We start from the raw sequence: 72089 nt of genomic DNA, 5'->3' as shown, positions 1-72089 counted from the left end.
TCTACCCTATCCTATCCTCTATCCTATCCTATCCTCTATCCTATCCTATCCTCTATCCTATCCGATCCTCTATCCTATCCTATCCTCTATAATATCGTATCCTCTATCATATCCTATTCTCTTTCCTATAATATCATCTATCCTATCCTATACTGTATCCTATCCTATCCTCTATCCTATCCTATCCTCTATCCTATCCTATCCTCTATCCTATCCTATCCTCTATCCTATCCGATCCTCTATCCTATCCTATCCTCTATAATATCGTATCCCCTAACCTATAATATAATTTACCCTATCCTATTCTCTATCCTATCCTATCCTCTATCCTATCCTATCCTCTATCCTATCCTATCCTCTATCCTATCCACTCCTCTATCCTATCCTATCCTCTATCCTATCCTATCCTGTATCCTATCCTATACCTCTATCCTATCCTATCCTCTATCCTATCCTATCCTCTATCCTATCCTATCCTCTACCCTATCCTATCCTCTTCCCTATCCTATCCTATCCTCTATGCTATCCTATAATCTATCCTATCCTATCCTCTATCCTATCCTATCCTCTATCCTATCCTATCCTCTATCCTATCCTATCCTCTATCCTATCCTATCCTCTATCCTATCCGATCCTCTATCCTATCCTATCCTCTATAATATCGTATCCTCTATCATATCCTATTCTCTTTTCTATAATATCATCTATCCTATCCCATTCTCTATCCTATCCTATCCTCTACACTATCCTATCCTCTATCCCATCCTATTCTCTATCCAATTCTATCCTATCCTCTATCGTATCCTATTCTCTATCCTATCCAATCCTATATCGTATCTTCTATCCTATCCGATCCTCTATCCTATCCTATCCTGTATCCTATCCTATCCTCTATCCTATCCTATCCTCTATCCTATCCTACTCTTTATCCTATCCTATCCTCTATCCTATCCTATCCTCTATCCTATCCTTTCCGCTATCCTATCCTATCCTCTATCCTATCCGATCCTCTTATCCTATCCTATCCTCTATCCTATCCTATCCTCTATCCTATCCTATCTCCTAACCTATCCTATCCTCTATCCTATCCTATCCTCTATCCTATCCTATCCTCTTTCCTATCCTATCCTCAATCCTACCCTATCCTCAATCCTACCCTATCCTCTGTCGTACCCTATCCTCTACCCTATCCAATCCTATAACCTATACTCTATCCTATCCTATTCTCTATCCTATCCTATCCTCTATCCTATCCTATCCACTATCGTCTCCTATCTTCTATCCTATCCAATCCCCTATCCTATCCTCTATCCTGTCCTCTACCCTATCCTATCCTCTATCCTATCCTATCCTCTATCCTATCCTATCCTCTATCCTATCCGATCCTCTATCCTATCCTATCCTCTATAATATCGTATCCTCTATCATATCCTATTCTCTTTCCTATAATATCATCTATCCTATCCTATTCTCTATCCTATCCTATCCTCTATCCTATCCTATCCTCTATCCCATCCTATTCTCTATCCAACACTATACTATCCTCTATCGTATCCTATTCTCTATCCTATCCAATCGTATATCGTATCCTCTATCCTATCCTATCCTCTATCCTATCCTATCCTCTATCCTATCCTATCCTATCCTGTATCCTATCCAATCCTCTATCCTATCCTATCCTCTATCCTATCCTATCCTTTATCCTATCCTATACTCTATCCTATCCTCTCCTCTATCCTATCCTTTCCTCTATCCTATCCTATCCTCTATCCTATCCTATCCTCTATCCTATCCGATCGTCTATCCTATCCTATCCTCTATAATATCGTATCCCCTAACCTATAATATAATTTACCCTATCCTATTCTCTATCCTATCCTATCCTCTATCCTATCCTATCCTCTATCCTATCCACTCCTCTATCCTATCCAATCCTCTATCCTATCCTATCCTCTATCCTATCCTATCCTGTATCCTATCCTATACCTCTATCCTATCCTATCCTCTATCCTAACCGATCCTCTATCCTATCCCATCCTCTATAATATCGTATCCTCTATCATATCCTTTCCTCTTTCCTATAATATAATGTATCCTATCCTATTCTCTATCCTATCCTCTCCTCTATCCTATCCTTTCCTCTATCCTATTCTATCCTCTATCCTATCCTATCCTCTATCCTATCCGATCCTCTATCCTATCCTATCCTCTATAATATCGTATCCCCTAACCTATAATATAATTTACCCTATCCTATTCTCTATCCTATCCTATCCTCTATCCTATCCTATCCACTCCTCTATCCTATCCTATCCTCTATCCTATCCTATCCTCTATCCTATCCTATCCTGTATCCTATTCTATACCTCTAGCCTATCCTATCCTCTATCCTAACCGATCCTCTATCCTATCCTATCCTCTATAATATCGTATCCTCTATCATATCCTATCCTCTTTCCTATAATATCATCTATCCTATCCTATTCTCTATCCTATCCTATCCTCTATCCTATCCTCTCCTCTATCCCATCCTATTCTCTATCCAATCCTATCCTATCCTGTATCCTATCCTATCCTCTATCCTATCCTATCCTATCCTATCCTCTATCCTATCCTGTCCTCTACCCTATCCTATCCTCTATCCTATCCTATCCTCTATCCTATCCTATCCTCTATCCTATCCGATCCTCTATCCTATCCTATCCTCTATAATATCGTATCCTCTATCATATCCTATTCTCTTTCCTATAATATCATCTATCCTATCCTATTCTCTATCCTATCCTATCCTCTATCCTATCCTATCCTCTATCCCATCCTATTCTCTATCCAACACTATACTATCCTCTATCGTATCCTATTCTCTATCCTATCCAATCGTATATCGTATCCTCTATCCTATCCTATCCTCTATCCTATCCTATCCTCTATCCTATCCTATCCTCTATCCTATCCTATCCTCTATCCTATCCTATCCTCTATCCTATCCTATCCTGTATCCTATCCTATACCTCTATCCTATCCTATCCTCTATCCTATCCTATCCTCTATCCTATCCTATCCTATATCCTATCCTATCCTCTATCCTATCCTATCCTCTATCCTATCCTATCCTATCCTATCCTCTATCCTATCCTCTATCCTATCCTATCCTCTATCCTATCCTATCCTCTATCCTATCCTATCCTCTATCCTATCCTATCCTCTATCCGATCCTATTGTCTATCCAATCCTATACTATCCTCTATCGTATCCTATTCTATATCCTATCCAATCCTATATCGTATCCTCTATCCTATCCTATCCTCTATCCTATCCTATCCTGTATCTTATCCTATCCTCTATCCTATCCTATCCTCTATCCTATCCTATCCTCTATCCTATCCTATCCTCTGTCCTATCCTATCCTCTATCCTATCCTATCCTATCCTCTATCCTATCCTATCTTCTATCGTCTGCTATCTTCAATACAATCCAATCCCCTATCCTATCCTCTATAATATCCTATCCTCTATAATATCCACTCCTCTATCCTATCCTATCCTCTATCCTATCCTATCCTGTATCCTATCCTATCCTGTATCCTATCCTATCCTCTATCCTATCCTATCCTCTATCCGATCCTATCCTCTATCCTCTCCTATCCTCTATCCTATCCTATCCTATCCTATCCTCTATCCTATCCTCTCCGCTATCCTATCCTATCCTCTATCCGATCCTATTGTCTATCCAATCCTATACTATCCTCTATCGTATCCTATTCTCTATCCTATCCAATCCTATATCGTCTCCTCTATCCTATCCTATCCTCTATCCTATCCTATCCTGTATCCTATCCTATCCTCTATCGTCTGCTATCTTCAATACAATCCAATCCCCTATCCTATCCTCTATCCTATCCTATCCTCTATAATATCCACTCCTCTATCCTATCCTATCCTCTATCCTATCCTGTCCTCTACCCTATCCTATCCTCTATCCTATCCTATCCTCTATCCTATCCTATCCTCTATCCTATCCGATCCTCTATCCTATCCTGTATCCTATCCGATCCTCTATCCTATCCTATCCAATATAATATCGTATCCTCTATCATAGCCTATCCTCTTTCCTATAATATCATCTATCCTATCCTATCCTCTATCCTATCCTATCCTCTATCCTATCCTATCCTCTATCGTCTCCTATCTTCTATCTTATCCAATCCCCTATCCTATCCTCTATCCTGTCCTCTACCCTATCCTATCCTCTATCCTATCCTATTTTCTATCCTATCCTATCCTCTATCCTATCCGATCCTCTATCCTATCCTATCCTCTATAATATCGTATCCTCTATCATATCCTATTCTCTTTCCTATAATATCATCTATCCTATCCTATTCTCTATCCTATCCTATCCTCTATCCTATCCTATCCTCTATCCTATCCTATCCTCTTTCCTATCCTATCCTCAATCCTACCCTATCCTCTGGCGTATCCTATCCTCTACCCTATCCAATCCTATAACCTATACTCTATCCTATCCTATTCTCTATCCTATCCTATCCTCTATCCTATCCAATCCACTATCGTCTCCTATCTTCTATCCTATCCAATCCCCTATCCTATCCTCTATCCTGTCCTCTACCCTATCCTATCCTCTATCCTATCCTATCCTCTATCCTATCCTATCCTCTATCCTATCCGATCCTCTATCCTATCCTATCCTCTATAATATCGTATCCTCTATCATATCCTATTCTCTTTCCTATAATATCATCTATCCTATCCTATTCTCTATCCTATCCTATCCTCTATCCTATCCTATCCTCTATCCCATCCTATTCTCTATCCAACCCTATACTATCCTCTATCGTATCCTATTCTCTATCCTATCCAATCGTATATCGTATCCTCTATCCTATCCTATCCTCTATCCTATCCTATCCTGTATCCTATCCAATCCTCTATCCTATCCTATCCTCTATCCTATCCTATCCTTTATCCTATCCTATACTCTATCCTATCCTCTCCTCTATCCTATCCTATCCGCTATCCTATCCTATCCTCTATCCTATCCTATCCTCTATCCTATCCTATTCTCTATCCTATCCAATCCTATATAGTATCCTCTATCCTATCCTATCCTCTATCCTATCCTATCCTATATCCTATCCTATCCTCTATCCTATCCTATCCTCTATCCTATCCTATCCTCTATCCTAACCGATCCTCTATCCTATCCTATCCTCTATAATATCGTATCCTCTATCATATCCTATTCTCTTTCCTATAATATCATCTATCCTATCCTATTCTCTATCCTATCCTATCCTCTATCCTATCGTATCCTCTATCCCATCCTATTCTCTATCCAACCCTATACTATCCTCTATCGTATCCTATTCTCTATCCTATCCAATCGTATATCGTATCCTCTATCCTATCCTATCCTCTATCCTATCCTATCCTGTATCCTATCCAATCCTCTATCCTATCCTATCCTCTATCCTATCCTATCCTTTATCCTATCCTATACTCTATCCTATCCTCTCCTCTATCCTATCCTATCCGCTATCCTATCCTATCCTCTATCCTATCCTATCCTGTATCCTATCCTATCCTATCCTCTATCCTATCCTACCCTTTATCCTATCCTATCCTCTATCCTATCCTATCCTCTATCCTATCCTTTCCGCTATCCTATCCTATCCTCTATCCTATCCGATCCTCTTATCCTATCCTATCCTCTATCCTATCCTATCCTCTATCCTATCCTATCCCCTAACCTATCCTATCCTCTATCCTATCCTATCCTCTATCCTATCCTATCCTCTTTCCTATCCTATCCACAATCCTACCCTATCCTCTGTCGTATCCTATCCTCTACCCTATCCAATCCTATAACCTATACTCTATCCTATCCTATTCTCTATTCTATCCTATCCTCTATCTTATCCTATCCACTATCGTCTCCTATCTTCTATCCTATCCAATCCCCTATCCTAGCCTCTATCCTGTCCTCTACCCTATCCTATCCTCTATCCTATCCTATCCTCTATCCTATCCTATCCTCTATCCTATCCGATCCTCTATTCTATCCTATCCTCTATAATATCGTATCCTCTATCATATCCTATTCTCTTTCCTATAATATCATCTATCCTATCCAATTCTCTATCCTATCCTATCCTCTATCCTATCCTATCCTCTATCCCATCCTATTCTCTATCCAACCCTATACTATCCTCTATCGTATCCTATTCTCTATCCTATCCAATCGTATATCGTATCCTCTACCCTATCCTATCCTCTATCCTATCCTATCCTGTATCCTATCCAATCCTCTATCCTATCCTATCCTCTATCCTATCCTATCCTTTATCCTATCCTATACTCTATCCTATCCTCTCCTCTATCCTATCCTATCCTCTATCCTATCCTATCCCCTAACCTATCCTATCCTCTATCCTATCCTATCCTCTATCCTATCCTATCCTCTTTCCTATCCTATCCTCAATCCTACCCTATCCTCTGTCGTATCCTATCCTCTACCCTATCCAATCCTATAACCTATACTCTATCCTATCCTATCCTCTATCCTATCCTATCCTCTATCCTATCCTATCCTCTACCCTATCCTATCCTCTATCCTATCCGATCCTCTATCCTATCCTATCCTCTATAATATCGTATCCTCTATCATATCCTATTCTCTTTCCTATAATATCATCTATCCTATCCCATTCTCTATCCTATCCTATCCTATCCTCTACCCTATCCTATCCTCTATCCCATCCTATTCTCTATCCAATCCTATCCTATCCTCTATCGTATCCTATTCTCTATCCTATCCAATCCTATATCCCATCCTATTCTCTATCCAATCCTATCCTATCCTCTATCGTATCCTATTCTCTATCCTATCCAATCCTATATCGTATCCTCTATGCTATCCTATCCTCTATCCTAACCTATCCTGTATCCTATCCGATCCTCTATCCTATCCTATCCTCTATAATATCGTATCCTCTATCATATCCTATCCTCTTTCCTATAATATCATGTATCCTATCCTATTCTCTATCCTATCCTATACTCTATCCTATCCTATCCTGTATCGCATCCTATTCTCTATCCAATCCTATCCTATCCTCTATCGTATCCTATGCTCTATCCTATCCAATCCTATATAGTATCCTCTATCCTATCCTATCCTCTATCCTATCCTATCCTATATCCTATCCTATCCTCTATCCTATCCTATCCTCTATCCTAACCGATCCTCTATCCTATCCTATCCTCTATAATATCGTATCCTCTATCATATCCTATTCTCTTTCCTATAATATCATCTATCCTATCCTATTCTCTATCCTATCCTATCCTCTATCCTATCGTATCCTCTATCCCATCCTATTCTCTATCCAACCCTATACTATCCTCTATCGTATCCTATTCTATATCCTATCCAATCGTATATCGTATCCTCTATCCTATCCTATCCTCTATCCTATCCTATCCTGTATCGCATCCTATTCTCTATCCAATCCTATCCTATCCTCTATCGTATCCTATTCTCTATCCTATCCAACCCTATATAGTACCCTCTATCGTATCCTATCCTTTATCCTATCCGATCCTCTATCCTATCCTATCCTCTATAATATCGTATCCTCTAACATATCCTATCCTCTTTCCTATAATATCATCTATCCTATCCTATTCTCTATCCTATCCTATACTCTATCCTACCCTATCCTGTATCGCATCCTATTCTCTATCCAATCCTATCCTATCCTCTATCGTATCCTATTCTCTATCGTATCCTATTCGCTATCCTATCCAATCGTATATCCTATCCTCTTATCCTTTCCTATCCTCTATCCTATCCTATCCTCTATCCTATCCTATCCCCTAACCTATCCTATCCTCTATCCTATCCTATCCTCTATCCTATCCTATCCTCTTTCCTATCCTATCCTCAATCCTACCCTATCCTCTGTCGTATCCTATCCTCTACCCTATCCAATCCTATAACCTATACTCTATCCTATCCTATCCTCTATCCTATCCTATCCTCTATCCTATCATATCCTCTACCCTATCCTATCCTCTATCCTATCCGATCCTCTATCCTATCCTATCCTCTATAATATCGTATCCTCTATCATATCCTATTCTCTTTCCTATAATATCGTCTATCCTATCCCATTCTCTATCCTATCCTATCCTATCCTCTACCCTATCCTATCCTCCATCCCATCCTATTCTCTATCTAATCCTATCCTATCCAGTATCCTATCCTATCCTCTATCCTATCCTATCCTCTATCCGATCCTATTCTCTATCCAATCCTATACTATCCTCTATCGTATCCTATTCTCTATACTATCCAATCGTATATCGTATCCTCTATCCTATCCTATCCTCTATCCTATCCTTTCCTCTATACTATCCTATCCTCTATCCCATCCTATTCTCTATCCTATCCAATCCTATATAGTATCCTCTATCCTATCCTATCCTCTATCCTATCCTATCCTATAACCTATCCTATCCTCTATCCTATCCTATCCTCTATCCTATCCTATCCTCTTTCCTATCCTATCCTCAATCCTACCCTATCCTCTGTCGTATCCTATCCTCTACCCTATCCAATCCTATAACCTATACTCTATCCTATCCGATCCTCTATCCTACCCTATCCTCTATAATATCGTATCCTCTATCATATCCTATTTTCTTTCCTATAATATCATCTATCCTATCCTATCCTCTATCCTATCCTATCCTCTATCCTATCCTATCCTGTATCCTATCCTATCCTCTATCCTATCCTATCCTCTATCCTATCCTATCCTTTATCCTATCCTATACTCTATCCTATCCTCTCCTCTATCCTATCCTATCCTCTATCCTATCCTATCCTCTATCCTATCCTATCCTCTATCCTATCCGATCCTCTATCCTATCCTATCCTCTATAATATCGTATCCCCTAACCTATAATATAATTTACCCTATCCTATTCTCTATCCTATCTTATCCTCTATCCTATCCTATCCTCTATCCTATCCTATCCTCTATCCTATCCACTCCTCTATCCTATCCTATCCTCTATCCTATCCTATCCTCTATCCTATCCTATCCTCTATCCTATCCTATCCTCTATCCTATCCTATCCTCTATCCTATCCTATCCTCTATCCTATCCTATCCTCTATCCTATCCTATCCTCTATCCTATCCTATCCTATCCTATCCTCTATCTTATCCTATCCTCTATCCTATCCTATCCTCTATCCTATCCTATCCTCTATCCTCTCATATCCTTTATCCTATCCTATCCTCTATCCTATCCTATCCTCTACCCTATCCTATCCTCTACCCTATCCTATCCTATCCTCTATGCTATCCTATAATCTATCCTATCCTATCCTCTATCCTATCCTATCCTCTATCCTATCCTTTCCTCTATACTATCCTATCCTCTATCCCATCCTATTCTCTATCCTATCCAATCCTATATAGTATCCTCTATTCTATCCTATCCTCTATCCTATCCTATCCTATATCCTATCCTATCCTCTATCCTATCCTATCCTCTATCCTATCCTATCCTCTATCCTAACCGATCCTCTATCCTATCCTATCCTCTATCATATCCTATCCTCTTTCCTATAATATCATCTATCCTATCCTATTCTCTATCCTATCCTATCCTCTATCCTATCCTATCCTCTATCCCATCCTATCCTATCCTATCCTCTATCCAATCCTATCCTATCCTGTATCCTATCCTATCCTCTATCCTATCCTATCCTCGATCCGATCCTATTCTCTATCCAATCCTATACTATCCTCTATCGTATCCTATTCTCTATACTATCCAATCGTATATCGTTTCCTCTATCCTATCCTATCCTCTATCCTATCCTTTCCTCTATACTATCCTATCCTCTATCCCATCCTATTCTCTATCCTATCCAATCCTATATAGTATCCTCTATCCTATCCTATCCTCTATCCTATCCTATCCTATAACCTATCCTATCCTCTATCCTATCCTATCCTCTATCCTATCCTATCCTCTTTCCTATCCTATCCTCAATCCTACCCTACCCTCTGTCGTATCCTATCCTCTACCCTATCCAATCCTATAACCTATACTCTATCCTATCCGATCCTCTATCCTATCCTATCCACTATAATATCGTATCCTCTATCATATCCTATTCTCTTTCCTATAATATCATCTATCCTATCCTATCCTCTATCCTATCCTATCCTCTATCCTATCCTATCCTGTATCCTATCCTATCCTCTGTCCTATCCTATCCTCTATCCTATCCTATCCTCTATAATATCGTATCCTCTATCATATCCTATTCTCTTTCCTATAATATCATCTATCCTATCCTATTCTCTATCCTATCCTATCCTCTATCCTATCCTATCCTCTATCCCATCCTATTCTCTATCCAACCCTATACTATCCTCTATCGTATCCTATTCCCTATCCTATCCAATCGTATATCGTATCCTCTATCCTATCCTATCCTCTATCCTATCCTCTCCTCTATCCTATCCGATCCTCTATCCTATCCTATCCTCTATCCTATCCTATCCTCTATCCTATCCTATCCTCTATCCCATCCTATTCTCTATCCAATCCTATCCTATCCTCTATCGTATCCTATTCTCTATCCTATCCTATCCTATCCTCTATCGTATCCTATCCTCTATAATATCGTATCCTCTGTCATATCCTACCCTCTTTCCTATAATATCATCTATCCTATCCTATCCTCTATCCTATCCTATCCTCTATCCTATCCTATCCTCTATCCTATCCTATCCTCTATCCTATCCTTTCCTCTATACTATCCTATCCTCTATCCAATCCTATTCTCTAACGTATCCAATCCTATATAGTATCCTCCATCCTATCCTATCCTCTATCCTATCCTATCCTATATCCTATCCTATCCTCTATCCTATCCTATCCTCTATCCTATCCTATCCTCTATCCTAACCGATCCTCTATCCTATAATATCCTCTATAATATCGTATCCTCTATCATATCCTATCCTCTTTCCTATAATATCATCTATCCTATCCTATTCTCTATCCTATCCTATCTTCTATCCTATCCTATCCTCTATCCCATCCTATTCTCTATCCAATCCTATCCTATCCTGTATCCTATCATTATGCTCTATCCTATCCTATCCTATCCTATCCTCTATCCTATCCTATCCTCTATCCTATCCTATCCTCTATCCTATCCTATCCTCTATCCGATCCTATTCTCTATCCAATCCTATACTATCCTCTATCGTATCCTATTCTCTATACTATCCAATCGCATATCGTATCCTCTATCCTATCCTATCCTCTATCCTATCCTTTCCTCTTTCCTATACTATCCTCAATCCTACCCTATCCTCTGTCGTATCCTATCCTCTACCCTATCCAATCCTATATCCTATACTTTATCCTATCCGATCCTCTATCCTATCCTATCCTCTATCCTATCCTATCCTCTATCCTAACCGATCCTCTATCCTATAATATCCTCTATAATATCGTATCCTCTATCATATCCTATCCTCTTTCCTATAATATCATCTATCCTATCCTATTCTCTATCCTATCCTATCTTCTATCCTATCCTATCCTCTATCCCATCCTATTCTCTATCCAATCCTATCCTATCCTGTATCCTATCATTATGCTCTATCCTATCCTATCCTATCCTATCCTCTATCCTATCCTATCCTCTATCCTATCCTATCCTCTATCCTATCCTATCCTCTATCCGATCCTATTCTCTATCCAATCCTATACTATCCTCTATCGTATCCTATTCTCTATACTATCCAATCGTATATCGTATCCTCTATCCTATCCTATCCTCTATCCTATCCTTTCCTCTTTCCTATCCTATCCTCAATCCTACCCTATCCTCTGTCGTATCCTATCCTCTACCCTATCCAATCCTATATCCTATACTTTATCCTATCCGATCCTCTATCCTATCCTATCCTCTATAATATCGTATCCTCTATCATATCCTATTCTCTTTCCTATAATATCATCTATCCTATCCTATTCTCTATCCTATCCTATCCTCTATCCTATCCTATCCTCTATCCCATCCTATTCTCTATCCAACCCTATACTATCCTCTATCGTATCCTATCCTCTATCCTATCCTATCCTGTATCCTATCCTATCCTCTATCCTATCCTATCCTCTATCCTATCCTATCCTTTATCCTATCCTATACTCTATCCTATCCTCTCCTCTATCCTATCCGATCCTCTATCCTATCCTATCCTCTATCCTATCCTATCCTCTATCCTATCCTATCCTCTATCCCATCCTATTCTCTATCCAATCCTATCCTATCCTCTATCCTATCCTATCCTCTATCCTATCCTATCCTCTATCCCATCCTATTCTCTATCCAATCCTATCCTATCCTCTATCGTATCCTATCCTATCCTCTATCGTATCCTATCCTCTATAATATCGTATCCTCTGTCCTATCCTATCCTCTTTCCTATAATATCATCTATCCTATCCTATCCTCTATCCTATCCTATCCTCTATCCTATCCTATCCTCTATCCTATCCTATCCTCTATCCTATCCTTCCCTCTATACTATCCTATCCTCTATCCCATCCTATTCTCTATCCTATCCAATCCTATATAGTATCCTCTATCCTATCCTATCCCCTATCCTATCCTATCCTCTATCCTATCCTATCCTATATCCTATCCTATCCTCTATCCTATCCTATCCTCTATCCTATCCTATCCTCTATCCTAACCGATCCTCTATCCTATCCTATCCTCTATCCTATCCTATCCTCTATCCTATCCTATCCTCTATCCTATCCGATCCTCTATCCTATCCTATCCTCTATAATATCATATCCCCTAACCTATAATATAATTTACCCTATCCTATTCTCTATCCTATCTTATCCTCTATCCTATCCTATCCTCTATCCTATCCTATCCTCTATCCTATCCACTCCTCTATCCTATCCTATCCTCTATCCTATCCTATCCTGTATCCTATCCTATACCTCTATCCTATCCTATCCTCCATGCTATCCTATCCTCTATCCTATCCTATCCTCTATCCTATCCTATCCTCTATCCTATCCTATCCTCTATCCTATCCTATCCTCTATCCTATCCTATCCTCTATCCTATCCTATCCTATCCTATCCTCTATCTTATCCTATCCTCTATCCTATCCTATCCTCTATCCTACCCTATCCTCTATCCTCTCATATCCTTTATCCTATCCTATCCTCTATCCTATCCTATCCTCTACCCTATCCTATCCTCTACCCTATCCTATCCTATCCTCTATGCTATCCTATAATCTATCCTATCCCATCCTCTATCCTACCCTATCCTCTGTCGTATCCTATCCTCTACCCTATCCAATCCTATAACCTATACTCTATCCTATCCGATCCTCTATCCTATCCTATCCTCTATAATATCGTATCCTCTATCATATCCTATTTTCTTTCCTATAATATCATCTATCCTATCCTATCCTCTATCCTATCCTATCCTCTATCCTATCCTATCCTGTATCCTATCCTATCCTCTATCCTATCCTATCCTCTATCCTATCCTTTATCCTATCCTATACTCTATCCTATCCTCTCCTCTATCCTATCCTATCCTCTATCCTATCCTATCCTCTATCCTATCCTATCCTCTATCCTATCCGATCCTCTATCCTATCCTATCCTCTATCCTAACCGATCCTCTATCCTATCCTATCCTCTATCCTATCCTATCCTCTATCCTATCCTATCCTCTATCCTATCCGATCCTCTATCCTATCCTATCCTCTATAATATCATATCCCCTAACCTATAATATAATTTACCCTATCCTATTCTCTATCCTATCTTATCCTCTATCCTATCCTATCCTCTATCCTATCCTATCCTCTATCCTATCCACTCCTCTATCCTATCCTATCCTCTATCCTATCCTATCCTGTATCCTATCCTATACCTCTATCCTATCCTATCCTCCATGCTATCCTATCCTCTATCCTATCCTATCCTCTATCCTATCCTATCCTCTATCCTATCCTATCCTCTATCCTATCCTATCCTCTATCCTATCCTATCCTCTATCCTATCCTATCCTCTATCCTATCCTATCCTATCCTATCCTCTATCTTATCCTATCCTCTATCCTATCCTATCCTCTATCCTATCCTATCCTCTATCCTCTCATATCCTTTATCCTATCCTATCCTCTATCCTATCCTATCCTCTACCCTATCCTATCCTCTACCCTATCCTATCCTATCCTCTATGCTATCCTATAATCTATCCTATCCCATCCTCTATCCTACCCTATCCTCTGTCGTATCCTATCCTCTACCCTATCCAATCCTATAACCTATACTCTATCCTATCCGATCCTCTATCCTATCCTATCCTCTATAATATCGTATCCTCTATCATATCCTATTTTCTTTCCTATAATATCATCTATCCTATCCTATCCTCTATCCTATCCTATCCTCTATCCTATCCTATCCTGTATCCTATCCTATCCTCTATCCTATCCTATCCTCTATCCTATCCTTTATCCTATCCTATACTCTATCCTATCCTCTCCTCTATCCTATCCTATCCTCTATCCTATCCACTCCTCTATCCTATCCTATCCTCTATCCTATCCTATCCTGTATCCTATCCTATACCTCTATCCTATCCTATCCTCCATGCTATCCTATCCTCTATCCTATCCTATCCTCTATCCTATCCTATCCTCTATCCTATCCTATCCTCTATCCTATCCTATCCTCTATCCTATCATATCCTCTATCCTATCCTATCCTATCCTATCCTCTATCTTATCCTATCCACTATCCTATCCTATCCTCTATCCTATCCTATCCTCTATCCTCTCATATCCTTTATCCTATCCTATCCTCTATCCTATCCTATCCTCTACCCTATCCTATCCTCTACCCTATCCTATCCTATCCTCTATGCTATCCTATAATCTATCCTATCCTATCCTCTATCCTATCCTATCCTGTATCCTATCCTATCCTCTATCCTATCCTATCCTCTATCCTATCCTATCCTTTATCCTATCCTATACTCTATCCTATCCTCTCCTCTATCCTATCCGATCCTCTATCCTATCCTATCCTCTATCCTATCCTATCCTCTATCCTATCCTATCCTCTATCCCATCCTATTCTCTATCCAATCCTATCCTATCTTCAATCCTATCCTATCCTCTATCCTATCCTATCCTCTATCCCATCCTATTCTCTATCCAATCCTATCCTATCCTCTATCGTATCCTATCCTATCCTCTATCGTATCCTATCCTCTATAATATCGTATCCTCTGTCCTATCCTATCCTCTTTCCTATAATATCATCTATCCTATCCTATCCTCTATCCTATCCTATCCTCTATCCTATCCTATCCTCTATCCTATCCTATCCTCTATCCTATCCTATCCTCTATCCTATCCTTCCCTCTATACTATCCTATCCTCTATCCCATCCTATTCTCTATCCTATCCAATCCTATATAGTATCCTCTATCCTATCCTATCCCCTATCCTATCCTATCCTCTATCCTATCCTATCCTATATCCTATCCTATCGTCTATCCTATCCTATCCTCTATCCTATCCTATCCTCTATCCTAACCGATCCTCTATCCTATCCTATCCTCTATCCTATCCTATCCTCTATCCTATCCTATCCTCTATCCTATCCGATCCTCTATCCTATCCTATCCTCTATAATATCATATCCCCTAACCTATAATATAATTTACCCTATCCTATTCTCTATCCTATCTTATCCTCTATCCTATCCTATCCTCTATCCTATCCTATCCTCTATCCTATCCTATCCTCTATCCTATCCACTCCTCTATCCTATCCTATCCTCTATCCTATCCTATCCTGTATCCTATCCTATACCTCTATCCTATCCTATCCTCTATACTATCCTATCCTCTATCCCATCCTATTCTCTATCCTATCCAATCCTATATAGTATCCTCTATTCTATCCTATCCTCTATCCTATCCTATCCTATATCCTATCCTATCCTCTATCCTATCCTATCCTCTATCCTATCCTATCCTCTATCCTAACCGATCCTCTATCCTATCCTATCCTCTATAATATCGTATCCTCTATCATATCCTATCCTCTTTCCTATAATATCATCTATCCTATCCTATTCTCTATCCTATCCTATCCTCTATCCTATCCTATCCTCTATCCCATCCTATCCTATCCTATCCTCTATCCAATCCTATCCTATCCTGTATCCTATCCTATCCTCTATCCTATCCTATCCTCGATCCGATCCTATTCTCTATCCAATCCTATACTATCCTCTATCGTATCCTATTCTCTATACTATCCAATCGTATATCGTTTCCTCTATCCTATCCTATCCTCTATCCTATCCTTTCCTCTATACTATCCTATCCTCTATCCCATCCTATTCTCTATCCTATCCAATCCTATATAGTATCCTCTATCCTATCCTATCCTCTATCCTATCCTATCCTATAACCTATCCTATCCTCTATCCTATCCTATCCTCTATCCTATCCTATCCTCTTTCCTATCCTATCCTCAATCCTACCCTACCCTCTGTCGTATCCTATCCTCTACCCTATCCAATCCTATAACCTATACTCTATCCTATCCGATCCTCTATCCTATCCTATCCACTATAATATCGTATCCTCTATCATATCCTATTCTCTTTCCTATAATATCATCTATCCTATCCTATCCTCTATCCTATCCTATCCTCTATCCTATCCTATCCTGTATCCTATCCTATCCTCTGTCCTATCCTATCCTCTATCCTATCCTATCCTCTATAATATCGTATCCTCTATCATATCCTATTCTCTTTCCTATAATATCATCTATCCTATCCTATTCTCTATCCTATCCTATCCTCTATCCTATCCTATCCTCTATCCCATCCTATTCTCTATCCAACCCTATACTATCCTCTATCGTATCCTATTCCCTATCCTATCCAATCGTATATCGTATCCTCTATCCTATCCTATCCTCTATCCTATCCTCTCCTCTATCCTATCCGATCCTCTATCCTATCCTATCCTCTATCCTATCCTATCCTCTATCGTATCCTATCCTCTATCCCATCCTATTCTCTATCCAATCCTATCCTATCCTCTATCGTATCCTATTCTCTATCCTATCCTATCCTATCCTCTATCGTATCCTATCCTCTATAATATCGTATCCTCTGTCATATCCTATCCTCTTTCCTATAATATCATCTATCCTATCCTATCCTCTATCCTATCCTATCCTCTATCCTATCCTATCCTCTATCCTATCCTATCCTCTATCCTATCCTTTCCTCTATACTATCCTATCCTCTATCCAATCCTATTCTCTAACGTATCCAATCCTATATAGTATCCTCTATCCTATCCTATCCTCTATCCTATCCTATCCTATATCCTATCCTATCCTCTATCCTATCCTATCCTCTATCCTATCCTATCCTCTATCCTAACCGATCCTCTATCCTATAATATCCTCTATAATATCGTATCCTCTATCATATCCTATCCTCTTTCCTATAATATCATCTATCCTATCCTATTCTCTATCCTATCCTATCTTCTATCCTATCCTATCCTCTATCCCATCCTATTCTCTATCCAATCCTATCCTATCCTGTATCCTATCATTATGCTCTATCCTATCCTATCCTATCCTATCCTCTATCCTATCCTATCCTCTATCCTATCCTATCCTCTATCCTATCCTATCCTCTATCCGATCCTATTCTCTATCCAATCCTATACTATCCTCTATCGTATCCTATTCTCTATACTATCCAATCGCATATCGTATCCTCTATCCTATCCTATCCTCTATCCTATCCTTTCCTCTTTCCTATACTATCCTCAATCCTACCCTATCCTCTGTCGTATCCTATCCTCTACCCTATCCAATCCTATATCCTATACTTTATCCTATCCGATCCTCTATCCTATCCTATCCTCTATCCTATCCTATCCTCTATCCTAACCGATCCTCTATCCTATAATATCCTCTATAATATCGTATCCTCTATCATATCCTATCCTCTTTCCTATAATATCATCTATCCTATCCTATTCTCTATCCTATCCTATCTTCTATCCTATCCTATCCTCTATCCCATCCTATTCTCTATCCAATCCTATCCTATCCTGTATCCTATCATTATGCTCTATCCTATCCTATCCTATCCTATCCTCTATCCTATCCTATCCTCTATCCTATCCTATCCTCTATCCTATCCTATCCTCTATCCGATCCTATTCTCTATCCAATCCTATACTATCCTCTATCGTATCCTATTCTCTATACTATCCAATCGTATATCGTATCCTCTATCCTATCCTATCCTCTATCCTATCCTTTCCTCTTTCCTATCCTATCCTCAATCCTACCCTATCCTCTGTCGTATCCTATCCTCTACCCTATCCAATCCTATATCCTATACTTTATCCTATCCGATCCTCTATCCTATCCTATCCTCTATAATATCGTATCCTCTATCATATCCTATTCTCTTTCCTATAATATCATCTATCCTATCCTATTCTCTATCCTATCCTATCCTCTATCCTATCCTATCCTCTATCCCATCCTATTCTCTATCCAACCCTATACTATCCTCTATCGTATCCTATCCTCTATCCTATCCTATCCTGTATCCTATCCTATCCTCTATCCTATCCTATCCTCTATCCTATCCTATCCTTTATCCTATCCTATACTCTATCCTATCCTCTCCTCTATCCTATCCGATCCTCTATCCTATCCTATCCTCTATCCTATCCTATCCTCTATCCTATCCTATCCTCTATCCCATCCTATTCTCTATCCAATCCTATCCTATCCTCTATCCTATCCTATCCTCTATCCTATCCTATCCTCTATCCCATCCTATTCTCTATCCAATCCTATCCTATCCTCTATCGTATCCTATCCTATCCTCTATCGTATCCTATCCTCTATAATATCGTATCCTCTGTCCTATCCTATCCTCTTTCCTATAATATCATCTATCCTATCCTATCCTCTATCCTATCCTATCCTCTATCCTATCCTATCCTCTATCCTATCCTATCCTCTATCCTATCCTTCCCTCTATACTATCCTATCCTCTATCCCATCCTATTCTCTATCCTATCCAATCCTATATAGTATCCTCTATCCTATCCTATCCCCTATCCTATCCTATCCTCTATCCTATCCTATCCTATATCCTATCCTATCCTCTATCCTATCCTATCCTCTATCCTATCCTATCCTCTATCCTAACCGATCCTCTATCCTATCCTATCCTCTATCCTATCCTATCCTCTATCCTATCCTATCCTCTATCCTATCCGATCCTCTATCCTATCCTATCCTCTATAATATCATATCCCCTAACCTATAATATAATTTACCCTATCCTATTCTCTATCCTATCTTATCCTCTATCCTATCCTATCCTCTATCCTATCCTATCCTCTATCCTATCCACTCCTCTATCCTATCCTATCCTCTATCCTATCCTATCCTGTATCCTATCCTATACCTCTATCCTATCCTATCCTCCATGCTATCCTATCCTCTATCCTATCCTATCCTCTATCCTATCCTATCCTCTATCCTATCCTATCCTCTATCCTATCCTATCCTCTATCCTATCCTATCCTCTATCCTATCCTATCCTATCCTATCCACTATCTTATCCTATCCTCTATCCTATCCTATCCTCTATCCTATCCTATCCTCTATCCTCTCATATCCTTTATCCTATCCTATCCTCTATCCTATCCTATCCTCTACCCTATCCTATCCTCTACCCTATCCTATCCTATCCTCTATGCTATCCTATAATCTATCCTATCCCATCCTCTATCCTACCCTATCCTCTGTCGTATCCTATCCTCTACCCTATCCAATCCTATAACCTATACTCTATCCTATCCGATCCTCTATCCTATCCTATCCTCTATAATATCGTATCCTCTATCATATCCTATTTTCTTTCCTATAATATCATCTATCCTATCCTATCCTCTATCCTATCCTATCCTCTATCCTATCCTATCCTGTATCCTATCCTATCCTCTATCCTATCCTATCCTCTATCCTATCCTTTATCCTATCCTATACTCTATCCTATCCTCTCCTCTATCCTATCCTATCCTCTATCCTATCCTATCCTCTATCCTATCCTATCCTCTATCCTATCCGATCCTCTATCCTATCCTATCCTCTATCCTAACCGATCCTCTATCCTATCCTATCCTCTATCCTATCCTATCCTCTATCCTATCCTATCCTCTATCCTATCCGATCCTCTATCCTATCCTATCCTCTATAATATCATATCCCCTAACCTATAATATAATTTACCCTATCCTATTCTCTATCCTATCTTATCCTCTATCCTATCCTATCCTCTATCCTATCCTATCCTCTATCCTATCCACTCCTCTATCCTATCCTATCCTCTATCCTATCCTATCCTGTATCCTATCCTATACCTCTATCCTATCCTATCCTCCATGCTATCCTATCCTCTATCCTATCCTATCCTCTATCCTATCCTATCCTCTATCCTATCCTATCCTCTATCCTATCCTATCCTCTATCCTATCCTATCCTCTATCCTATCCTATCCTCTATCCTATCCTATCCTCTATCCTATCCTATCCTATCCTATCCTCTATCTTATCCTATCCTCTATCCTATCCTATCCTCTATCCTATCCTATCCTCTATCCTCTCATATCCTTTATCCTATCCTATCCTCTATCCTATCCTATCCTCTACCCTATCCTATCCTCTACCCTATCCTATCCTATCCTCTATGCTATCCTATAATCTATCCTATCCCATCCTCTATCCTACCCTATCCTCTGTCGTATCCTATCCTCTACCCTATCCAATCCTATAACCTATACTCTATCCTATCCGATCCTCTATCCTATCCTATCCTCTATAATATCGTATCCTCTATCATATCCTATTTTCTTTCCTATAATATCATCTATCCTATCCTATCCTCTATCCTATCCTATCCTCTATCCTATCCTATCCTGTATCCTATCCTATCCTCTATCCTATCCTATCCTCTATCCTATCCTTTATCCTATCCTATACTCTATCCTATCCTCTCCTCTATCCTATCCTATCCTCTATCCTATCCTATCCTCTATCCTATCCTATCCTCTATCCTATCCGATCCTCTATCCTATCCTATCCTCTATAATATCGTATCCCCTAACCTATAATATAATTTACCCTATTCTATTCTCTATCCTATCTTATCCTCTATCCTATCCTATCCTCTATCCTATCCTATCCTGTATCCTATCCTATACCTCTATCCTATCCTATCCTCCATGCTATCCTATCCTCTATCCTATCCTATCCTCTATCCTATCCTATCCTCTATCCTATCCTATCCTCTATCCTATCCTATCCTCTATCCTATCATATCCTCTATCCTATCCTATCCTATCCTATCCTCTATCTTATCCTATCCACTATCCTATCCTATCCTCTATCCTATCCTATCCTCTATCCTCTCATATCCTTTATCCTATCCTATCCTCTATCCTATCCTATCCTCTACCCTATCCTATCCTCTACCCTATCCTATCCTATCCTCTATGCTATCCTATAATCTATCCTATCCTATCCTCTATCCTATCCTATCCTGTATCCTATCCTATCCTCTATCCTATCCTATCCTCTATCCTATCCTATCCTTTATCCTATCCTATACTCTATCCTATCCTCTCCTCTATCCTATCCGATCCTCTATCCTATCCTATCCTCTATCCTATCCTATCCTCTATCCTATCCTATCCTCTATCCCATCCTATTCTCTATCCAATCCTATCCTATCTTCAATCCTATCCTATCCTCTATCCTATCCTATCCTCTATCCCATCCTATTCTCTATCCAATCCTATCCTATCCTCTATCGTATCCTATCCTATCCTCTATCGTATCCTATCCTCTATAATATCGTATCCTCTGTCCTATCCTATCCTCTTTCCTATAATATCATCTATCCTATCCTATCCTCTATCCTATCCTATCCTCTATCCTATCCTATCCTCTATCCTATCCTATCCTCTATCCTATCCTATCCTCTATCCTATCCTTCCCTCTATACTATCCTATCCTCTATCCCATCCTATTCTCTATCCTATCCAATCCTATATAGTATCCTCTATCCTATCCTATCCCCTATCCTATCCTATCCTCTATCCTATCCTATCCTATATCCTATCCTATCGTCTATCCTATCCTATCCTCTATCCTATCCTATCCTCTATCCTAACCGATCCTCTATCCTATCCTATCCTCTATCCTATCCTATCCTCTATCCTATCCTATCCTCTATCCTATCCTATCCTCTATCCTATCCGATCCTCTATCCTATCCTATCCTCTATAATATCATATCCCCTAACCTATAATATAATTTACCCTATCCTATTCTCTATCCTATCTTATCCTCTATCCTATCCTATCCTCTATCCTATCCTATCCTCTATCCTATCCTATCCTCTATCCTATCCACTCCTCTATCCTATCCTATCCTCTATCCTATCCTATCCTGTATCCTATCCTATACCTCTATCCTATCCTATCCTCCATGCTATCCTATCCTCTATCCTATCCTATCCTCTATCCTATCCTATCCTCTATCCTATCCTATCCTCTATCCTATCCTATCCTCTATCCTATCCTATCCTCTATCCTATCCTATCCTATCCTATCCTCTATCTTATCCTATCCTCTATCCTATCCTATCCTCTATCCTATCCTATCCTCTATCCTCTCATATCCTTTATCCTATCCTATCCTCTATCCTATCCTATCCTCTACCCTATCCTATCCTCTACCCTATCCTATCCTATCCTCTATGCTATCCTATAATCTATCCTATCCTATCCTCTATCCTACCCTATCCTATGTCGTATCCTATCCTCTACCCTATCCAATCCTATAACCTATACTCTATCCTATCCGATCCTCTATCCTATCCTATCCTCTATAATATCGTATCCTCTATCATATCCTATTTTCTTTCCTATAATATCATCTATCCTATCCTATCCTCTATCCTATCCTATCCTCTATCCTATCCTATCCTGTATCCTATCCTATCCTCTATCCTATCCTATCCTCTATCCTATCCTTTATCCTATCCTATACTCTATCCTATCCTCTCCTCTATCCTATCCTATCCTCTATCCTATCCTATCCTCTATCCTATCCTATCCTCTATCCTATCCGATCCTCTATCCTATCCTATCCTCTATAATATCGTATCCCCTAACCTATAATATAATTTACCCTATCCTATTCTCTATCCTATCTTATCCTCTATCCTATCCTATCCTCTATCCTATCCTATCCTGTATCCTATCCTATACCTCTATCCTATCCTATCCTCCATGCTATCCTATCCTCTATCCTATCCTATCCTCTATCCTATCCTATCCTCTATCCTATCCTATCCTCTATCCTATCCTATCCTCTATCCTATCATATCCTCTATCCTATCCTATCCTATCCTATCCTCTATCTTATCCTATCCACTATCCTATCCTATCCTCTATCCTATCCTATCCTGTATCCTATCCTATACCTCTATCCTATCCTATCCTCTATCCTATCCTATCCTCTTTCCTATCCTATCCTCAATCCTACCCTATCCTCTGTCGTATCCTATCCTCTACCCTATCCAATCCTATAACCTATACTCTATCCTATCCTATCCTCTATCCTATCCTATCCTCTATCCTATCATATCCTCTACCCTATCCTATCCTCTATCCTATCCGATCCTCTATCCTATCCTATCCTCTATAATATCGTATCCTCTATCATATCCTATTCTCTTTCCTATAATATCGTCTATCCTATCCCATTCTCTATCCTATCCTATCCTATCCTCTACCCTATCCTATCCTCTATCCCATCCTATTCTCTATCCAATCCTATCCTATCCAGTATCCTATCCTATCCTCTATCCTATCCTATCCTCTATCCGATCCTATTCTCTATCCAATCCTATACTATCCTCTATCGTATCCTATTCTCTATACTATCCAATCGTATATCGTATCCTCTATCCTATCCTATCCTCTATCCTATCCTTTCCTCTATACTATCCTATCCTCTATCCCATCCTATTCTCTATCCTATCCAATCCTATATAGTATCCTCTATCCTATCCTATCCTCTATCCTATCCTATCCTATAACCTATCCTATCCTCTATCCTATCCTATCCTCTATCCTATCCTATCCTCTTTCCTATCCTATCCTCAATCCTACCCTATCCTCTGTCGTATCCTATCCTCTACCCTATCCAATCCTATAACCTATACTCTATCCTATCCGATCCTCTATCCTACCCTATCCTCTATAATATCGTATCCTCTATCATATCCTATTTTCTTTCCTATAATATCATCTATCCTATCCTATCCTCTATCCTATCCTATCCTCTATCCTATCCTATCCTGTATCCTATCCTATCCTCTATCCTATCCTATCCTCTATCCTATCCTATCCTTTATCCTATCCTATACTCTATCCTATCCTCTCCTCTATCCTATCCTATCCTCTATCCTATCCTATCCTCTATCCTATCCTATCCTCTATCCTATCCGATCCTCTATCCTATCCTATCCTCTATAATATCGTATCCCCTAACCTATAATATAATTTACCCTATCCTATTCTCTATCCTATCTTATCCTCTATCCTATCCTATCCTCTATCCTATCCTATCCTCTATCCTATCCACTCCTCTATCCTATCCTATCCTCTATCCTATCCTATCCTGTATCCTATCCTATACCTCTATCCTATCCTATCCTCCATGCTATCCTATCCTCTATCCTATCCTATCCTCTATCCTATCCTATCCTCTATCCTATCCTATCCTCTATCCTATCCTATCCTCTATCCTATCCTATCCTCTATCCGATCCTATCCTCTATCCTATCCTATCCTCTATCCTATCCTATCCTATCCTATCCTCTATCTTATCCTATCCTCTATCCTATCCTATCCTCTATCCTATCCTATCCTCTATCCTCTCATATCCTTTATCCTATCCTATCCTCTATCCTATCCTATCCTCTACCCTATCCTATCCTCTACCCTATCCTATCCTATCCTCTATGCTATCCTATAATCTATCCTATCCTATCCTCTATCCTATCCTATCCTCTATCCTATCCTTTCCTCTATACTATCCTATCCTCTATCCCATCCTATTCTCTATCCTATCCAATCCTATATAGTATCCTCTATTCTATCCTATCCTCTATCCTATCCTATCCTATATCCTATCCTATCCTCTATCCTATCCTATCCTCTATCCTATCCTATCCTCTATCCTAACCGATCCTCTATCCTATCCTATCCTCTATAATATCGTATCCTCTATCATATCCTATCCTCTTTCCTATAATATCATCTATCCTATCCTATTCTCTATCCTATCCTATCCTCTATCCTATCCTATCCTCTATCCCATCCTATCCTATCCTATCCTCTATCCAATCCTATCCTATCCTGTATCCTGTCCTATCCTCTATCCTATCCTATCCTCGATCCGATCCTATTCTCTATCCAATCCTATACTATCCTCTATCGTATCCTATTCTCTATACTATCCAATCGTATATCGTTTCCTCTATCCTATCCTATCCTCTATCCTATCCTTTCCTCTATACTATCCTATCCTCTATCCCATCCTATTCTCTATCCTATCCAATCCTATATAGTATCCTCTATCCTATCCTATCCTCTATCCTATCCTATCCTATAACCTATCCTATCCTCTATCCTATCCTATCCTCTATCCTATCCTATCCTCTTTCCTATCCTATCCTCAATCCTACCCTACCCTCTGTCGTATCCTATCCTCTACCCTATCCAATCCTATAACCTATACTCTATCCTATCCGATCCTCTATCCTATCCTATCCTCTATAATATCGTATCCTCTATCATATCCTATTCTCTTTCCTATAATATCATCTATCCTATCCTATCCTCTATCCTATCCTATCCTCTATCCTATCCTATCCTGTATCCTATCCTATCCTCTGTCCTATCCTATCCTCTATCCTATCCTATCCTCTATAATATCGTATCCTCTATCATATCCTATTCTCTTTCCTATAATATCATCTATCCTATCCTATTCTCTATCCTATCCTATCCTCTATCCTATCCTATCCTCTATCCCATCCTATTCTCTATCCAACCCTATACTATCCTCTATCGTATCCTATTCCCTATCCTATCCAATCGTATATCGTATCCTCTATCCTATCCTATCCTCTATCCTATCCTCTCCTCTATCCTATCCGATCCTCTATCCTATCCTATCCTCTATCCTATCCTATCCTCTATCCTATCCTATCCTCTATCCCATCCTATTCTCTATCCAATCCTATCCTATCCTCTATCGTATCCTATTCTCTATCCTATCCTATCCTATCCTCTATCGTATCCTATCCTCTATAATATCGTATCCTCTGTCATATCCTATCCTCTTTCCTATAATATCATCTATCCTATCCTATCCTCTATCCTATCCTATCCTCTATCCTATCCTATCCTCTATCCTATCCTATCCTCTATCCTATCCTTTCCTCTATACTATCCTATCCTCTATCCAATCCTATTCTCTAACGTATCCAATCCTATATAGTATCCTCTATCCTATCCTATCCTCTATCCTATCCTATCCTATATCCTATCCTATCCTCTATCCTATCCTATCCTCTATCCTATCCTATCCTCTATCCTAACCGATCCTCTATCCTATAATATCCTCTATAATATCGTATCCTCTATCATATCCTATCCTCTTTCCTATAATATCATCTATCCTATCCTATTCTCTATCCTATCCTATCTTCTATCCTATCCTATCCTCTATCCCATCCTATTCTCTATCCAATCCTATCCTATCCTGTATCCTATCATTATGCTCTATCCTATCCTATCCTATCCTATCCTCTATCCTATCCTATCCTCTATCCTATCCTATCCTCTATCCTATCCTATCCTCTATCCGATCCTATTCTCTATCCAATCCTATACTATCCTCTATCGTATCCTATTCTCTATACTATCCAATCGTATATCGTATCCTCTATCCTATCCTATCCTCTATCCTATCCTTTCCTCTTTAATATCCTATCCTCAATCCTACCCTATCCTCTGTCGTATCCTATCCTCTACCCTATCCAATCCTATATCCTATACTTTATCCTATCCGATCCTCTATCCTATCCTATCCTCTATCCTATAATATCCTCTATAATATCGTATCCTCTATCATATCCTATCCTCTTTCCTATAATATCATCTATCCTATCCTATTCTCTATCCTATCCTATCTTCTATCCTATCCTATCCTCTATCCCATCCTATTCTCTATCCAATCCTATCCTATCCTGTATCCTATCATTATGCTCTATCCTATCCTATCCTATCCTATCCTCTATCCTATCCTATCCTCTATCCTATCCTATCCTCTATCCTATCCTATCCTCTATCCGATCCTATTCTCTATCCAATCCTATACTATCCTCTATCGTATCCTATTCTCTATACTATCCAATCGTATATCGTATCCTCTATCCTATCCTATCCTCTATCCTATCCTTTCCTCTTTCCTATCCTATCCTCAATCCTACCCTATCCTCTGTCGTATCCTATCCTCTACCCTATCCAATCCTATATCCTATACTTTATCCTATCCGATCCTCTATCCTATCCTATCCTCTATAATATCGTATCCTCTATCATATCCTATTCTCTTTCCTATAATATCATATATCCTATCCTATTCTCTATCCTATCCTATCCTCTATCCTATCCTATCCTCTATCCCATCCTATTCTCTATCCAACCCTATACTATCCTCTATCGTATCCTATTCTCTATCCTATCCAATCGTGTATCGTATCCTCTATCCTATCCTATCCTCTATCCTATCCTATCCTGTATCCTATCCTATCCTCTATCCTATCCTATCCTCTATCCTATCCTATCCTTTATCCTATCCTATACTCTATCCTATCCTCTCCTCTATCCTATCCGATCCTCTATCCTATCCTATCCTCTATCCTATCCTATCCTCTATCCTATCCTATCCTCTATCCCATCCTATTCTCTATCCAATCCTATCCTATCCTCTATCCTATCCTATCCTCTATCCTATCCTATCCTCTATCCCATCCTATTCTCTATCCAATCCTATCCTATCCTCTATCGTATCCTATCCTATCCTCTATCGTATCCTATCCTCTATAATATCGTATCCTCTGTCCTATCCTATCCTCTTTCCTATAATATCATCTATCCTATCCTATCCTCTATCCTATCCTATCCTCTATCCTATCCTATCCTCTATCCTATCCTATCCTCTATCCTATCCTTCCCTCTATACTATCCTATCCTCTATCCCATCCTATTCTCTATCCTATCCAATCCTATATAGTATCCTCTATCCTATCCTATCCCCTATCCTATCCTATCCTCTATCCTATCCTATCCTATATCCTATCCTATCCTCTATCCTATCCTATCCTCTATCCTATCCTATCCTCTATCCTAACCGATCCTCTATCCTATCCTATCCTCTATCCTATCCTATCCTCTATCCTATCCTATCCTCTATCCTATCCTATCCTCTATCCTATCCGATCCTCTATCCTATCCTATCCTCTATAATATCATATCCCCTAACCTATAATATAATTTACCCTATCCTATTCTCTATCCTATCTTATCCTCTATCCTATCCTATCCTCTATCCTATCCTATCCTCTATCCTATCCACTCCTCTATTCTATCCTATCCTCTATCCTATCCTATCCTGTATCCTATCCTATACCTCTATCCTATCCTATCCTCCATGCTATCCTATCCTCTATCCTATCCTATCCTCTATCCTATCCTATCCTCTATCCTATCCTATCCTCTATCCTATCCTATCCTCTATCCTATCCTATCCTCTATCCTATCCTATCCTCTATCCTATCCTATCCTATCCTATCCTCTATCTTATCCTATCCTCTATCCTATCCTATCCTCTATCCTATCCTATCCTCTATCCTCTCATATCCTTTATCCTATCCTATCCTCTATCCTATCCTATCCTCTACCCTATCCTATCCTCTACCCTATCCTATCCTATCCTCTATGCTATCCTATAATCTATCCTATCCTATCCTCTATCCTACCCTATCCTCTGTCGTATCCTATCCTCTACCCTATCCAATCCTATAACCTATACTCTATCCTATCCGATCCTCTATCCTATCCTATCCTCTATAATATCGTATCCTCTATCATATCCTATTTTCTTTCCTATAATATCATCTATCCTATCCTATCCTCTATCCTATCCTATCCTCTATCCTATCCTATCCTGTATCCTATCCTATCCTCTATCCTATCCTATCCTCTATCCTATCCTTTATCCTATCCTATACTCTATCCTATCCTCTCCTCTATCCTATCCTATCCTCTATCCTATCCTATCCTCTATCCTATCCTATCCTCTATCCTATCCGATCCTCTATCCTATCCTATCCTCTATAATATCGTATCCCCTAACCTATAATATAATTTACCCTATTCTATTCTCTATCCTATCTTATCCTCTATCCTATCCTATCCTCTATCCTATCCTATCCTGTATCCTATCCTATACCTCTATCCTATCCTATCCTCCATGCTATCCTATCCTCTATCCTATCCTATCCTCTATCCTATCCTATCCTCTATCCTATCCTATCCTCTATCCTATCCTATCCTCTATCCTATCATATCCTCTATCCTATCCTATCCTATCCTATCCTCTATCTTATCCTATCCACTATCCTATCCTATCCTCTATCCTATCCTATCCTCTATCCTCTCATATCCTTTATCCTATCCTATCCTCTATCCTATCCTATCCTCTACCCTATCCTATCCTTTATCCTATCCTATACTCTATCCTATCCTCTCCTCTATCCTATCCGATCCTCTATCCTATCCTATCCTCTATCCTATCCTATCCTCTATCCTATCCTATCCTCTATCCCATCCTATTCTCTATCCAATCCTATCCTATCTTCTATCCTATCCTATCCTCTATCCTATCCTATCCTCTATCCCATCCTATTCTCTATCCAATCCTATCCTATCCTCTATCGTATCCTATCCTATCCTCTATCGTATCCTATCCTCTATAATATCGTATCCTCTGTCCTATCCTATCCTCTTTCCTATAATATCATCTATCCTATCCTATCCTCTATCCTATCCTATCCTCTATCCTATCCTTCCCTCTATACTATCCTATCCTCTATCCCATCCTATTCTCTATCCTATCCAATCCTATATAGTATCCTCTATCCTATCCTATCCCCTATCCTATCCTATCCTCTATCCTATCCTATCCTATATCCTATCCTATCCTCTATCCTATCCTATCCTCTATCCTATCCTATCCTCTATCCTAACCGATCCTCTATCCTATCCTATCCTCTATCCTATCCTATCCTCTATCCTATCCTATCCTCTATCCTATCCTATCCTCTATCCTATCCGATCCTCTATCCTATCCTATCCTCTATAATATCATATCCCCTAACCTATAATATAATTTACCCTATCCTATTCTCTATCCTATCTTATCCTCTATCCTATCCTATCCTCTATCCTATCCTATCCTCTATCCTATCCACTCCTCTATTCTATCCTATCCTCTATCCTATCCTATCCTGTATCCTATCCTATACCTCTATCCTATCCTATCCTCCATGCTATCCTATCCTCTATCCTATCCTATCCTCTATCCTATCCTATCCTCTATCCTATCCTATCCTCTATCCTATCCTATCCTCTATCCTATCCTATCCTCTATCCTATCCTATCCTATCCTATCCTCTATCTTATCCTATCCTCTATCCTATCCTATCCTCTATCCTATCCTATCCTCTATCCTCTCATATCCTTTATCCTATCCTATCCTCTATCCTATCCTATCCTCTACCCTATCCTATCCTCTACCCTATCCTATCCTATCCTCTATGCTATCCTATAATCTATCCTATCCTATCCTCTATCCTACCCTATCCTCTGTCGTATCCTATCCTCTACCCTATCCAATCCTATAACCTATACTCTATCCTATCCGATCCTCTATCCTATCCTATCCTCTATAATATCGTATCCTCTATCATATCCTATTTTCTTTCCTATAATATCATCTATCCTATCCTATCCTCTATCCTATCCTATCCTCTATCCTATCCTATCCTGTATCCTATCCTATCCTCTATCCTATCCTATCCTCTATCCTATCCTTTATCCTATCCTATACTCTATCCTATCCTCTCCTCTATCCTATCCTATCCTCTATCCTATCCTATCCTCTATCCTATCCTATCCTCTATCCTATCCGATCCTCTATCCTATCCTATCCTCTATAATATCGTATCCCCTAACCTATAATATAATTTACCCTATTCTATTCTCTATCCTATCTTATCCTCTATCCTATCCTATCCTCTATCCTATCCTATCCTGTATCCTATCCTATACCTCTATCCTATCCTATCCTCCATGCTATCCTATCCTCTATCCTATCCTATCCTCTATCCTATCCTATCCTCTATCCTATCCTATCCTCTATCCTATCCTATCCTCTATCCTATCATATCCTCTATCCTATCCTATCCTATCCTATCCTCTATCTTATCCTATCCACTATCCTATCCTATCCTCTATCCTATCCTATCCTCTATCCTCTCATATCCTTTATCCTATCCTATCCTCTATCCTATCCTATCCTCTACCCTATCCTATCCTTTATCCTATCCTATACTCTATCCTATCCTCTCCTCTATCCTATCCGATCCTCTATCCTATCCTATCCTCTATCCTATCCTATCCTCTATCCTATCCTATCCTCTATCCCATCCTATTCTCTATCCAATCCTATCCTATCTTCTATCCTATCCTATCCTCTATCCTATCCTATCCTCTATCCCATCCTATTCTCTATCCAATCCTATCCTATCCTCTATCGTATCCTATCCTATCCTCTATCGTATCCTATCCTCTATAATATCGTATCCTCTGTCCTATCCTATCCTCTTTCCTATAATATCATCTATCCTATCCTATCCTCTATCCTATCCTATCCTCTATCCTATCCTATCCTCTATCCTATCCTATCCTCTATCCTATCCTATCCTCTATCCTATCCTTCCCTCTATACTATCCTATCCTCTATCCCATCCTATTCTCTATCCTATCCAATCCTATATAGTATCCTCTATCCTATCCTATCCCGTATCCTATCCTATCCTCTATCCTATCCTATCCTATATCCTATCCTATCCTCTATCCTATCCTATCCTCTATCCTATCCTATCCTCTATCCTAACCGATCCTCTATCCTATCCTATCCTCTATCCTATCCTATCCTCTATCCTATCCTATCCTCTATCCTATCCGATCCTCTATCCTATCCTATCCTCTATAATATCATATCCCCTAACCTATAATATAATTTACCCTATCCTATTCTCTATCCTATCTTATCCTCTATCCTATCCTATCCTCTATCCTATCCTATCCTCTATCCTATCCTATCCTCTATCCTATCCTATCCTCTATCCTATCCACTCCTCTATCCTATCCTATCCTCTATCCTATCCTATCCTGTATCCTATCCTATACCTCTATCCTATCCTATCCTCCATGCTATCCTATCCTCTATCCTATCCTATCCTCTATCCTATCCTATCCTCTATCCTATCCTATCCTCTATCCTATCCTATCCTCTATCCTATCCTATCCTCTATCCTATCCTATCCTATCCTATCCTCTATCTTATCCTATCCTCTATCCTATCCTATCCTCTATCCTATCCTATCCTCTATCCTCTCATATCCTTTATCCTATCCTATCCTCTATCCTATCCTATCCTCTACCCTATCCTATCCTCTACCCTATCCTATCCTATCCTCTATGCTATCCTATAATCTATCCTATCCTATCCTCTATCCTACCCTATCCTATGTCGTATCCTATCCTCTACCCTATCCAATCCTATAACCTATACTCTATCCTATCCGATCCTCTATCCTATCCTATCCTCTATAATATCGTATCCTCTATCATATCCTATTTTCTTTCCTATAATATCATCTATCCTATCCTATCCTCTATCCTATCCTATCCTCTATCCTATCCTATCCTCTACCCTATCATATCCTCTATCCTATCCTATCCTATCCTATCCTCTATCTTATCCTATCCACTATCCTATCCTATCCTCTATCCTATCCTATCCTCTATCCTCTCATATCCTTTATCCTATCCTATCCTCTATCCTATCCTATCCTCTACCCTATCCTATCCTCTACCCTATCCTATCCTATCCTCTATGCTATCCTATAATCTATCCTATCCTATCCTCTATCCTATCCTATCCTGTATCCTATCCTATACTCTATCCTATCCTCTCCTCTATACTATCCTATCCTCTATCCCATCATATTCTCTATCCTATCCAATCCTATCCTCTATCCTATCCTATCCTATATCCTATCCTATCCTCTATCCTATCCTATCCTCTATCCTATCCTATCCTCTATCCTAACCGATCCTCTATCCTATCCTATTCTCTATAATATCGTATCCTCTATCATATCCTATCCTCTTTCCTATAATATCATCTATCCTATCCTATTCTCTATCCTATCCTATCCTCTATCCTATCCTATCCTCTATCCCATCCTATTCTCTATCCAATCCTATCCTATCCTTTATCCTATCCTCTCCTCTATCCTATCCTATCCTCTACCCTATCCTATCCTCTACCCTATCCTATCCTATCCCCTATGCTATCCTATAATCTATCCTATCCTATCCTCTATCCTATCCTATCCTCTATCCTATCCTATCCTCTATCCTATCCTTTCCTCTATACTATCCTATCCTCTATCCCATCCTATACTCTATCCTATCCAATCCTATATAGTATCCTCTATCCTATCCTATCCTCTATCCTATCCTATCCTATATCCTATCCTATCCTCTATCCTATCCTATCCTCTATCCTATCCTATCCTCTATCCTAACCGATCCTCTATCCTATCCTATCCTCTATAATATCGTATCCTCTATCATATCCTATCCTCTTTCCTATAATATCATCTATCCTATCCTATTCTCTATCCTATCCTATCCTCTATCCTATCCTATCCTCTATCCCATCCTATTCTCTATCCAATCCTATCCTATCCTGTATCCTATCCTATCCTATCCTATCCTATCCTATCCTCTATCCTATCCTATCCTATCCTATCCTCTATCCTATCCTATCCTCTATCCTATCCTATCCTCTATCCGATCCTATTCTCTATCCAATCCTATACTATCCTCTATCGTATCCTATTCTCTATACTATCCAATCGTATATCGTATCCTCTTTCCTATCCTATCCTCTATCCTATCCTTTCCTCTATACTATCCTATCCTCAATCCCATCCTATTCTCTATCCTATCCAATCCTATATAGTATCCTCTATCCTATCCTATCCTCTATCCTATCCTATCCTATATCCTATCCTATCCTCTATCCTATCCTATCCTCTATCCTATCCTATCCTCTATCCTAACCGATCCTCTATCCTATCCTATCCTCTATAATATCGTATCCTCTATCATATCCTATCCTCTTTCCTATAATATCATCTATTATATCCTATTCTCTATCCTATCCTATCCTCTATCCTATCCTATCCTCTATCCCATCCTATTCTCTATCCAATCCTATCCTATCCTGTATCCTATCCTATCCTCTATCCTATCCTATCCTATCCGATCCTCTATCCTATCCTATCCTCTATCCTATCCTATCCTCTATCCTATCCTATCCTCTATCCGATCCTATTCTCTATCCAACCCTATACTATCCTCTATCGTATCCTATTCTCTATACTATCCAATCGTATATCGTATCCTCTTTCCTATCCTATCCTCTATCCTATCCTTTCCTCTATACTATCCTATCCTCTATCCCATCCTATTCTCTATCCTATCCAATCCTATATAGTATCCTCTATCCAATCCTATCCTCTATCCTATCCTATCCTATATCCTATCCTATCCTCTATCCTATCCTATCCTCTATCCTATCCTATCCTCTATCCTAACCGATCCTCTATCCTATCCTATTCTCTATAATATCGTATCCTCTATCATATCCTATCCTCTTTCCTATAATATCATCTATCCTATCCTATTCTCTATCCTATCCTATCCTCTATCCTATCCTATCCTCTATCCCATCCTATTCTCTATCCAATCCTATCCTATCCTTTATCCTATCCTCTCCTCTATCCTATCCTATCCTCTACCCTATCCTATCCTCTACCCTATCCTATCCTATCCCCTATGCTATCCTATAATCTATCCTATCCTATCCTCTATCCTATCCTATCCTCTATCCTATCCTATCCTCTATCCTATCCTTTCCTCTATACTATCCTATCCTCTATCCCATCCTATACTCTATCCTATCCAATCCTATATAGTATCCTCTATCCTATCCTATCCTCTATCCTATCCTATCCTATATCCTATCCTATCCTCTATCCTATCCTATCCTCTATCCTATCCTATCCTCTATCCTAACCGATCCTCTATCCTATCCTATCCTCTATAATATCGTATCCTCTATCATATCCTATCCTCTTTCCTATAATATCATCTATCCTATCCTATTCTCTATCCTATCCTATCCTCTATCCTATCCTATCCTCTATCCCATCCTATTCTCTATCCAATCCTATCCTATCCTGTATCCTATCCTATCCTATCCTATCCTATCCTATCCTCTATCCTATCCTATCCTATCCTATCCTCTATCCTATCCTATCCTCTATCCTATCCTATCCTCTATCCGATCCTATTCTCTATCCAATCCTATACTATCCTCTATCGTATCCTATTCTCTATACTATCCAATCGTATATCGTATCCTCTTTCCTATCCTATCCTCTATCCTATCCTTTCCTCTATACTATCCTATCCTCAATCCCATCCTATTCTCTATCCTATCCAATCCTATATAGTATCCTCTATCCTATCCTATCCTCTATCCTATCCTATCCTATATCCTATCCTATCCTCTATCCTATCCTATCCTCTATCCTATCCTATCCTCTATCCTAACCGATCCTCTATCCTATCCTATCCTCTATAATATCGTATCCTCTATCATATCCTATCCTCTTTCCTATAATATCATCTATTATATCCTATTCTCTATCCTATCCTATCCTCTATCCTATCCTATCCTCTATCCCATCCTATTCTCTATCCAATCCTATCCTATCCTGTATCCTATCCTATCCTCTATCCTATCCTATCCTATCCGATCCTCTATCCTATCCTATCCTCTATCCTATCCTATCCTCTATCCTATCCTATCCTCTATCCGATCCTATTCTCTATCCAACCCTATACTATCCTCTATCGTATCCTATTCTCTATACTATCCAATCGTATATCGTATCCTCTTTCCTATCCTATCCTCTATCCTATCCTTTCCTCTATACTATCCTATCCTCTATCCCATCCTATTCTCTATCCTATCCAATCCTATATAGTATCCTCTATCCTATCCTATCCTCTATCCTATCCTATCCTATAACCTATCCTATCCTCTATCCTATCCTATCCTCTATCCTATCCTATCCTCTTTCCTATCCTATCCTCAATCCTACCCTATCCTCTGTCGTATCCTATCCTCTACCCTATCCAATCCTTTAACCTATACTCTATCCTATCCGATCCTCTATCCTATCCTATCCTCTATAATATCGTATCCTCTATCATATCCTATTCTCTTTCCTATAATATCATCTATCCTATCCTATCCTCTATCCTATCCTATCCTGTATCCTATCCTATCCTCTATCCTATCCTATCCTCTATCCTATCCTATCCTTTATCCTATCCTATACTCTATCCTATCCTCTCCTCTATCCTATCCTATCCTCTATCCTATCCTATCCTCTATCCTATCCTATCCTCTATCCTATCCTATCCTCTATCCTATCCTATCCTCTATCCTATCCGATCCTCTATCCTATCCTATCCTCTATAATATCGTATCCCCTAACCTATAATATAATTTACCCTATCCTATTCTCTATCCTATCCTATCCTCTATCCTATCCTATCCTCTATCCTATCCTATCCTCTATCCTATCCTATCCTCTTTCCTATCCTATCCTCAATCCTACCCTATCCTCTGTCGTATCCTATCCTCTACCCTATCCAATCCTATAACCTATACTCTATCCTATCCGATCCTCTATCCTATCCTATCCTCTATAATATCGTATCCTCTATCATATCCTATTTTCTTTCCTATAATATCATCTATCCTATCCTATCCTCTATCCTATCCTATCCTCTATCCTATCCTATCCTGTATCCTATCCTATCCTCTATCCTATCCTATCCTCTATCCTATCCTATCCTTTATCCTATCCTATACTCTATCCTATCCTCTCCTCTATCCTATCCTATCCTCTATCCTATCCTATCCTCTATCGTATCCTATCCTCTATCCTATCCTATACTCTATCCTATCCTATCCTCTATCCTATCCGATCCTCTATCCTATCCTATCCTCTATAATATCGTATCCCCTAACCTATAATATAATTTACCCTATCCTATTCTCTATCCTATCCTATCCTCTATCCTATCCTATCCTCTATCCTATCCTATCCTCTATCCTATCCTATCCTCTTTCCTATCCTATCCTCAATCCTACCCTATCCTCTGTCGTATCCTATCCTCTACCCTATCCAATCCTTTAACCTATACTCTATCCTATCCGATCCTCTATCCTATCCTATCCTCTATAATATCGTATCCTCTATCATATCCTATTCTCTTTCCTATAATATCATCTATCCTATCCTATCCTCTATCCTATCCTATCCTGTATCCTATCCTATCCTCTATCCTATCCTATCCTCTATCCTATCCTATCCTTTATCCTATCCTATACTCTATCCTATCCTCTCCTCTATCCTATCCTATCCTCTATCCTATCCTATCCTCTATCCTATCCTATCCTCTATCCTATCCTATCCTCTATCCTATCCTATCCTCTATCCTATCCTATCCTCTATCCTATCCTATCCTCTATAATATCGTATCCCCTAACCTATAATATAATTTACCCTATCCTATTCTCTATCCTATCCTATCCTCTATCCTATCCTATCCTCTATCCTATCCTATCCTCTATCCTATCCTATCCTCTTTCCTATCCTATCCTCAATCCTACCCTATCCTCTGTCGTATCCTATCCTCTACCCTATCCAATCCTATAACCTATACTCTATCCTATCCGATCCTCTATCCTATCCTATCCTCTATAATATCGTATCCTCTATCATATCCTATTTTCTTTCCTATAATATCATCTATCCTATCCTATCCTCTATCCTATCCTATCCTCTATCCTATCCTATCCTGTATCCTATCCTATCCTCTATCCTATCCTATCCTCTATCCTATCCTATCCTTTATCCTATCCTATACTCTATCCTATCCTCTCCTCTATCCTATCCTATCCTCTATCCTATCCTATCCTCTATCGTATCCTATCCTCTATCCTATCCTATACTCTATCCTATCCTATCCTCTATCCTATCCGATCCTCTATCCTATCCTATCCTCTATAATATCGTATCCCCTAACCTATAATATAATTTACCCTATCCTATTCTCTATCCTATCCTATCCTCTATCCTATCCTATCCTCTATCCTATCCTATCCTCTATCCTATCCTATCCTCTTTCCTATCCTATCCTCAATCCTACCCTATCCTCTGTCGTATCCTATCCTCTACCCTATCCAATCCTATAACCTATACTCTATCCTATCCGATCCTCTATCCTATCCTATCCTCTATAATATCGTATCCTCTATCATATCCTATTTTCTTTCCTATAATATCATCTATCCTATCCTATCCTCTATCCTATCCTATCCTCTATCCTATCCTATCCTGTATCCTATCCTATCCTCTATCCTATCCTATCCTCTATCCTATCCTATCCTTTATCCTATCCTATACTCTATCCTATCCTCTCCTCTATCCTATCCTATCCTCTATCCTATCCTATCCTCTATCCTATCCTATCCTCTATCCTATCCGATCCTCTATCCTATCCTATCCTCTATAATATCGTATCCCCTAACCTATAATATAATTTACCCTATCCTATTCTCTATCCTATCTTATCCTCTATCCTATCCTATCCTCTATCCTATCCTATCCTCTATCCTATCCACTCCTCTATCCTATCCTATCCTCTATCCTATCCTATCCTGTATCCTATCCTATACCTCTATCCTATCCTATCCTCCATGCTATCCTATCCTCTATCCTATCCTATCCTCTATCCTATCCTATCCTCTATCCTATCCTATCCTCTATCCTATCCTATCCTCTATCCTATCCTATCCTCTATCCTATCCTATCCTCTATCCTATCCTATCCTATCCTATCCTCTATCTTATCCTATCCTCTATCCTATCCTATCCTCTATCCTATCCTATCCTCTATCCTATCCTATCCTCTATCCTATCCTATCCTATCCTATCCTCTATCTTATCCTATCCTCTATCCTATCCTATCCTCTATCCTATCCTATCCTCTATCCTATCCTATCCTATATCCTATCCTATCCTCTATCCTATCCTATCCTCTATCCTATCCTATCCTCTATCCTAACCGATCCTCTATCCTATCCCATCCTCTATAATATCGTATCCTCTATCATATCCTATCCTCTTTCCTATAATATCATCTATCCTATCCTATTCTCTATCCTATCCTATCCTCTATCCAATCCTATCCTCTATCCCATCCTATCCTATCCTATCCTCTATCCAATCCTATCCTATCCTGTATCCTATCCTATCCTCTATCCTATCCTATCCTCTATCCGATCCTATTCTCTATCCAATCCTATACTATCCTCTATCGTATCCTATTCTCTATACTATCCAATCGTATATCGTTTCCTCTATCCTATCCTATCCTCTATCCTATCCTTTCCTCTATACTATCCTATCCTCTATCCCATCCTATTCTCTATCCTATCCAATCCTATATAGTATCCTCTATCCTATCCTATCCTCTATCCTATCCTATCCTATAACCTATCCTATCCTCTATCCTATCCTATCCTCTATCCTATCCTATCCTCTTTCCTATCCTATCCTCAATCCTACCCTACCCTCTGTCGTATCCTATCCTCTACCCTATCCAATCCTATAACCTATACTCTATCCTATCCGATCCTCTATCCTATCCTATCCTCTATAATATCGTATCCTCTATCATATCCTATTCTCTTTCCTATAATATCATCTATCCTATCCTATCCTCTATCCTATCCTATCCTCTATCCTATCCTATCCTGTATCCTATCCTATCCTCTATCCTATCCTATCCTCTATCCTATCCTATCGTCTATAATATCGTATCCTCTATCATATCCTATTCTCTTTCCTATAATATCATCTATCCTATCCTATTCTCTATCCTATCCTATCCTCTATCCTATCCTATCCTCTATCCCATCCTATTCTCTATCCAACCCTATACTATCCTCTATCGTATCCTATTCCCTATCCTATCCAATCGTATATCGTATCCTCTATCCTATCCTATCCTCTATCCTATCCTATCCTGTATCCTATCCTATCCTCTATCCTATCCTATCCTCTATCCTATCCTATCCTTTATCCTATCCTATACTCTATCCTATCCTCTCCTCTATCCTATCCGATCCTCTATCCTATCCTATCCTCTATCCTATCCTATCCTCTATCCTATCCTATCCTCTATCCCATCCTATTCTCTATCCAATCCTATCCTATCCTCTATCGTATCCTATTCTCTATCCTATCCTATCCTATCCTCTATCGTATCCTATCCTCTATAATATCGTATCCTCTGTCATATCCTATCCTCTTTCCTATAATATCATCTATCCTATCCTATCCTCTATCCTATCCTATCCTCTATCCTATCCTATCCTCTATCCTATCCTATCCTCTATCCTATCCTTTCCTCTATACTATCCTATCCTCTATCCAATCCTATATAGTATCCTCTATCCTATCCTATCCTCTATCCTATCCTATCCTATATCCTATCCTATCCTCTATCCTATCCTATCCTCTATCCTATCCTATCCTCTATCCTAACCGATCCTCTATCCTATAATATCCTCTATAATATCGTATCCTCTATCATATCCTATCCTCTTTCCTATAATATCATCTATCCTATCCTATTCTCTATCCTATCCTATCTTCTATCCTATCCTATCCTCTATCCAATCCTATTCTCTATCCAATCCTATCCTATCCTGTATCCTATCATTATGCTCTATCCTATCCTATCCTATCCTATCCTCTATCCTATCCTATCCTCTATCCTATCCTATCCTCTATCCTATCCTATCCTCTATCCGATCCTATTCTCTATCCAATCCTATACTATCCTCTATCGTATCCTATTCTCTATACTATCCAATCGTATATCGTATCCTCTATCCTATCCTTTCCTCTTTCCTATCCTATCCTCAATCCTACCCTATCCTCTGTCGTATCCTATCCTCTACCCTATCCAATCCTATATCCTATACTCTATCCTATCCGATCCTCTATCCTATCCTATCCTCTATAATATCGTATCCTCTATCATATCCTATTCTCTTTCCTATAATATCCTCTATCCTATCCTATCCTATCCTCTATCCTATCCTATCCTCTATCCTATCCTATCCTCTATCCTATCCTATCCTCTATCCTATCCTATCCTCTATCCTATCCTATCCTCTATAATATTCTATCCTGTATCCTATCCAATCCTATATCCTATTCTCTATCCTATCCAATCCCCTATCCTATCCTATCCGCTATCCTATCCAATCCTATATCCTATCCTCTATCCTATCCTATCCTTTATCGTATCCTATCCTCTATCCTATTAAATCCTATATCGTATCCTCTATCCTATCCTATCCTCTATCGTATCCTATCCTCTATCCTATCCTATCCTCTATCCTATCCTATCCTCTATCCTACCCTATCCTCTATCCTATATTATCCTCTATCCTATCCTATTCTCTATCCTATCCTATCCTCTATCCTATCCTATCCTCTATCCTATCCTATCCTCTATCCTATCCTATTCTCTATCCTATCCTATCCTCTATCGTATCCTATGCTCTATCCTATTAAATCCTATATCGTATCCTCTATCCTATCCTATCCTGTATCGTATCATATCCTCTATCCTATCCTATCCTCTATCGTATCCTATCCTCCATCCTATCCTATCCTCTATCCTATATTATCCTCTATCCTATCCCATCCTCTATCCTATCCTATCCTCTATCCTATCCTATCCTCTATCCTATCCTATCCTCTATCGTATCCTATTCTCTATCCTATCCTATCCTCTATCCTATCCTATCCTCTATGGTATCCTATCCTCTATCATATCCTCTATCATATCCTATCCTCTATCCTATCCTATCCTCTATCCTATCCTTATCCTCTATCGTATCCTATCCTCTATCCTATCCTATCCTCTATCCTATCCTATCCTCTATCCTATCCTATCCTCTATCCTATCCTATCCTCTATCGTATCCTATCCTCTATCCTATCCTATCCTCTATCCTATATTATCCTCTATCCTATCCCATCCTCTATCCTATCCTATCCTCTATCCTATCCTATCCTCTATCGTATCCTATTCTCTATCCTATCCTATCCTCTATCCTATCCTATCCTCTATCGTATCCTATCCTCTATCGTATCCTCTATCATATCCTATCCTCTATCCTATCCTATCCTCTATCCTATCCTTATCCTCTAACGTATCCTATCCTCTATCCTATCCAATCCTCTATCCTATCCTATCCGCTATCCTATCCAATCCTATATCCTATTCTCTATCCTATCCTATCCTCTATCCTATCCTATCCTTTATCGTATCCTATCCTCTATCCTATTAAATCCTATATCGGATCCTCTATCCTATCCTATCCTCTATCGTATCCTATCCTCTATCGTATCCTATCCTCTATCCTATCCTATCCTCTATCCTATCCTATCCTCTATCCTATCCTATCCTCTATCCTATCCTATCCTCTATCCTATCCTATCCTCTATCCTATCCTATCCTCTATCATATCCTATCCTCTATCCTATCCTATCCTCTATCCTATCCTTATCCTCTATCGTATCCTATCCTCTATCCTATCCTATCCTCTATCCTATCCTATCCTATCCTATCCTCTATCCTATCCTATCCTCTATCCTATCCTATCCTCTATCCTATCATATTATCTATCCTATCCTATCCTCTATCGTATCCTCTATCCTATTCTATCCTCTATCGTATCCTATCCTCTATCCTATCCTATCCTCTATCCTATCCTATCCTCTATCCTATCCTATTCTCCATCCTATCCTATCCTCTATCCTATCCTATCCTCTATCCTATCCTATCCTCTATCCTATCCTATCCTCTATCCTATCCTATCCTCTATCCTATCCTATCCTCTATCATATCCTATCCTCTATCCTGTCCTATCCTCTATCCTATCCTCTATCATATCCTATCCTCTATCCTATCCTATCCTGTATCCTATCCTATCCTCTATCCTATCCTATCCTATATCCTATCCTATCCTGTATCATATCCTATCCTCTATCCTATCCTATCCTCTATCCTATTCTATCCTCTATCCTATCCAATCCTATATCCTATTCTCTATCCTATCCTATCCTCTATCGTATCCTATCCCCTATCCTATCCAATCCTCTATCCTATCCTATCCGCTATCCTATCCAATCCTATATCCTATTCTCTATCCTATCCTATCCTCTATCCTATCCTATCCTTTATCGTATCCTATCCTCTATCCTATTAAATCCTATATCGGATCCTCTATCCTATCCTATCCTCTATCGTATCCTATCCTCTATCCTATCCTATCCTCTATCCTATCCCATCCTCTATCCTATCCTATCCTCTATCCTATCCTATCCTCTATCCTATCCTTTCCTCTATCCTATCCTATTCTCTATCCTATCCTATCCTCTATCCTATCCTATTCTCTATCCTATCCTATCCTCTATCCTATCCTATCCTCTATCCTATCCTATCCTCTATCCTATCCTATCCTCTATCCTATTCTATCCTCAATCCTATGCAATCCTATATCCTATTCTCTATCCTATCCAATCCCCTATCCTATCCTATCCGCTATCCTATCCAATCCTATATCCTATCCTCTATCCTATCCTATCCTCTATCGTATCATATCCTCTATCCTATCCTATCCTCTATCGTATCCTATCCTCCATCCTATCCTATCCTCTATCCTATATTATCCTCTATCCTATCCCATCCTCTATCCTATCGTATCCTCTATCGTACCCTATCTTCTATCCTATTAAATCCTATATCGTATCCTCTATCCTATCCTATCCTCTATCCTATCCTTATCCTCTATCGTATCCTATCCTCTATCCTATCCTATCCTCTATCCTATCCTATCCTCTATCCTATATTATCCTCTATCCTATCCTATCCTCTATCCTATCCTATCCTCTATCCTATCCTCTATCCTATCCTATTCTCTATCCTATCCTATCCTCTATCGTATCCTATCCTCTATCCTATTAAATCCTATATCGTATCCTCTATCCTATCCTATCCTCTATCGTATCATATCCTCTATCCTATCCTATCCTCTATCGTATCCTATCCTCCATCCTATCCTATCCTCTATCCTATATTATCCTCTATCCTATCCCATCCTCTATCCTATCCTATCCTCTATCCTATCCTATCCTCTATCCTATATTATCCTCTATCCTATCCTATCCTCTATCCTATCCTATCCTCTATCCTATCCTATCCTCTATCCTATCCTCTATCCTATCCTATTCTCTATCCTATCCTATCCTCTATCGTATCCTATCCTCTATCCTATTAAATCCTATATCGTATCCTCTATCCTATCCTATCCTCTATCGTATCATATCCTCTATCCTATCCTATCCTCTATCGTATCCTATCCTCCATCCTATCCTATCCTCTATCCTATATTATCCTCTATCCTATCCCATCCTCTATCCTATCCTATCCTCTATCCTATCCTATCCTCTATCGTATCCTATTCTCTATCCTATCCTATCCTCTATCCTATCCTATCCTCTATCGTATCCTATCCTCTATCGTATCCTCTATCATATCCTATCCTCTATCCTATCCTATCCTCTATCCTATCCTTATCCTCTATCGTATCCTATCCTCTATCCTATCCTATCCTCTATCCTATCCTATCCTCTATCGTATCCTCTATCGTATCCTATCCTCTATCCTATTAAATCCTATATCGTATCCTCTATCCTATCCTATCCTCTATCCTATCCTATCCTCTATCCTATCCTATCCTCTATCCTATCCTATCCTCTATCCTATCCTATCCTCTATCCTATCCTATCCTCTATCCTATCCTATCCTCTATCCTATCCTATCCTCTATCCTATCCTATCCTCTATCCTATCCTATCCTCTATCCTATCCTATCCTCTATCCTATCCTATCCTCTATCCTATTCCATCCTCTATCGTATCCTATCCTCTATCCTATCCTATCCTCTATCCTATCCTATCCTCTATAACATCCTATCCTCTATCCTATTCTATCCTCTATCCTATTCTCTATCCTATCCAATCCCCTATCCTATCCTATCCGCTATCCTATCCAATCCTATATCCTATCCTCTATCCTATCCTATCCTTTATCGCATCCTATCCTCTATCCTATTAAATCCTATATCGTATCCTCTATCCTATCCTATCCTCTATCGTATCCTATCCTCTATCCTATCCTATCCTCTATCCTATCCTATCCTCTATCCTATCCTATCCTCTATCCTATCCTATCCTCTATCCTATCCTATCCTCTATCCTATCCTATCCTCTATCCTATCCTATCCTCTATCCTATCCTATCCTCTATCCTATCCCATCCTCTATCGTATCCTATCCTCTATCCTATCCTGTCCTGTATCCTATCCTATCCTCTATCCCATCCTATCCTCTATCCTATTCTATCCTCTATCCTATTCTCTATCCTATCCAATCCCCTATCCTATCCTATCCGCTATCCTATCCAATCCTATATCCTATCCTCTATCCTATCCTATCCTTTATCGTATCCTATCCTCTATCCTATTAAATCCTATATCGTATCCTCTATCCTATCCTATCCTCTATCCTATCCTATCCTCTATCCTATCCTATCCTCTATCCTATCCTATCCTCTATCCTATCCTATCCTCTATCCTATCCTATCCTCTATCCTATTCCATCCTCTATCGTATCCTATCCTCTATCCTATCCTATCCTCTATCCTATCCTATCCTCTATCCTATCCTATCCTCTATCCTATCCTATCCTCTATCCTATCCTATCCTCTATCCTATTCCATCCTCTATCGTATCCTATCCTCTATCCTATCCTATCCTCTATCCTATCCTATCCTCTATCCCATCCTATCCTCTATCCTATTCTATCCTCTATCCTATTCTCTATCCTATCCAATCCCCTATCCTATATTATCCTCTATCATATCCCATCCTCTATCCTATCCTATCCTCTATCCTATCCTATCCTCTATCCTATCCTTTCCTCTATCCTATCCTATTCTCTATCCTATCCTATCCTCTATCCTATCTTATCCTCTATCGTATCCTATCCTCTATCCTATTAAATCCTATATCGTATCCTCTATCCTATCCTATCCTCTATCCTATCCTATCCTCTATCCTATCCTATCCTCTATCCTATCCTATCCTCTATCCTATCCTATCCTCTATCCTATCCTATCCTCTATCCTATCCTATCCTCTATCCTATCCTATCCTCTATCCTATCCTATCCTCTATCCTATCCTATCCTCTATCCTATCCTATCCTCTATCCTATCCTATCCTCTATCCTATCCTATCCTCTATCCTATCCTATCCTCTATCCTATTCTATCCTCAATCCTATGCAATCCTATATCCTATTCTCTATCCTATCCAATCCCCTATCCTATCCTATCCGCTATCCTATCCAATCCTATATCCTATCCTCTATCCTATCCTATCCTCTATCGTATCATATCCTCTATCCTATCCTATCCTCTATCGTATCCTATCCTCCATCCTATCCTATCCTCTATCCTATATTATCCTCTATCCTATCCCATCCTCTATACTATCCTATCCTCTATCATATCCTATCCTCTATCCTATTAAATCCTATATCGTATCCTCTATCCTATCCTATCCTCTATCGTATCCTATCCTCTATCCTATCCTATCCTCTATCCTATCCTATCCTCTATCCTATCCTATCCTCTATCGTATCCTATTCTCTATCCTATCCTATCCTCTATCCTATCCTATCCTCTATGGTATCCTATCCTCTATCATATCCTCTATCATATCCTATCCTCTATCCTATCCTATCCTCTATCCTATCCTTATCCTCTATCGTATCCTATCCTCTATCCTATCCTATCCTCTATCCTATCCTATCCTCTATCCTATCCTATCCTCTATCCTATCCTATCCTCTATCGTATCCTATCCTCTATCCTATCCTATCCTCTATCCTATATTATCCTCTATCCTATCCCATCCTCTATCCTATCCTATCCTCTATCCTATCCTATCCTCTATCGTATCCTATTCTCTATCCTATCCTATCCTCTATCCTATCCTATCCTCTATCGTATCCTATCCTCTATCGTATCCTCTATCATATCCTATCCTCTATCCTATCCTATCCTCTATCCTATCCTTATCCTCTAACGTATCCTATCCTCTATCCTATCCAATCCTCTATCCTATCCTATCCGCTATCCTATCCAATCCTATATCCTATTCTCTATCCTATCCTATCCTCTATCCTATCCTATCCTTTATCGTATCCTATCCTCTATCCTATTAAATCCTATATCGGATCCTCTATCCTATCCTATCCTCTATCGTATCCTATCCTCTATCGTATCCTATCCTCTATCCTATCCTATCCTCTATCCTATCCTATCCTCTATCCTATCCTATCCTCTATCCTATCCTATCCTCTATCCTATCCTATCCTCTATCATATCCTATCCTCTATCCTATCCTATCCTCTATCCTATCCTTATCCTCTATCGTATCCTATCCTCTATCCTATCCTATCCTCTATCCTATCCTATCCTATCCTATCCTCTATCCTATCCTATCCTCTATCCTATCCTATCCTCTATCCTATCATATTATCTATCCTATCCTATCCTCTATCCTATCCTATCCTCTATCGTATCCTATCCTCTATCCTATTAAATCCTATATCGTATCCTCTATCCTATTCTATCCTCTATCGTATCCTATCCTCTATCCTATCCTATCCTCTATCCTATCCTATCCTCTATCCTATCCTATTCTCCATCCTATCCTATCCTCTATCCTATCCTATCCTCTATCCTATCCTATCCTCTATCCTATCCTATCCTCTATCCTATCCTATCCTCTATCCTATCCTATCCTCTATCATATCCTATCCTCTATCCTGTCCTATCCTCTATCCTATCCTCTATCATATCCTATCCTCTATCCTATCCTATCCTGTATCCTATCCTATCCTCTATCCTATCCTATCCTATATCCTATCCTATCCTGTATCATATCCTATCCTCTATCCTATCCTATCCTCTATCCTATTCTATCCTCTATCCTATCCAATCCTATATCCTATTCTCTATCCTATCCTATCCTCTATCGTATCCTATCCCCTATCCTATCCAATCCTCTATCCTATCCTATCCGCTATCCTATCCAATCCTATATCCTATTCTCTATCCTATCCTATCCTCTATCCTATCCTATCCTTTATCGTATCCTATCCTCTATCCTATTAAATCCTATATCGGATCCTCTATCCTATCCTATCCTCTATCGTATCCTATCCTCTATCCTATCCTATCCTCTATCCTATCCCATCCTCTATCCTATCCTATCCTCTATCCTATCCTCTATCCTATCCTATTCTCTATCCTATCCTATCCTCTATCGTATCCTATCCTCTATCCTATTAAATCCTATATCGTATCCTCTATCCTATCCTATCCTCTATCGTATCATATCCTCTATCCTATCCTATCCTCTATCGTATCCTATCCTCCATCCTATCCTATCCTCTATCCTATATTATCCTCTATCCTATCCCATCCTCTATCCTATCCTATCCTCTATCCTATCCTATCCTCTATCGTATCCTATTCTCTATCCTATCCTATCCTCTATCCTATCCTATCCTCTATCGTATCCTATCCTCTATCGTATCCTCTATCATATCCTATCCTCTATCCTATCCTATCCTCTATCCTATCCTTATCCTCTATCGTATCCTATCCTCTATCCTATCCTATCCTCTATCCTATCCTATCCTCTATCGTATCCTCTATCGTATCCTATCCTCTATCCTATTAAATCCTATATCGTATCCTCTATCCTATCCTATCCTCTATCCTATCCTATCCTCTATCCTATCCTATCCTCTATCCTATCCTATCCTCTATCCTATCCTATCCTCTATCCTATCCTATCCTCTATCCTATCCTATCCTCTATCCTATCCTATCCTCTATCCTATCCTATCCTCTATCCTATCCTATCCTCTATCCTATCCTATCCTCTATCCTATCCTATCCTCTATCCTATTCCATCCTCTATCGTATCCTATCCTCTATCCTATCCTATCCTCTATCCTATCCTATCCTCTATAACATCCTATCCTCTATCCTATTCTATCCTCTATCCTATTCTCTATCCTATCCAATCCCCTATCCTATCCTATCCGCTATCCTATCCAATCCTATATCCTATCCTCTATCCTATCCTATCCTTTATCGCATCCTATCCTCTATCCTATTAAATCCTATATCGTATCCTCTATCCTATCCTATCCTCTATCGTATCCTATCCTCTATCCTATCCTATCCTCTATCCTATCCTATCCTCTATCCTATCCTATCCTCTATCCTATCCTATCCTCTATCCTATCCTATCCTCTATCCTATCCTATCCTCTATCCTATCCTATCCTCTATCCTATCCTATCCTCTATCCTATCCCATCCTCTATCGTATCCTATCCTCTATCCTATCCTGTCCTGTATCCTATCCTATCCTCTATCCCATCCTATCCTCTATCCTATTCTATCCTCTATCCTATTCTCTATCCTATCCAATCCCCTATCCTATCCTATCCGCTATCCTATCCAATCCTATATCCTATCCTCTATCCTATCCTATCCTTTATCGTATCCTATCCTCTATCCTATTAAATCCTATATCGTATCCTCTATCCTATCCTATCCTCTATCCTATCCTATCCTCTATCCTATCCTATCCTCTATCCTATCCTATCCTCTATCCTATCCTATCCTCTATCCTATCCTATCCTCTATCCTATTCCATCCTCTATCGTATCCTATCCTCTATCCTATCCTATCCTCTATCCTATCCTATCCTCTATCCTATCCTATCCTCTATCCTATCCTATCCTCTATCCTATCCTATCCTCTATCCTATTCCATCCTCTATCGTATCCTATCCTCTATCCTATCCTATCCTCTATCCTATCCTATCCTCTATCCCATCCTATCCTCTATCCTATTCTATCCTCTATCCTATTCTCTATCCTATCCAATCCCCTATCCTATATTATCCTCTATCATATCCCATCCTCTATCCTATCCTATCCTCTATCCTATCCTATCCTCTATCCTATCCTTTCCTCTATCCTATCCTATTCTCTATCCTATCCTATCCTCTATCCTATCTTATCCTCTATCGTATCCTATCCTCTATCCTATTAAATCCTATATCGTATCCTCTATCCTATCCTATCCTCTATCCTATCCTATCCTCTATCCTATCCTATCCTCTATCCTATCCTATCCTCTATCCTATCCTATCCTCTATCCTATCCTATCCTCTATCCTATCCTATCCTCTATCCTATCCTATCCTCTATCCTATCCTATCCTCTATCCTATCCTATCCTCTATCCTATCCTATCCTCTATCCTATCCTATCCTCTATCCTATCCTATCCTCTATCCTATCCTATCCTCTATCCTATTCTATCCTCAATCCTATGCAATCCTATATCCTATTCTCTATCCTATCCAATCCCCTATCCTATCCTATCCGCTATCCTATCCAATCCTATATCCTATCCTCTATCCTATCCTATCCTCTATCGTATCATATCCTCTATCCTATCCTATCCTCTATCGTATCCTATCCTCCATCCTATCCTATCCTCTATCCTATATTATCCTCTATCCTATCCCATCCTCTATACTATCCTATCCTCTATCATATCCTATCCTCTATCCTATTAAATCCTATATCGTATCCTCTATCCTATCCTATCCTCTATCGTATCCTATCCTCTATCCTATCCTATCCTCTATCCTATCCTATCCTCTATCCTATCCTATCCTCTATCCTATATTATCCTCTATCCTATCCTATCCTCTATCCTATCCTATCCTCTATCCTATCCTATCCTCTATCCTATCCTATCCTCTATCCTATCCTATCCTCTATCCTATCCTATCCTCTATCGTATCCTATCCTCTATCCTATTAAATCCTATATCGTATCCTCTATCCTATCCTATCCTCTATCGTATCATATCCTCTATCCTATCCTATCCTCTATCGTATCCTATCCTCCATCCTATCCTATCCTCTATCCTATATTATCCTCTATCCTATCCCATCCTCTATACTATCCTATCCTCTATCATATCCTATCCTCTATCCTATCCTATCCCCTATCGTATCCTATCCTCTATCCTATCCTATCCTCTATCCTATCCTATCCTCTATCCCATCCTATCCTCTATCCTATTCTATCCTCTACCCTATCCAATCCTATATCCTATTCTCTATCCTATCCAATCCCCTATCCTATCCTATCCGCTATCCTATCCAATCCTATATCCTATCCTCTATCCTATCCTATCCTTTATCGTATCCTATCCTCTATCCTATTAAATCCTATATCGTATCCTCTATCCTATCCTATCCTCTATCGTATCCTATCCTCTATCCTATCCTATCCTCTATCCTATCCTATCCTCTATCCTATCCTATCCTCTATCCTATATTATCCCCTATCCTATCCTATCCTCTATCCTATCCTATCCTCTATCCTATCCTATCCTCTATCCTATCCTATCCTCTATCCTATGCTATTCTCTATCCTATCCTATCCTCTATCGTATCCTATCCTCTATCCTATTAAATCCTATATCGTATCCTCTATCCTATCCTATCCTCTATCCTATCCCATCCTCTATCCTATCCTATCCTCTATCCTATCCTATCCTATCCTCTATCCTATCCTATCCTCTATCCTATCCTATCCTCTATCCTATCCTATCCTCTATCCTATCCTATCCTCCATCCTATCCTATCCTCTATCCTATATTATCCTCTATCCTATCCCATCCTCTATACTATCCTATCCTCTATCATATCCTATCCTCTATCCTATCCTATCCCCTATCGTATCCTATCCTCTATCCTATCCTATCCTCTATCCTATCCTATCCTCTATCCCATCCTATCCTCTATCCTATTCTATCCTCTATCCTATCCAATCCTATATCCTATTCTCTATCCTATCCAATCCCCTATCCTATCGTATCCGCTATCCTATCCAATCCTGTATCCTATCCTCTATCCTATCCTATCCTCTATCCTATCCTTTCCTCTATCCTATCCTATTCTCTATCCTATCCTATCCTCTATCCTATCGTATCCTCTATCGTATCCTATCCTCTATCCTATTAAATCCTATATCGTATCCTCTATCCTATCCTATCCTCTATCCTATCCCATCCTCTATCCTATCCTATCCTCTATCCTATCCTATCCTATCCTCTATCCTATCCTATCCTCTATCCTATCCTATCCTCTATCCTATCCTATCCTCTATCCTATCCTATCCTCTATCCTATCCTATCCTCTATAATATTCTATCCTGTATCCTATCCAATCCTATATCCTATTCTCTATCCTATCCAATCCCCTATCCTATCCTATCCGCTATCCTATCCAATCCTATATCCTATCCTCTATCCTATCCTATCCTTTATCGTATCCTATCCTCTATCCTATTAAATCCTATATCGTATCCTCTATCCTATCCTATCCTCTATCGTATCCTATCCTCTATCCTATCCTATCCTCTATCCTATCCTATCCTCTATCCTACCCTATCCTCTATCCTATATTATACTCTATCCTATCCTATTCTCTATCCTATCCTATCCTCTATCCTATCCTATCCTCTATCCTATCCTATCCTCTATCCTATCCTATTCTCTATCCTATCCTATCCTCTATCGTATCCTATGCTCTATCCTATTAAATCCTATATCGTATCCTCTATCCTATCCTATCCTCTATCGTATCATATCCTCTATCCTATCCTATCCTCTATCGTATCCTATCCTCCATCCTATCCTATCCTCTATCCTATATTATCCTCTATCCTATCCCATCCTCTATCCTATCCTATCCTCTATCCTATCCTATCCTTTATCCTATCCTATCCTCTATCGTATCCTATTCTCTATCCTATCCTATCCTCTATCCTATCCTATCCTCTATGGTATCCTATCCTCTATCATATCCTCTATCATATCCTATCCTCTATCCTATCCTATCCTCTATCCTATCCTTATCCTCTATCGTATCCTATCCTCTATCCTATCCTATCCTCTATCCTATCCTATCCTCTATCCTATCCTATCCTCTATCCTATCCTATCCTCTATCGTATCCTATCCTCTATCCTATCCTATCCTCTATCCTATATTATCCTCTATCCTATCCCATCCTCTATCCTATCCTATCCTCTATCCTATCCTATCCTCTATCGTATCCTATTCTCTATCCTATCCTATCCTCTATCCTATCCTATCCTCTATCGTATCCTATCCTCTATCGTATCCTCTATCATATCCTATCCTCTATCCTATCCTATCCTCTATCCTATCCTTATCCTCTATCGTATCCTATCCTCTATCCTATCCAATCCTCTATCCTATCCTATCCGCTATCCTATCCAATCCTATATCCTATTCTCTATCCTATCCTATCCTCTATCCTATCCTATCCTTTATCGTATCCTATCCTCTATCCTATTAAATCCTATATCGGATCCTCTATCCTATCCTATCTTCTATCCTATCCTATACTCTATCCTATCCTATCCTCTATCCTATCCTATCCTCTATCCTATCCTATCCTCTATCCTATCCTATCCTCTATCCTATCCTATCCTCTATCATATCCTATCCTCTATCCTATCCTATCCTCTATCCTATCCTTATCCTCTATCGTATCCTATCCTCTATCCTATCCTATCCTCTATCCTATCCTATCCTATCCTATCCTCTATCCTATCCTATCCTCTATCCTATCCTATCCTCTATCCTATCATATTATCTATCCTATCCTATCCTCTATCCTATCCTATCCTCTATCGTATCCTATCCTCTATCCTATTAAATCCTATATCGTATCCTCTATCCTATTCTATCCTCTATCGTATCCTATCCTCTATCCTATCCTATCCTCTATCCTATCCTATCCTCTATCCTATCCTATTCTCCATCCTATCCTATCCTCTATCCTATCCTATCCTCTATCCTATCCTATCCTCTATCCTATCCTATCCTCTATCCTATCCTATCCTCTATCCTATCCTATCCTCTATCATATCCTATCCTCTATCCTGTCCTATCCTCTATCCTATCCTATCCTATCCTATCCTCTATCCTATCCTATCCTCTATCCTATCCTATCCTCTATCCTATCCCATCCTCTATCCTATCCTATCCTCTATCCTATCCTATCCTCTATCCTATCCTATCCTCTATCCCATCCTATTCTCTATCCTATCCTATCCTCTATCCTATCCTATCCTCTATCATATCCTATCCTCTATCCTATCCTATCCTGTATCCTATCCTATCCTCTATCCTATCCTATCCTATATCCTATCCTATCCTGTATCATATCCTATCCTCTATCCTATCCTATCCTCTATCCTATTCTATCCTCTATCCTATCCAATCCTATATCCTATTCTCTATCCTATCCTATCCTCTATCGTATCCTATCCCCTATCCTATCCAATCCTCTATCCTATCCTATCCGCTATCCTATCCAATCCTATATCCTATTCTCTATCCTATCCTATCCTCTATCCTATCCTATCCTTTATCGTATCGTATCCTCTATATTATTAAATCATATATCGGATCCTCTATCCTATCCTATCCTCTATCGTATCCTATCCTCTATCCTATCCTATCCTCTATCCTATCCCATCCTCTATCCTATCCTATCCTCTATCCTATCCTATCCTCTATCCTATCCTTTCCTCTATCCTATCCTATTCTCTATCCTATCCTATCCTCTATCCTATCCTATCTTCTATCCTATCCTATCCTCTATCCTATCCTATCCTCTATCCTATCCTATCCTCTATCCTATCCTATCCTCTATCCTATCCTATCCTCTATCCTATCCTATCCTCTATCATATCCTATCCTCTATCCTATCCTATCCTCTATCCTATCCTTATCCTCTATCGTATCCTATCCTCTATCCTATCCTATCCTCTATCCTATCCTATCCTATCCTATCCTCTATCCTATCCTATCCTCTATCCTATCCTATCCTCTATCCTATCATATTATCTATCCTATCCTATCCTCTATCCTATCCTATCCTCTATCCTATTAAATCCTATATCGTATCCTCTATCCTATTCTATCCTCTATCGTATCCTATCCTCTATCCTATCCTATCCTCTATCCTATCCCATCCTCTATCCTATCCTATCCTCTATCCTATCCTATCCTCTATCCTATCCTATCCTCTATCCTATTAAATCCTATATCGTATCCTCTATCCTATCCTTTCCTCTATCCTATCCTATTCTCTATCCTATCCTATCCTCTATCCTATCGTATCCTCTATCGTACCCTATCCTCTATCCTATTAAATCCTATATCGTATCCTCTATCCTATCCTATCCTCTATCCTATCCTTATCCTCTATCGTATCCTATCCTCTATCCTATCCTATCCTCTATCCTATCCTATCCTCTATCCTATATTATCCTCTATCCTATCCTATCCTCTATCCTATCCTATCCTCTATCCTATCCTATCCTCTATCCTATCCTCTATCCTATCCTATTCTCTATCCTATCCTATCCTCTATCGTATCCTATCCTCTATCCTATTAAATCCTATATCGTATCCTCTATCCTATCCTATCCTCTATCGTATCATATCCTCTATCCTATCCTATCCTCTATCGTATCCTATCCTCCATCCTATCCTATCCTCTATCCTATATTATCCTCTATCCTATCCCATCCTCTATCCTATCCTATCCTCTATCCTATCCTATCCTCTATCCTATATTATCCTCTATCCTATCCTATCCTCTATCCTATCCTATCCTCTATCCTATCCTATCCTCTATCCTATCCTCTATCCTATCCTATTCTCTATCCTATCCTATCCTCTATCGTATCCTATCCTCTATCCTATTAAATCCTATATCGTATCCTCTATCCTATCCTATCCTCTATCGTATCATATCCTCTATCCTATCCTATCCTCTATCGTATCCTATCCTCCATCCTATCCTATCCTCTATCCTATATTATCCTCTATCCTATCCCATCCTCTATCCTATCCTATCCTCTATCCTATCCTATCCTCTATCGTATCCTATTCTCTATCCTATCCTATCCTCTATCCTATCCTATCCTCTATCGTATCCTATCCTCTATCGTATCCTCTATCATATCCTATCCTCTATCCTATCCTATCCTCTATCCTATCCTTATCCTCTATCGTATCCTATCCTCTATCCTATCCTATCCTCTATCCTATCCTATCCTCTATCGTATCCTCTATCGTATCCTATCCTCTATCCTATTAAATCCTATATCGTATCCTCTATCCTATCCTATCCTCTATCCTATCCTATCCTCTATCCTATCCTATCCTCTATCCTATCCTATCCTCTATCCTATCCTATCCTCTATCCTATCCTATCCTCTATCCTATCCTATCCTCTATCCTATCCTATCCTCTATCCTATCCTATCCTCTATCCTATCCTATCCTCTATCCTATTCCATCCTCTATCGTATCCTATCCTCTATCCTATCCTATCCTCTATCCTATCCTATCCTCTATCCCATCCTATCCTCTATCCTATTCTATCCTCTATCCTATTCTCTATCCTATCCAATCCCCTATCCTATCCTATCCGCTATCCTATCCAATCCTATATCCTATCCTCTATCCTATCCTATCCTTTATCGTATCCTATCCTCTATCCTATTAAATCCTATATCGTATCCTCTATCCTATCCTATCCTCTATCGTATCCTATCCTCTATCCTATCCTATCCTCTATCCTATCCTATCCTCTATCCTATCCTATCCTCTATCCTATCCTATCCTCTATCCTATCCTATCCTCTATCCTATCCTATCCTCTATCCTATCCTATCCTCTATCCTATCCTATCCTCTATCCTATCCCATCCTCTACCGTATCCTATCCTCTATCCTATCCTATCCTCTATCCTATCCTATCCTCTATCCCATCCTATCCTCTATCCTATTCTATCCTCTATCCTATTCTCTATCCTATCCAATCCCCTATCCTATCCTATCCGCTATCCTATCCAATCCTATATCCTATCCTCTATCCTATCCTATCCTTTATCGTATCCTATCCTCTATCCTATTAAATCCTATATCGTATCCTCTATCCTATCCTATCATCTATCGTATCCTATCCTCTATCCTATCCTATCCTCTATCCTATCCTATCCTCTATCCTATCCTATCCTCTATCCTATATTATCCCCTATCCTATCCTATCCTCTATCCTATCCTATCCTCTATCCTATCCTATCCTCTATCCTATCCTATCCTCTATCCTATCCTATCCTCTATCCTATCCTATTCTCTATCCTATCTTATCCTCTATCGTATCCTATCCTCTATCCTATTAAATCCTATATCGTATCCTCTATCCTATCCTATCCTCTATCCTATCCTATCCTCTATCCTATCCTATCCTCTATCCTATCCTATTCTCTATCCTATCCTATCCTCTATCGTATCCTATCCTCTATCCTATTAAATCCTATATCGTTTCCTCTATCCTATCCTATCCTCTATCGTATCATATCCTCTATCCTATCCTATCCTCTATCGTATCCTATCCTCCATCCTATCCTATCCTCTATCCTATATTGTCCTCTATGCTATCCTATCCTCTATCCTATCCTATCCTCTATCCTATCCTTTCCTCTATCCTATCCTATTCTCTATCCTATCCTATCCTCTATCCTATCTTATCCTCTATCGTATCCTATCCTCTATCCTATTAAATCCTATATCGTATCCTCTATCCTATCCTATCCTCTATCCTATCCTATCCTCTATCCTATCCTATCCTCTATCCTATCCTATCCTCTATCCTATCCTATCCTCTATCCTATCCTATCCTCTATCCTATCCTATCCTCTATCCTATCCTATCCTCTATCCTATCCTATCCTCTATCCTATCCTATCCTCTATCCTATCCTATCCTCTATCCTATCCTATCCTCTATCCTATCCTATCCTCTATCCTATTCTATCCTCAATCCTATGCAATCCTATATCCTATTCTCTATCCTATCCAATCCCCTATCCTATCCTATCCGCTATCCTATCCAATCCTATATCCTATCCTCTATCCTATCCTATCCTCTATCGTATCATATCCTCTATCCTATCCTATCCTCTATCGTATCCTATCCTCCATCCTATCCTATCCTCTATCCTATATTATCCTCTATCCTATCCAATCCTCTATACTATCCTATCCTCTATCCTATCCTATCCTCTATCCTATCCTATCCTCTATCATATCCTATCCTCTATCCTATCCTATCCTCTATCCTATCCTTATCCTCTATCGTATCCTATCCTCTATCCTATCCTATCCTCTATCGTATCCTATCCTCTATCCTATTAAATCCTATATCGTATCCTCTATCCTATTCTATCCTCTATCGTATCCTATCCTCTATCCTATCCTATCCTCTATCCTATCCTATCCTCTATCCTATCCTATTCTCCATCCTATCCTATCCTCTATCCTATCCTATCCTCTATCCTATCCTATCCTCTATCCTATCCTATCCTCTATCCTATCCTATCCTCTATCCTATCCTATCCTCTATCATATCCTATCCTCTATCCTGTCCTATCCTCTATCCTATCCTATCCTATCCTATCCTCTATCCTATCCTATCCTATCCTATCCTCTATCCTATCCTATCCTCTATCCTATCCTATTCTCTATCCTATCCCATCCTCTATCCTATCCTATCCTCTATCCTATCCTATCCTCTATCCTATCCTATCCTCTATCCCATCCTATTCTCTATCCTATCCTATCCTCTATCCTATCCTATCCTCTATCATATCCTATCCTCTATCCTATCCTATCCTGTATCCTATCCTATCCTCTATCCTATCCTATCCTATATCCTATCCTATCCTGTATCATATCCTATCCTCTATCCTATCCTATCCTCTATCCTATTCTATCCTCTATCCTATCCAATCCTATATCCTATTCTCTATCCTATCCTATCCTCTATCGTATCCTATCCCCTATCCTATCCAATCCTCTATCCTATCCTATCCGCTATCCTATCCAATCCTATATCCTATTCTCTATCCTATCCTATCCTCTATCCTATCCTATCCTTGATCGTATCCTATCCTCTATCCTATCCTATCCTCTATCCTATCCTATCCTCTATCCTATCCTATCCTCTATCCCATATCGTATCCTCTATCCTATCCTATCCTCTATCGTATCCTATCCTCTATCCTATCCTATCCTCTATCCTATCCTATCCTCTATCGTATCCTATCCTCTATCCTATTAAATCCTATATCGTATCCTCTATCCTATTCTATCCTCTATCGTATCCTATCCTCTATCCTATCCTATCCTCTATCCTATCCTATCCTCTATCCTATCCTATTCTCCATCCTATCCTATCCTCTATCCTATCCTATCCTCTATCCTATCCTATCCTCTATCCTATCCTATCCTCTATCCTATCCTATCCTCTATCCTATCCTATCCTCTATCATATCCTATCCTCTATCCTGTCCTATCCTCTATCCTATCCTATCCTATCCTATCATCTATCCTATCCTATCCTCTATCCTATCCTATCCTCTATCCTATCCCATCCTCTATCCTATCCTATCCTCTATCCTATCCTATCCTCTATCCTATCCTATCCTCTATCCCATCCTATTCTCTATCCTATCCTATCCTCTATCCTATCCTATCCTCTATCATATCCTATCCTCTATCCTATCCTATCCTGTATCCTATCCTATCCTCTATCCTATCCTATCCTATATCCTATCCTATCCTGTATCATATCCTATCCTCTATCCTATCCTATCCTCTATCCTATTCTATCCTCTATCCTATCCAATCCTATATCCTATTCTCTATCCTATCCTATCCTCTATCGTATCCTATCCCCTATCCTATCCAATCCTCTATCCTATCCTATCCGCTATCCTATCCAATCCTATATCCTATTCTCTATCCTATCCTATCCTCTATCCTATCCTATCCTTTATCGTATCGTATCCTCTATATTATTAAATCATATATCGGATCCTCTATCCTATCCTATCCTCTATCGTATCCTATCCTCTATCCTATCCTATCCTCTATCCTATCCCATCCTCTATCCTATCCTATCCTCTATCCTATCCTATCCTCTATCCTATCCTTTCCTCTATCCTATCCTATTCTCTATCCTATCCTATCCTCTATCCTATCCTATCTTCTATCCTATCCTATCCTCTATCCTATCCTATCCTCTATCCTATCCTATCCTCTATCCTATCCTATCCTCTATCCTATCCTATCCTCTATCCTATCCTATCCTCTATCATATCCTATCCTCTATCCTATCCTATCCTCTATCCTATCCTTATCCTCTATCGTATCCTATCCTCTATCCTATCCTATCCTCTATCCTATCCTATCCTATCCTATCCTCTATCCTATCCTATCCTCTATCCTATCCTATCCTCTATCCTATCATATTATCTATCCTATCCTATCCTCTATCCTATCCTATCCTCTATCCTATTAAATCCTATATCGTATCCTCTATCCTATTCTATCCTCTATCGTATCCTATCCTCTATCCTATCCTATCCTCTATCCTATCCCATCCTCTATCCTATCCTATCCTCTATCCTATCCTATCCTCTATCCTATCCTATCCTCTATCCTATTAAATCCTATATCGTATCCTCTATCCTATCCTTTCCTCTATCCTATCCTATTCTCTATCCTATCCTATCCTCTATCCTATCGTATCCTCTATCGTACCCTATCCTCTATCCTATTAAATCCTATATCGTATCCTCTATCCTATCCTATCCTCTATCCTATCCTTATCCTCTATCGTATCCTATCCTCTATCCTATCCTATCCTCTATCCTATCCTATCCTCTATCCTATATTATCCTCTATCCTATCCTATCCTCTATCCTATCCTATCCTCTATCCTATCCTATCCTCTATCCTATCCTCTATCCTATCCTATTCTCTATCCTATCCTATCCTCTATCGTATCCTATCCTCTATCCTATTAAATCCTATATCGTATCCTCTATCCTATCCTATCCTCTATCGTATCATATCCTCTATCCTATCCTATCCTCTATCGTATCCTATCCTCCATCCTATCCTATCCTCTATCCTATATTATCCTCTATCCTATCCCATCCTCTATCCTATCCTATCCTCTATCCTATCCTATCCTCTATCCTATATTATCCTCTATCCTATCCTATCCTCTATCCTATCCTATCCTCTATCCTATCCTATCCTCTATCCTATCCTCTATCCTATCCTATTCTCTATCCTATCCTATCCTCTATCGTATCCTATCCTCTATCCTATTAAATCCTATATCGTATCCTCTATCCTATCCTATCCTCTATCGTATCATATCCTCTATCCTATCCTATCCTCTATCGTATCCTATCCTCCATCCTATCCTATCCTCTATCCTATATTATCCTCTATCCTATCCCATCCTCTATCCTATCCTATCCTCTATCCTATCCTATCCTCTATCGTATCCTATTCTCTATCCTATCCTATCCTCTATCCTATCCTATCCTCTATCGTATCCTATCCTCTATCGTATCCTCTATCATATCCTATCCTCTATCCTATCCTATCCTCTATCCTATCCTTATCCTCTATCGTATCCTATCCTCTATCCTATCCTATCCTCTATCCTATCCTATCCTCTATCGTATCCTCTATCGTATCCTATCCTCTATCCTATTAAATCCTATATCGTATCCTCTATCCTATCCTATCCTCTATCCTATCCTATCCTCTATCCTATCCTATCCTCTATCCTATCCTATCCTCTATCCTATCCTATCCTCTATCCTATCCTATCCTCTATCCTATCCTATCCTCTATCCTATCCTATCCTCTATCCTATCCTATCCTCTATCATATCCTATCCTCTATCCTATCCTATCCTCTATCCTATCCTTATCCTCTATCGTATCCTATCCTCTATCCTATCCTATCCTCTATCCTATCCTATCCTATCCTATCCTCTATCCTATCCTATCCTCTATCCTATCCTATCCTCTATCCTATCATATTATCTATCCTATCCTATCCTCTATCCTATCCTATCCTCTATCGTATCCTATCCTCTATCCTATTAAATCCTATATCGTATCCTCTATCCTATTCTATCCTCTATCGTATCCTATCCTCTATCCTATCCTATCCTCTATCCTATCCTATCCTCTATCCTATCCTATTCTCCATCCTATCCTATCCTCTATCCTATCCTATCCTCTATCCTATCCTATCCTGTATCCTATCCTATCCTCTATCCTATCCTATCCTCTATCCTATCCTATCCTCTATCCTATCCTATCCTCTATCCTATCCTATCCTCTATCCTATCATATCCTCTTATCCTATCCTCTCCTCTATCCTATCCTATCCTCTATCCTATCCTATCCTCTATCCTATATTATCCTCTATCCTATCCTATCCTCTATCCTATCCTATCCTCTATCCTATCCTATCCTCTATCCTATCCTCTATCCTATCCTATTCTCTATCCTATCCTATCCTCTATCGTATCCTATCCTCTATCCTATTAAATCCTATATCGTATCCTCTATCCTATCCTATCCTCTATCGTATCATATCCTCTATCCTATCCTATCCTCTATCGTATCCTATCCTCCATCCTATCCTATCCTCTATCCTATATTATCCTCTATCCTATCCCATCCTCTATCCTATCCTATCCTCTATCCTATCCTATCCTCTATCCTATATTATCCTCTATCCTATCCTATCCTCTATCCTATCCTATCCTCTATCCTATCCTATCCTCTATCCTATCCTCTATCCTATCCTATTCTCTATCCTATCCTATCCTCTATCGTATCCTATCCTCTATCCTATTAAATCCTATATCGTATCCTCTATCCTATCCTATCCTCTATCGTATCATATCCTCTATCCTATCCTATCCTCTATCGTATCCTATCCTCCATCCTATCCTATCCTCTATCCTATATTATCCTCTATCCTATCCCATCCTCTATCCTATCCTATCCTCTATCCTATCCTATCCTCTATCGTATCCTATTCTCTATCCTATCCTATCCTCTATCCTATCCTATCCTCTATCGTATCCTATCCTCTATCGTATCCTCTATCATATCCTATCCTCTATCCTATCCTATCCTCTATCCTATCCTTATCCTCTATCGTATCCTATCCTCTATCCTATCCTATCCTCTATCCTATCCTATCCTCTATCGTATCCTCTATCGTATCCTATCCTCTATCCTATTAAATCCTATATCGTATCCTCTATCCTATCCTATCCTCTATCCTATCCTATCCTCTATCCTATCCTATCCTCTATCCTATCCTATCCTCTATCCTATCCTATCCTCTATCCTATCCTATCCTCTATCCTATCCTATCCTCTATCCTATCCTATCCTCTATCCTATCCTATCCTCTATCATATCCTATCCTCTATCCTATCCTATCCTCTATCCTATCCTTATCCTCTATCGTATCCTATCCTCTATCCTATCCTATCCTCTATCCTATCCTATCCTATCCTATCCTCTATCCTATCCTATCCTCTATCCTATCCTATCCTCTATCCTATCATATTATCTATCCTATCCTATCCTCTATCCTATCCTATCCTCTATCGTATCCTATCCTCTATCCTATTAAATCCTATATCGTATCCTCTATCCTATTCTATCCTCTATCGTATCCTATCCTCTATCCTATCCTATCCTCTATCCTATCCTATCCTCTATCCTATCCTATTCTCCATCCTATCCTATCCTCTATCCTATCCTATCCTCTATCCTATCCTATCCTCTATCCTATCCTATCCTCTATCCTATCCTATCCTCTATCCTATCCTATCCTCTATCATATCCTATCCTCTATCCTGTCCTATCCTCTATCCTATCCTATCCTATCCTATCCTCTATCCTATCCTATCCTCTATCCTATCCTATCCTCTATCCTATCCCATCCTCTATCCTATCCTATCCTCTATCCTATCCTATCCTCTATCCTATCCTATCCTCTATCTCATCCTATTCTCTATCCTATCCTATCCTCTATCCTATCCTATCCTCTATCATATCCTATCCTCTATCCTATCCTATCCTGTATCCTATCCTATCCTCTATCCTATCCTATCCTATATCCTATCCTATCCTGTATCATATCCTATCCTCTATCCTATCCTATCCTCTATCCTATTCTATCCTCTATCCTATCCAATCCTATATCCTATTCTCTATCCTATCCTATCCTCTATCGTATCCTATCCCCTATCCTATCCAATCCTCTATCCTATCCTATCCGCTATCCTATCCAATCCTATATCCTATTCTCTATCCTATCCTATCCTCTATCCTATCCTATCCTTTATCGTATCGTATCCTCTATATTATTAAATCATATATCGGATCCTCTATCCTATCCTATCCTCTATCGTATCCTATCCTCTATCCTATCCTATCCTCTATCCTATCCTATCCTCTATCCTATCCTATCCTCTATCCTATCCTATCCTCTATCCTGTCCTATCCTCTATCCTATCCTATCCTCTATCGTATCCTATCCTCTATCCTATCCTATCCTCTATCCTATCCTATCCTGTATCCTATCCTCTAGCCTATCCTATCCTCTATCCTATCCTATCCTCTATCCTATCCTATCCTCTATCCTATCCTATCCTGTATCCTATCCTCTAGCCTATCCTATCCTCTATCCTATCCTATCCTCTATCCTATCCTATCCTCTATCCTATCCTATCCTCTATCCTATCCTCTATCCTCTATCCTATCCTATCCTCTATCGTATCCTATCCTCTATCCTATTAAATCCCATATCGTATCCTCTATCCTATCCTATCATCTATCCTATCCTATTCTCTATCCTATCCTATCCTCTATCGTATCCTATCCTCTATCCTATTAAATCCTATATCGTATCCTCTATCCTATCCTATCCTCTATCGTATCATATTATCTATCCTATCCTATCCTCTATCCTATCCTATCCTCTATCGTATCCTATCCTCTATCCTATTAAATCCTATATCGTATCCTCTATCCTATTCTATCCTCTATCGTATCCTATCCTCTATCCTATCCTATCCTCTATCCTATCCTATCCTCTATCCTATCCTATTCTCCATCCTATCCTATCCTCTATCCTATCCTATCCTCTATCCTATGCTATCCTCTATCCTATCCTATCCTCTATCCTATCCTATCCTCTATCCTATCCCATCCTCTATCCTATCCTATCCTCTATCCTATCCTATCCTCTATCCTATCCTATCCTCTATCCCATCCTATTCTCTATCCTATCCTATCCTCTATCCTATCCTATCCTCTATCATATCCTATCCTCTATCCTATCCTATCCTGTATCCTATCCTATCCTCTATCCTATCCTATCCTATATCCTATCCTATCCTGTATCATATCCTATCCTCTATCCTATCCTATCCTCTATCCTATTCTATCCTCTATCCTATCCAATCCTATATCCTATTCTCTATCCTATCCTATCCTCTATCGTATCCTATCCCCTATCCTATCCAATCCTCTATCCTATCCTATCCGCTATCCTATCCAATCCTATATCCTATTCTCTATCCTATCCTATCCTCTATCCTATCCTATCCTTTATCGTATCCTATCCTCTATCCTATTAAATCCTATATCGGATCCTCTATCCTATCCTATCCTCTATCGTATCCTATCCTCTATCCTATCCTATCCTCTATCCTATCCCATCCTCTATCCTATCCTATCCTCTATCCTATCCTATCCTCTATCCTATCCTTTCCTCTATCCTATCCTATTCTCTATCCTATCCTATCCTCTATCCTATCCTATTCTCTGTCCTATCCTATCCTCTATCCTATCCCATCCTCTATCCTATCCTATCCTGTATCCTATCCTCTAGCCTATCCTATCCTCTATCCTATCCTATCCTCTATCCTATCCTATCCTCTATCCTATCCTATCCTCTATCCTATCCTATCCTCTATCCTATCCTATCCTCTATCCTATATTATCCTCTATCCTATCCTATCCTCTATCCTATCCTATCCTCTATCCTATCCTATCCTCTATCCTATCCTATCATCTATCCTATCCTATTCTCTATCCTATCCTATCCTCTATCGTATCCTATCCTCTATCCTATTAAATCCTATATCGTATCCTCTATCCTATCCTATCCTCTATCGTATCATATTATCTATCCTATCCTATCCTCTATCCTATCCTATCCTCTATCGTATCCTATCCTCTATCCTATTAAATCCTATATCGTATCCTCTATCCTATTCTATCCTCTATCGTATCCTATCCTCTATCCTATTCTATCCTCTATCGTATCCTATCCTCTATCCTATCCTATCCTCTATCCTATCCTATCCTCTATCCTATCCTATCCTCTATCCTATCCTATCCTCTATCCCATCCTATTCTCTATCCTATCCTATCCTCTATCCTATCCTATCCTCTATCATATCCTATCCTCTATCCTATCCTATCCTGTATCCTATCCTATCCTCTATCCTATCCTATCCTATATCCTATCCTATCCTGTATCATATCCTATCCTCTATCCTATCCTATCCTCTATCCTATTCTATCCTCTATCCTATCCAATCCTATATCCTATTCTCTATCCTATCCTATCCTCTATCGTATCCTATCCCCTATCCTATCCAATCCTCTATCCTATCCTATCCGCTATCCTATCCAATCCTATATCCTATTCTCTATCCTATCCTATCCTCTATCCTATCCTATCCTTTATCGTATCCTATCCTCTATCCTATTAAATCCTATATCGGATCCTCTATCCTATCCTATCCTCTATCGTATCCTATCCTCTATCCTATCCTATCCTCTATCCTATCCCATCCTCTATCCTATCCTATCCTCTATCCTATCCTATCCTCTATCCTATCCTTTCCTCTATCCTATCCTATTCTCTATCCTATCCTATCCTCTATCCTATCCTATTCTCTATCCTATCCTATCCTCTATCCTATCCTATCCTCTATCCTATCCTATCCTCTATCCTATCCTATCCTCTATCCTATCCTATCCTCTATCCTATCCTATCCTCTATCCTATCCTATCCTCTATCCTATCCTATCCTCTATCCTATCCTATCCTCTATCCTATCCTATCCTCTATCCTATCCTATCCTCTATCCTATCCTATCCTCTATCCTATCCTATCCTCTATCGTATCCTATCCTCTATCCTATTAAATCCTATATCGTATCCTCTATCCTATCCTATCCTCTATCGTATCCTATCCTCTATCCTATCCTATCCTCTATCCTATCCTATCCTGTATCCTATCCTCTAGCCTATCCTATCCTCTATCCTATCCTATCCTCTATCCTATCCTATCCTCTATCCTATCCTATCCTCTATCCTATCCTCTATCCTCTATCCTATCCTATCCTCTATCGTATCCTATCCTCTATCCTATTAAATCCCATATCGTATCCTCTATCCTATCCTATCCTCTATCGTATCCTATCCTCTATCCTATCCTATCCTCTATCCTATTAAATCCTATATCGTATCCTCTATCCTATCCTATCCTCTATCCTATCCTATCCTCTATCCTATCCTATCCTCTATCCTATCCTCTATCCTATCCTATCCTCTATCCTATCCTATCCTCTATCCTATCCTATCCTCTATCCTATATTATCCTCTATCCTATCCTATCCTCTATCCTATCCTATCCTCTATCCTATCCTATCCTCTATCCTATCCTCTATCCTATCCTATTCTCTATCCTATCCTATCCTCTATCGTATCCTATCCTCTATCCTATTAAATCCTATATCGTATCCTCTATCCTATCCTATCCTCTATCGTATCATATCCTCTATCCTATCCTATCCTCTATCGTATCCTATCCTCCATCCTATCCTATCCTCTATCCTATATTATCCTCTATCCTATCCCATCCTCTATCCTATCCTATCCTCTATCCTATCCTATCCTCTATCCTATATTATCCTCTATCCTATCCTATCCTCTATCCTATCCTATCCTCTATCCTATCCTATCCTCTATCCTATCCTCTATCCTATCCTATTCTCTATCCTGTCCTATCCTCTATCGTATCCTATCCTCTATCCTATTAAATCCTATATCGTATCCTCTATCCTATCCTATCCTCTATCGTATCATATCCTCTATCCTATCCTATCCTCTATCGTATCCTATCCTCCATCCTATCCTATCCTCTATCCTATATTATCCTCTATCCTATCCCATCCTCTATCCTATCCTATCCTCTATCCTATCCTATCCTCTATCGTATCCTATTCTCTATCCTATCCTATCCTCTATCCTATCCTATCCTCTATCGTATCCTATCCTCTATCGTATCCTCTATCATATCCTATCCTCTATCCTATCCTATCCTCTATCCTATCCTTATCCTCTATCGTATCCTATCCTCTATCCTATCCTATCCTCTATCCTATCCTATCCTCTATCGTATCCTCTATCGTATCCTATCCTCTATCCTATTAAATCCTATATCGTATCCTCTATCCTATCCTATCCTCTATCCTATCCTATCCTCTATCCTATCCTATCCTCTATCCTATCCTATCCTCTATCCTATCCTATCCTCTATCCTATCCTATCCTCTATCCTATCCTATCCTCTATCCTATCCTATCCTCTATCCTATCCTATCCTCTATCATATCCTATCCTCTATCCTATCCTATCCTCTATCCTATCCTTATCCTCTATCGTATCCTATCCTCTATCCTATCCTATCCTCTATCCTATCCTATCCTATCCTATCCTCTATCCTATCCTATCCTCTATCCTATCCTATCCTCTATCCTATCATATTATCTATCCTATCCTATCCTCTATCCTATCCTATCCTCTATCGTATCCTATCCTCTATCCTATTAAATCCTATATCGTATCCTCTATCCTATTCTATCCTCTATCGTATCCTATCCTCTATCCTATCCTATCCTCTATCCTATCCTATCCTCTATCCTATCCTATTCTCCATCCTATCCTATCCTCTATCCTATCCTATCCTCTATCCTATCCTATCCTCTATCCTATCCTATCCTCTATCCTATCCTATCCTCTATCCTATCCTATCCTCTATCATATCCTATCCTCTATCCTGTCCTATCCTCTATCCTATCCTATCCTATCCTATCCTCTATCCTATCCTATCCTCTATCCTATCCTATCCTCTATCCTATCCCATCCTCTATCCTATCCTATCCTCTATCCTATCCTATCCTCTATCCTATCCTATCCTCTATCTCATCCTATTCTCTATCCTATCCTATCCTCTATCCTATCCTATCCTCTATCATATCCTATCCTCTATCCTATCCTATCCTGTATCCTATCCTATCCTCTATCCTATCCTATCCTATATCCTTATCCTATCCTGTATCATATCCTATCCTCTATCCTATCCTATCCTCTATCCTATTCTATCCTCTATCCTATCCAATCCTATATCCTATTCTCTATCCTATCCTATCCTCTATCGTATCCTATCCCCTATCCTATCCAATCCTCTATCCTATCCTATCCGCTATCCTATCCAATCCTATATCCTATTCTCTATCCTATCCTATCCTCTATCCTATCCTATCCTTTATCGTATCGTATCCTCTATATTATTAAATCATATATCGGATCCTCTATCCTATCCTATCCTCTATCGTATCCTATCCTCTATCCTATCCTATCCTCTATCCTATCCCATCCTCTATCCTATCCTATCCTCTATCCTATCCTATCCTCTATCCTATCCTTTCCTCTATCCTATCCTATTCTCTATCCTATCCTATCCTCTATCCTATCCTATCTTCTATCCTATCCTATCCTCTATCCTATCCTATCCTCTATCCTATCCTATCCTCTATCCTATCCTATCCTCTATCCTATCCTATCCTCTATCCTATCCTATCCTCTATCATATCCTATCCTCTATCCTATCCTATCCTCTATCCTATCCTTATCCTCTATCGTATCCTATCCTCTATCCTATCCTATCCTCTATCCTATCCTATCCTATCCTATCCTCTATCCTATCCTATCCTCTATCCTATCCTATCCTCTATCCTATCATATTATCTATCCTATCCTATCCTCTATCCTATCCTATCCTCTATCCTATTAAATCCTATATCGTATCCTCTATCCTATTCTATCCTCTATCGTATCCTATCCTCTATCCTATCCTATCCTCTATCCTATCCTATCCTCTATCCTATCCTATTCTCCATCCTATCCTATCCTCTATCCTATCCTATCCTCTATCCTATCCTATCCTCTATCCTATCCTATCCTCTATCCTATCCTATCCTCTATCCTATCCTATCCTCTATCATATCCTATCCTCTATCCTGTCCTATCCTCTATCCTATCCTATCCTATCCTATCCTCTATCCTATCCTATCCTCTATCCTATCCTATCCTCTATCCTATCCCATCCACTATCCTATCCTATCCTCTATCCTATCCTATCCTCTATCCTATCCTATCCTCTATCCCATCCTATTCTCTATCCTATCCTATCCTCTATCCTATCCTATCCTCTATCATATCCTATCCTCTATCCTATCCTATCCTGTATCCTATCCTATCCTCTATCCTATCCTATCCTATATCCTATCCTATAATGTATCATATCCTATCCTCTATCCTATCCTATCCTCTATCCTATTCTATCCTCTATCCTATCCAATCCTATATCCTATTCTCTATCCTATCCTATCCTCTATCGTATCCTATCCCCTATCCTATCCAATCCTCTATCCTATCCTATCCGCTATCCTATCCAATCCTATATCCTATTCTCTATCCTATCCTATCCTCTATCCTATCCTATCCTTTATCGTATCCTATCCTCTATCCTATTAAATCCTATATCGGATCCTCTATCCTATCCT

This window comes from Halictus rubicundus, unplaced genomic scaffold, assembly GCF_050948215.1.
Source record: "Halictus rubicundus isolate RS-2024b unplaced genomic scaffold, iyHalRubi1_principal scaffold0053, whole genome shotgun sequence".
NCBI classification, from domain to species: Eukaryota; Metazoa; Arthropoda; class Insecta; order Hymenoptera; family Halictidae; genus Halictus; species Halictus rubicundus.
This window is presented reverse-complemented; position numbering follows the sequence as displayed.